The 51,970-nt window shown below is 37.2% G+C and overlaps 2 protein-coding genes across 2 annotated transcripts; both read left to right on the forward strand.

Annotated features, from left to right (window-relative positions):
• Positions 1–3,324: 3,324 nt before the first annotated feature.
• On the forward strand, positions 3,325–7,773 carry pcdh8 (protocadherin 8). Its single transcript, XM_067410752.1, has 4 exons — positions 3,325–5,649; positions 5,741–5,811; positions 7,236–7,369; positions 7,457–7,773. Exons 1-4 carry the CDS (start codon positions 3,325–3,327, stop codon positions 7,771–7,773), a joined length of 2,847 nt encoding a protein of 948 aa, XP_067266853.1.
• A 12,162-nt stretch (positions 7,774–19,935) lies between these two features.
• slitrk5b (SLIT and NTRK-like family, member 5b) lies at positions 19,936–26,119 on the forward strand. Its single transcript, XM_067409878.1, has 2 exons — positions 19,936–20,031; positions 23,504–26,119. Exon 2 carries the CDS (start codon positions 23,504–23,506, stop codon positions 26,051–26,053), a length of 2,550 nt encoding a protein of 849 aa, XP_067265979.1. The 5' UTR covers positions 19,936–20,031; the 3' UTR covers positions 26,054–26,119.
• The last annotated feature ends 25,851 nt before the right edge of the window (positions 26,120–51,970 follow it).

Here is a 51,970-nt window from a genome sequence, read left to right on the forward strand (position 1 = left end):
GTGTGCCACATTTCACACCTCACTGCCCAAATGGCCGCGTGGAGAAGGACTCGCTCCTCAAGGGTTAACACCTTCATCTCCGCAGCCTGTTAATCTGACCAGGGCCGATCAATAGACCTCATTACCTTTATCTTAGTAAATAATTAAGAAAAGAGTTCGGAAAACAAACCCTTATTACGTTACATTTGTATGCTTGGCTGACGCTGAACCAATCGATTGATGGAAAAGTGTATGTTTGATTTTGTCATTCATTTAACAGGAACTGAACAAAAGTTTGAAAACATTACAAAATATGTTAGACTAAAAACAGTAATGTTGTGAAATATTATTAGAATTGAAACAAGCTGCTTTATATGTGATCATATAAATGACGTGACGGGTCATTTTTTTTGTCCAAAGGCCTTAATAATAATAATAATAATAAAAAACAAATATATGACATCCAAAGTATGTAAGATAGTACAACTAGATCTCTTTTATTGAATCCAAAAGGTTTGAATTATATTTTTCTACATATAAAGATATTTTAAAGATTTTAAAGGTAATTCGGTTTAACCGTCCAAAGCCCAATACAGCCATTTCATTTGTGATTAAAACATCTTAAAATGTAATAAATGTATATATTTTTTATTCTGGCATGATTTTATAACATCATGTATCAACATAGTGCAAAATTATACTAAAATTATGTGTAGAAGTCGTTGCTTTGTTATGAGAAAGAATGTGCGGAAAAATGAATTTCATTGATTTCATTCAGAGTAACCAATATAAAGAGACCATTTTGGATCAAGTCATGTGATCGATATCATGTGACATCATTCAGACACCTGCACAGGACCACATGGTCATAAAGCAAAGTAACTAACTTTTAACTATTTGATAAATTCATGTTTTCTCTTGATCATACGCATGTCCCGAAACATCCGGTCATTCGGTGCAACCGCTATAAAACATGAAAATGTTGAAATATTCTAAAAACTTGAACTAAATATAAAATGTTTGATTGTTCTTTTGATAGATACCAGCCTGTTAACATTGTTTGAAAACATCGTCATTCGGTAAAACCGAAATTTTGGTTAAACCAAATGACTTTTTTGGTGACAAATCTTGTAAAAAATGATAAAATCCGCATTAATTGATTATCAAAACCACAATCTCATTGTTAACACTTAATAAAACTTCAAAATTTTTTTTTTTTTTTTTTGTTTTACACTTTTAAAAACCTTATTCGTCAATGACCCGAATATATAGTAAAGTGTAATTTATTCCTGTGATCGAAGCTGAATTTTCAGCATCATTACTCCAGTCTTCAGTGTCACATGATCCTTCAGAAATCATTCTGATATGATGATTTGATGCAACATTTATGATTATTATCAATGTCGAAAACACTTCATATTTTTGGGGAAACTGATACATTTTATTTTTCAGGATTCTTTGATGAATAGAAAATTCAAAAGAACTAATATAGATATATACAGTATAGATACTTATATATGTATATATATAAAACTATATCTATGAAATGTCCTCATAAAACATGGAAACCCAACATGTGTGTGCATTTTATTTTTATATATTTCATTTTAGCTTATCCTCTCATATGTTAAAAACCTAGACACATTTTTTACAGTTTCTCTTTGGTATTATTTTCACATTTAAGGCGTACATATTCAAAACTCCAAACTGATCACACAGCTCGTCATTCTTTCAAAACCTGACATCATGCTTTTATTCTAGTTGTACAAATTTTCATTCTTCATAATCTCTGTTTAAAAACACAATATAATATGCTATACGAACTTTTGGTATAATCGCAGAAACACAACAGTATGCTCTTCTTTCAGTTTAATACTTTTATCAGTTCATTCAATAGCAAACAATGCAAGATGTTTCAAATATTTACAGTTACACAGGCTACAGATGCATCATTAAAAATACACTTACATAACCTAAATTACATAACTGACATGAAATCCATAATGTTTGTAACAGTATCTGTTCAGTGTTATCAGACGGTGTGATGAAGTACGACACAGTCATGAGGATTTGTGTAGAACAGAGTTTGCTGTAATACAGTAAATGATCTCACTGTACCATAAGACTGAATCAATACTGCAGTTTACCTTCATAAGGGTGAGTTACAGTAATGTGGCAGTCTTTACTATGGTAATGCCTCTAATGTTTACAGTGTCACATGGCATACTCTAATGTAAAATTATGCCATCATGTTAGTTTTCCATGTTTTATGGGAACTTTCCATAAACATAATGATTTTTATATTGTATAAACGGTATATTATATCCCTAAACCCCTACACCTACCCATCACAGAAAACTTTCTGCATTTTTACATTTTGTAAAAATTTCATTTTGTATGATTTATAAGGTGTTATAAGCACCAAACAAGGTCTAAAATTACTGGTATGACCATCCTTGTTGGGACATTTGGTTCACAATGCAGTGTTGCAGGCCCCCCCACACACACACACACACACACACACACACACACACACACACACACACACACACACACACACACACACACAGAGACTGTGGTTATCATCTAAAATAAATTGCTTATAATGTTAAAAGAATTCATTACATTTGGTTATCCATGTTGGAAATCAAAAACAAGTTCTATAGAAACTATGAGTCAATATCTATAGAAATCTATAGGTGTACCAAATGATTATCATTAAGATCAGTTGGATTAAATAATAAACAAATGTATTAAACTGAGCGAAAAGAGATGCAAATGAAAAGTTTGATAGTAATATCAATATGAAAAGCAGTTACTGTGAATGAAACATTTATGTTTTGTTGTGAAAAGGATACTTTGTGATTTAATGCATTGTACTAACATAATGTTTGAAAAAACTGCACATTTGATGATCTGTTTGAAGATTTACCAATTGCTTGTGAAAATTGCACCAAAACAATTAAAAAAAGTTTTAGCTTACTTTGTTCTACAAATTTCATGCATTTAAGCAGCGGAAAAAACATAACTTCAGTCAAGTGTGTGTAAACCTTTGATTGGTAGTGTATGTCTGACACGAAACAATAGAGTATTGTTTATTAGGTTCTCTCACGGGCAGGGTGTGAAACAGCTGCGACCCAATAGAGAGCCATAGCAGGGGCTTTGAGAGTGCTGTGAGTGTTCATTGGTCAGCAGATGGCCTAATTTGCATATACCATGACCTATATCTGATAGGTGCGAGCTGGAAACACCAGAGTCAGTGATGATCACAGCCGGAGCTGAATGAAGAGCTTTTATTCTCACATTTCCTTTCAAGTGTTGTCCTGATTTTTTTTGTTTGCAAACATGAAGATCTGCTGCAGTTTCTTCATGCTTCTGTGCATGATTTGCAACGGCTGCTGCACAACGACAAAGTACTTCACGTTTGAGGAAGATTCCCCTGGGACAGAGATCGGAAACCTTTCTCAAGACTTGAAAATAGACCCGGCGGAGGATCCCGAGACATCCTTCAAGTTTATTCAGAAGACAAACTCCATCATCCACATGAGGCAAATCGACGGGCTGTTAACAGTCGGAGAGGTCATTGACCGAGAGCAGCTGTGTCACCGATCCCCGCAGTGCCTTATAACTTTTGACGTCGTCGCCTTTACGAAAGAGAAATTTCAGCTGATTCACGTCGAGATCGAGGTAAAAGACATTAACGATCATTCGCCTCAGTTTACACGCAACGAAACGCATTTGGATATATCAGAAGACGCACCTTTAAACTCACGGTTTCCTCTGGACGTCGCTGTGGACCTCGACGTTGGAGATAACTACGTTCAGAGCTACCATATTTCACACACAAACCATTTTGTTGTTGAAGTCAGCACTCGTGAGGACGGAGCAAAGTCTGCTGAGCTCGTGTTGATCAAAAAGCTCGACCGGGAGACGGAAGAGTTTTACACAATCGAGGTGACCGCGACCGACAGCGGGACTCCTGCGAAATCAGGCTTGACCACCGTTTACATCCGAGTGCTGGACTTCAACGACAACAGCCCGACGTTTGAACACAACTCGCTCAAGGTCCAGCTCAGCGAAGACTCGCCCGTCGGGTCCCGTGTGCTGAAAGTGCACGCTTTCGACCCCGACGCCGGCATCAACGGAGAAGTCGTGTACGGGTTCGTCGAAGGCTCCCCGACCGAAGTCACGCGTGTTTTCCAGATCGACCTCATCACTGGAGAAGTGACCCTCAGAGACGAGGTCGACTACGAGACTAAGAAGTCGTACGAGTTGCACATTCAGGCCTCCGATCTGGGCGCCAATTCGGTTTCGTCGACATGCCGGGCCGTCATCGACATCCTCGACGTGAACGACAACGCGCCGGAGATCAGCATCAAACCGATGACTTCCACCAGCGACGGAGTGGCGTTCATCACCGAGGCCGCGGCCGAGGAGAGTTTCGTGGCGCTGATCAGCACCTCAGACGGAGATTCGGGTCCCAACGGTTACGTCAGCACCACTTTGGAAGGACACCAGCATTTTAAGTTGCAACAAGCCTACAGCGACACCTTCATGATCGTCACGACCGCAACTCTGGACAGAGAAGCCATCTCCGAGTACAACCTCACTGTGATCGCTGAGGATTTGGGAACGCCGCCGTTTAAAACCGTCAAGCATTATACGATACGCATCACGGACGAGAACGACAACGCTCCGATGTTTAGTAAAGCCACATATGATGTCTCGGTAATAGAAAACAACATTCCCGGCTCGTACATGACGACGGTGGTCGCACGAGATCTTGACTTTGGAAAAAACGGGAAGGTGTCCTACAGCCTTATCGACAGCAGAACTTCAGACGGTTCGCCGATATCTACGTTTGTGTCCATCGACCCGCACTCGGGCTCGTTGTACACGCTGAGATCCTTCGATTTTGAGACTCTGAAAGAAGTTGAGTTCGCCGTGAAGGCTAGCGATAAAGGTTTCCCTTCGTTATCCAGCACGACTTTGATACAAATCCGTGTGGTGGATGAGAACGACAACTTTCCGTATTTTACGTATCCAGTGTTGCGGAACGATTCTGCCGACGTTCCGATTCCGCTCAGCGCTCAGGCTGGTTATCTGGCGTTACGAGTTACGGCTCAAGATGAAGACGGCGGCGTCAACAGCGAGCTCAGTTTCCATATCCTAGAAGATGAAACGCAGCTTTTTTCCATTGACAGAACGACCGGAGAAATCCTCTTGAAGCGTAGACTCGCTGCTTCATGCGGAGACGTCCTGCAGATTAAAGTTTCAGTCGTTGACGGCGGCAGAGAGCCGCTTTCTAGCACCGCGACCGTCCGGTTTGTGGTGACGGACACTGGTGCGCAAGAGGACCAGGTGGTTATTTTACTCCGATCGAAGGATGAGGAGACTCTGGAGTTTGATGTGTGGACCGTGGTGATCGTTGGGTTCTCTGGAAGCTGCGTGCTGTTACTGGTGGCGATCACCGTCCTCACCGTGACCTGTACGATCAAACGCAGACGGAGGAACTTTGGGAGAGACGGCCTGTACGGATCAACCCCGCTGTCCAAGAACGGCGCTGTCGGCTCAAACGTTTACGGCGGCGCGAATGCCTTCCTCAGAAATGAAAGCGATTCAATGCAGCCCTGTCTGTATGAAGACAAGAGCCTGGATTTTGAGGAAAAGGTGAGTGATTTTTGCCTTAAAATTCTGCTGTTTTGATGATGCACAATAATGTTTAAGTCTGCATATGAACTCTAAGCTTTTGTTTTTATAGCTGTTCCTGCCGTGCAAACCTTTTGAGCAAACCTTTTTATGGCAAGATGAAAAATACTGTCTGCAAAGGAGGTAAGAATGATGCTTTTTACTGCATTTGCCTATTCTCATCTTAATTGCTTGACTTTAATTTAATAATAATCGAAAAATACTCATGCACTGCAAAAAAAATGCATATTTTTGTCTTGTTTACAGTCAAAATATCTAAAAAATTCTTGAATCAAGATTAATTTTCTATACAAGAAAAATTAGTCTAATCTAAATCAAGTGCATTTTGTTTAAAACTAGTAAAATGATCTGCCAGTGGGGTAAGAAATTCATAATTTTACTAGTTTTAAACAAAATGCACTTGATTTAGATTAGACTAAATATCTAATGTCATTGTATAGAAAATTCATCTTTATTCAAAATTACCAATTACCAAAAATACCAAGTAAGAAAAGCATTTTTTTGCAGTGTAGAAGATACAATGAGGAACAAAAGTTTGAGAATATTAGTGAAAATGCTTTTATTTTGCATTTTTCTGATTTAATAATAATAATAATAAAAAAAGAATATAATTATTGTTATTAAAACTAGGGATGCACGATATATTAGCCACCATATCAGTATGTTCATTTTTAAAGTTATTGTTATCGGCCTGAGAAGAAAATAAGGCCGATATATTAAAACCGATAAATATTGTGAGACATTTTATTTGTGCACTGTTATTGAAATCACTTCAAAAAGGAAAATGCAGTTAAGTGCATATGTGTATCAGACAAAACTCTGATATCGGCACATCCCTAATTAAAACTATTAAAATTACCGTTTTAAATTATTTATTTTGTTAATTTAAAAATGACTTTATTCAAATTATATCATCCGCATAATAATCTGAGTGACAAATGAACATGATTTTAAGAATGAAAATGAATCTGACCACCTGAGTCACATGATCACCGGCACTCATTTAATTACATTTAATACGTCACCAAGACATTGTGTTTCTGACACTTCTCTTTATCTTGTGTTAAAGCTTTTCAAAATTCTAAAACTTGTTTATTTCCATGTTTTAATGAAAAGAGTTCTTAAACGTTTGGGCCCTGCTGTAGTTTTGAAACCAATACACGTCATTTTGGTCATAATTAAAAAGTATACATGTGTTTATTATGAAAATGAATCACTTTTTACATTTAATAAGTCACCTAGAAGTGAAATATCTCTTTATCTTGTGTTATACATTTTCAAAATTCTAAAACATTAAGAAAAAAGCTCTTATACTTTCAGCCCCTGCTGCAGTTTTGAAACCAATACACGTCATTTTAGTCATAACTGAAACATAAAAGTGTTTTGCATGTAAATGGATCACTTTTTATTCCTGTCAGGGTTCGGTCTCTCTTTTACAGTAGGTCACATTAGTCACGTCCCAGTGGATATAGTATTTTGTTGTGCGATAGAATATCAATAATCAGATGGAGTGCTGTGTTCACTAACAGAGGTGATTGCATTCACAGTGGCACGAGCAACACGGATCAGCTGAGCGTGAAGGACAGCGGCAAAGGAGACAGCGATTTCAATGACAGCGACTCTGACAGCAGCGGAGCGGCTCTGAAGAGAGGCCTGACCACCTTCCAGCCGCTGGCCCGAGGTGTGCGGACGCTTCACTTCCCAACCTAACAGATACGCACTTAAAATCAGTACAAAATCAATAATACGTGTGTGTTTTCTGTTGAAGGTTCCCTCAGCGCCACAGGAGACTGGAAGAGCGGAGGTCACGTGATACAGACCCGTAACGTGCACGTCCCTCCTGGCAGCGCCTACACCATCGGATTCTCACACGTGTACAACACCACGCACCTTGCTTCCCATTCCTGGAAGGAAGGCCACAGTCAAGGGAACGTGAACGGACGGAGCGCCATGCAGACGTTCTCACGGACGGGAACTCTGCCGTCATACTCGGCCCATCAGGTGAGGAGGACGAGGACGGCGGGCGAAGAGCAAACTCAGACCGAACTGCTCTCAGATGCGTCTGAAGTCGCCACCACCTTTTAGATATCCGTCCGATTCGCTGAGCAAACCTCAGTGTTTCTGTCTCGTTTTCCAGCACAAACATCTAAACATTCTTAAATCAAGATACTTGGAAAGCAAAACGACTGAAGATATTTGATTGAATGCCGATCAACATGAAGTTTAAGCTTAAAACAAGAAGAAATATATGCCAGTGTGGGCAAAACAATCATCTTAATTTAAAGGGAAAACAAGATTATTTTTGAATCAAGTCTCAATATCTTCAGTCATTTCTCTTCTCCAGTAAATCTTTAGATGTTTGTGCTGGAAAACGAGACGGAAACACTGAGGAAGAACTTTGGTTTGGTTGGAAATGGCATTTTCTTTCTTTCTTTTCTTTTTATTCAAGATTTTTAAGAGCGGCCCGTGAACATTAAATTGATATTTATTGTACATATTTGTATATTTTTGTATATATTTTTCTCACTGAAAATGTGTTTTTGTGCCACTGACTCATTTTTTTCATAGATGTTGTTAGTTATGAACTTGTTTTTAGTAAAACAAGAAATAAGTGAATTTGATGCTGTTTATTCCCACATATTTATATTTTCACCTGAAATATAGTTTGTAAAAATGCTTTTAAATATATTGCACATCTCTTCTAAAGTGTCAAAAGTGTGTGTGTGATCCTCTTCAGCGTTTTAAGCGAGGCTTATAAAAACTGTATATATACTTAATTGTATATAATTTTCTCACCTCAAATAAAGTACTTCAAAAGTCTATTTTGTTGCCGGATCTCTGAGAGCGTCTCGTTTCTTAGCTGGATTAACTGGAGAAGAATCATGTGACAATGCAGACACATTAAGTTAAGTCCTTAAATCCAGTGCGATTATTGTGAACACATGTCCGGTTCTGGATTAGCTGGCAGCAAGTGTCTTTACAATAACATGAGGAGAATGAGGCTTAAAAAGACACACAATCAGGCATATTAGTGAAGTTAAAGAGCTTGTGTGAGAGATTATATTACCGTCCACACGTTACACACGAGATTATGACATCTGAACACAACAGACCAAACATAAGACTGTTTCACTCCAGCGCAAATATATAAATATTCATAAATCAAGATTCATTTACTGGAGAAGCAAAATGACGGAAGATATTAATCTTGTTTACTGGGAAAAATGCTCAAAATGAAGTGAGTTTGTGCTTAAAACAATGAAATGGAGTCAGAAAAATAATAAAAATAGTTTTTCTTTTGAATGAAGTTTATTTTTTTGACTTTTTTTTTTGTTTTAAGCACAAACTCACTTCATTTTGAGCATTTTTCATTAGAAAATAAGACTTAATATTAAATTTTGTAATAGTGTTTTCCAGTAAAATAGTCCAATAATATTTATTTTCTTTAAAACTTCAAACAAAAACTCATATAAACACTGTAATGACTGCATGTTCTAGTTTTTTCTGTTGAGTTTGAATAAAAAATGGCATACAAGCTCCAAAAAAATCCATAATTTGTGTCATCCATCCGGAATAAACTGCTTTTGGCGGCTCTCATTAGTACTTTTCCATGTACAAATCATGCAGGATTACACTTGGAGGTTTTGTGTTTCCAGAACAGGAGTAAAGCTCATCTTACAGGTCCCTTCATTCCTTAATGTGAGTTTCAGAAGAAATAAGTAAATAAAGAGAAAGATTCTTTCATTTCTCTTTGGCCTAAAGGGATGCTTTCAGTGGGAACATCATCCGTCTGTCCGTCACCGCTCATCTGATCGCATATGACAGATTTCCAATTGGATATGAAGGGCAACCGCACTGAACGATCGATACGACATGAAATGGGTTATTGTTTTCCATAGAGGTCAAAGGAGAGGCTGAACTACAGGATTAAAGATACCAGAGTACAGCCAAACTCTCACTAAACGCCTCTCAGTGGGAAATCTTCCTTTAATACAAATGAAAGTGTTTTTCTCTATTTTAATTCAAGAAAATATATTTGAGAGCGGCCCATGTAAGTTAAACTGATATAAATATTTCTTGTATATAATGTTTTTGTGCCACAAACTCACCAAAATGAAAGACTTTGTGTAATTTATCGAAAGAGTAAATCCAGTTTGGTTTCTTTCATAGACGTTGTTAGTTATGAGTTTGTATGTTTTTAGTAGAACAAGAAATAAGTGAATTTGATGCTGTTTATTCACACATATTTATATTTTCCCTCGTAACGCATTAAAAACTCTTTCACACGCGTGAGTTCATCAAACAGTCATAATTTACAACTAAATCTGGTCGTAACTTGTCATTAATGAGTGAATGTGCAAAATTTGTGATGTTTTTACCATGCTATTACTCCTTTTATTAATTACAAAACTGAGAAATTCTTTGAAATTTCACATTTTTCAGCAAAAACCAGTGTGATTCAAGAAAATATGTATTTTATCAATATTTTATTTGAAAAAAAATCATTAGTTGAAATGTATAAGAACATATAATATGAGAATTATCAATACGAACGTCATTGGATTGAATTAAATTCATTTGAAACGTCACAAAAGTCTAAATTTATGAAAGCTACACACTTTTTTTCTAACAAATCAACATTAATATTACTCATCAATGTTTTCAAACTAAATATATTCATTTACTTGCATAAACTTTTATTTTCATGTGAAAAAATGCTGATAAACAGCCTGAATCTCCTGTTGTCGTCAGTAGGGGGCAGCAGAGAGAAATGTGCAGTTTTTCTTTTTCAAATCCTCTTTAATTTTTGCAAATTTAGACTAATTGTGTGTGTGTGTGTGTGTGTGTGTGTGTGTGTGTGTGTGTGTGTGTGTGTGTGTGTGTGTGTGTGTGTGTGTGTGTGTGTGTGTGTGTGTGTGTGTGTGTGGCTAAATGTATTTTACAGAAGTAATTTGGCTTCCAGGTCAGAACGGAGCCGAACGCAGGAAGTTTATCTGAACTGCTACAGTCGCACAGTGAAGTATCTCTGAAAAGTAATTTTTTTTATTTGCTTTTATTGACAGAAAACTTCATCCACCTGTCTTAAATCTGCCTAAAATGTGTGTTCATCAGTGACCGAGACTAACCTGACAGGTCAAGCCTCGGGTTCCTCATCTGTAATGAAAGACAGTTTATGCTCATCATGCGTTATGAGGAAAGTAAGCAGTGAAATGTGGGTAATTATGTTTCACATTAAAGAGAAGATGCTGAGCTTCACCTGTAGATGATCACTCCAACCATGACATTTACAGAACGGTGTTTTTATCGCAACAGCAGATAATCGTTCAGGTCGAGCTTTTCGAGTAGTTTCATAAATCACCATGACATTATATGTAATTGTGCACTAAAAATTGAGAGATTGTGATTGAAATGATTTGTTTGGCACATGAAAGCTGTTCTATTATTTTCTGTGAGGAAGACTCTAATGTTGGTTGTTGAACATACAAATTGCAAAAACACATTCTAAAAAAATAGCCTATTTTCACCTCATAAATCCAACAAAACTAACATGTATTTCACAACAATCCAGCAGGTCAAACGGACATTTTCTGAAAGCGTTTTTAATCAGAACAGGATTAGGACTGAAATTGCTTCATAATGAATGTTTCCTCTCATGAAGGAACGACTGAAAGCAAAAACAGATCCTGAGATATTACTGAACATGAACGCTGATGTTTATGAGGCTTTGTGTGATGTTTGTGAGCTCTGCACTGATGATGTTTAGATTCATTTCATTATAAAAGCACATACAAACTACTTCAACTCATTTCTATTAAAGCACTTATGAGGAAGATTTAACGGCAGATTTAAATCAGTCCAGGATTTCCAATATATGAGCAGATATCTGTCATTTTCTTTCAAATACACAAATATTTATATATGCATCGAGGTCTGAAGTGTATTTTCTTCTGATATGGAGGAAAGGTTTAGTTTGTTTTTGCTTAAAAACACAGATTACCACTTTATTGTCGCTGACAAAAATAAAAATCAAGCACACTTCATCTCATTATATGTGTGGTTTAACACATTCACTTATATAAAGAAAATGTGCATATTTATAACACTTTCTGCAGCAAATCTGTCTCATTTTCACTTCATCCAATTAAATCAATATCAAATTAAACTGACACTTGCTTTATCATTCAATCTGCTTTTCACTCACACTGTTGACTACATCCAGTGTCATCATTTATTAATATTCCTGATCATACTAAATGATATCCAGCATCTGAAGGGCTGTGACGGTCAGAAATATTAGATAGTTTAATTAGTACACGATTCTCAGAATCAGACTTTACCAAAGGACTCAGCAAGATGGAGTTACATTATTTTTATATGTGCTCTGCTGAAATATAACAGTGTTTGCTTACGTCACCACAAGACTGACGCAAGCAGTTATAATAAAGTTAGTTATAGTTATAATAAAACCTGTCCAAACAAGAACGTTAGAAATTGGTTCTCAAAATAACCAAAAACAAACCATAGACGAACATAAACAGCACTCGTTTCATCATGATCTAAACAGTCAGAAAGTGAACACTGCCACCCAGCGTTTGAAGGCGGAACAGCAGGGAGTGAGTCTTGTGGATATATATTTTTTGCTTTTTTGAAATATGAAATATTTTTCTCACCACCACACTACGAAAAAAACAACAACAACAAAAAAAAACTTTATGTTGAGATGTTAAAAAAAAGACAAAAAATAATAATGCATGGCCTCTTAGGGCTTCCGTAGATTTGCCTTCAACCTCATTTAACAGATCAGCTGTGGTGAGTGATGATTTAATTACACAGTTTTGCTTTATGCATGACAACAGTTGAGTTGAGAACAAGGAAATATTGCGAATTTACTTGTGTATAATATAATGTATTATAATAATATACTTTTATTTATTTATTTATTTATTTATTATTAAACGAAATTCAAGTACAAACATTTATGGCATACTCGATCACGTTGATACAGCATTTAGAAAACTAATTAAGTGTTGCGTTCGAAATCGCGCAGTGTTTGAGTAGTTACTACATTTAAATTTGAACTTTATTCATGACTGTTAAAAAAAATATGTTCTTTATAGTATGAATGTAATTCGGACTACAATCGCCATGTTGTCATTATCACGTGACCTGTGGTTTCATCACTTCACTGGCATTCATAAATCCCTTCCCGTGGCCTCCGAAATCGCGTACTGTCCGAGTAGGTACTGCATTTGAATGTAAATTTACTTCACGACCCTTGTACGTTCTATATACTACTAATGCGTGTAGTATGAATGAAATCAGGACATACTACATCCGCCATGTTGTTACTGTCACGTGACCTACCAGCGTCCCTTCAACTCCATTCACAAATCCTCTCCTGTGGGATAATAAAGTGTCCATCGTATGCGCGCTTCTGAAGTAGTAAGTCATCCGGGTACTTTTCGCCTGCTGTTTTCGAGTACTATGAATTCAGACATACTACTCTGTTTGAGTACTGTTTTTTTGCATACTAAATAGTAGGGAAGTATTAGATTTCGGACGCAGCGCATCATATGCTCATAAATATCATAAATATCTTTTCGTCAGGTAAGATACTGATTTTTAATCACTCAAACTCGCACATCCGTCATATTTGTAGTTTTTTTAACACTTTTTATTGGTATTTGTAGTTCTAATCGAATCCTCATCGACAGCGCAATGCATTATGGGCAGTATTACTCATTAGAGTGTGCACCAATCTGCACTTCGGATTCTAACCGGAAAAGTAGACCATCCAGGTATCTTTGGAATACTCAACATACTAGGATTTGGAACACACTAATTTAGAAAACTATTTAGGACGGATAGTATGCGAATTGGGATGCAGCATAAGTCATCCGGGTTCTGTTTTTCGAATACTATCTATTCGGACATACTACTCTGCTTGTGTACTGTTTTTCGCATAGGGAAGTATTCGATTTCGGACGCAGCGTTGGCGTGTGAAAAATTAGCTTTTTGTTCAGCTGCGTTTCTTAGTTTCACTTTAGATCTTTCTAGCGTTGGGCGCTTTTGAAACTCGCTTCTTGAAGTTTTGAAACATTTGCGAATCATTTGTGTGATTCGAAGCGCGTATCAACCTGCCAGAGTCACGTGGTTTTAATAAACGAGGCTTCGTTACGTCATAACCGTTTCGAGATGTCAGTGGGTCGGCGCTAGGGGGCGACAAACTCTGTGAGCCCATGAAGTAGTGTCTATATGGTTTTTAAAAAGTGTTATAAATTTGTATTTACAAACACACATTTGTATAATAAAAAATAAGAGTTTTAGTTTTGGCCTGATTAGCTTCTCCATAAAAAAAAATCCCTACAATTTTATAAAATAACACCTATTATACAGACACTATTTAATGGTATTAGATTACACTTTCGATAAAACATTAACAATTGTTTTGTAAAAGATGTTTTTATGCAACTTTTCATTGCATATGCACCGTTTTGACCAGCAGGGGTCACCGGAGTGTGGCGTTTTGAACGATTCAAAACAGTGAATCATTTTGTGACGAAAGCTTCATTTCTCCCATAACTGGATCATTCATTCATCATTCATGCATTTGTTGTGACACAGAAGGAAGGCCATATCTTTGGATATATTAGAGACTCCCAATTCACATTCCCAATATAAATAGTGCGAGTAAAATGTGTTCACACTCAACATTTCAAAAAGAAAAGGTGCCTGGATGATGCACTTAAACATGAAATGTTTTCAATGCTATAAGCTTCATGTTTCTCTAGTTTTTCTGTGCATGTGTTTGTTATTCTGTTGAATGCAGATTGAAGAGCCAATCTGAACTCTGAAGGTGTTATTTTTGAGTGTCCAGCAGAGGGAGCTCACAGATCTCCTATGCGTTTCAGATTAGCTTTATTGCTGTTGAATATATACTCATAGTGTAGGGGACGTAATGCCCTATTTTTAAATCTCCTGTCATGTATTTAGCAGATATTGTGAGGATGAGGAGAGAGCACAGGCGAGGAGGACATTACTGCCATGTCTCATTGTTTTTGCAGCCGTGACCCATTTTAGGAGGAAAAGAAACACCTAGTCAACATTTCAGTAGTGCAGCCACAAATGAGTTATGACATGTGTCAAAATAATATCCAAGTATGCAATATAAAAGTCTATTAGAAGCCTGGAATAGTGCTTCTTTTTGTTGAAACATAACAGTGCTCCTTTCTTCGTGTTTCTGGAAGAGTCTGTACTTCAAAAATGATGTTCTTCCTCAGTGTTTCTGTCTTGTTTTCCAGCACAAATATCCTAACATTCTTAAATCACTGTACATTTAATGGAGAAACAAAATGACTGAAGATGTTTAGTCTTGTTTACTGAAGAATTAAGTGAGTTTGTGCTTAAAACGAGAACAAATATCTGCCAATGGAGTCAAACAAGAAAATTATTTTTCTAATGTGGTCGTTTTGTTAAGATCTTTTAGACTGTATAGTTATGTAATACCTGTAATAATTACTTTCATATTCAAGTGTTTTTATTTTAAACAACACCACAGCTGTTCCCTCACTTTCACTCACTATTAATTACACACATGCTCTATGAAGCTACAGATCGCTGACCTTTTTTTCACCAATATGCACTTGGACAAACGAGCCCAGAGCTCATTGTCACTTCCTCTCATGCTCTAAACGTGATGCATCCTCACTGATTGGCTTTGAGCCTGATTGGAGTTGAATTTTTAGAGCGTTTGGGCCTAATGACCAACAATTATGACTCACGTCTCATTCTCGGTCATCTTTGGTTGGGAAGCATTGTTCTGTGAAGTGTTAGAAATGTAAATGTGTGCAGTGTCATAGAAAACTTGCCAGGGAAAGCCTAGTAACGGGCAGCACGGACGCTTCACTGACCGCAAGAGCTGGCCTAAATCGACAGGTCCACTCCCACTGGGAGGAATAGAAGTGAGTCCGGCTGAAAATGAGGATTACATGATCTGATCGAGCTCTTTTGAGGAAGAACTGGGTTAAATCAGTCAGATTAGTGGCATCGGATCTTGTTTTGTTTGAGGGAGTTAGTAGCAAGTAATTCATACACTTTATTTTGATAGTCCACTTTAGACATTCTAGTAGCTACAAGTAACTTTGCAACTACATGTCAACTAGCAGTCATTTGAGTATAAGTACACTGTCTGTTTAATATATGAAAAAAAAACATTATTTTGATGCTCCTCAACAGACATTCTACTAACTACAAGTAACTACATGTCAACTAGCAGTCATTAGAGTATTAATATCTATTAACACTTTATTTTGATTCTCCTCAACAGAAATTATACTAACTACAAGTAACTTTATTTTGATGCTCCTCAATAGAAATTATACTAACTACAACTACATGTCAACTAGCAGTCATTCGAGTATTAATATCTATTAACACTTTATTTTGATTCTCCTCAACAGACATTCTACTAACTACAAGTAACTACATGTCAACTAGCAGTCATTAGAGTATTAATATCTATTAACACTTTATTTTGATTCTCCTCAACAGAAATTATACTAACTACAAGTAACTTTATTTTGATGCTCCTCAATAGAAATTATACTAACTACAACTACATGTCAACTAGCAGTCATTCGAGTATTAATATCTATTAACACTTTATTTTGATTCTCCTCAACAGAAATTATACTAACTACAAGTAACTTTATTTTGATGCTCCTCAATAGAAATTATACTAACTACAACTACATGTCAACTAGCAGTCATTCGAGTATTAATATCTATTAACACTTTATTTTGATGCTCACAACAGACATTCTACTAACTACAAGTAACTACATGTCAGCTAGCAGTCATTAGAGTATTAGGACTGTCTGTTTAATATCTCCTACCAATACTTTATTTCAATTGTCCACTTTAAAAATCCTACCAACTACAAGTAATTTCGGAAATACATGTCAACTAGCAGTCATTAGAATATTAGTGCTTAATATCTATTAACACTTTATTTTGATGCTCCTCAACAGAAATTATACTAACTACAAGTAACTACATGTCAACTTATCCTACTAACCCAAACCTAACAGTCTACTAATGCTCTGAGAGTTAGTTGACATGTAGTTATAGTTAGTAGAATGTCTAAAGTGGACTGTTGAAATAAAGTGAAGTCGATATTGACAAGCAGAACTGTTATGTTTGTGTAATAATTTTGACTTTTAATACTTTTTAATTGGAATTTTAACATTTTAGAAAATTCTGTTTTTCTGTGCAAGCATTTGCAGACATGGCCTTGCAATTATTTCCATTTTTCACATTGCAAAGGACAAAAATTATATGCACACGTTTGCTGGCTCTTATGTCCTTGGACGGAATTCATGCCTTTTGTTGTTTTTCTGCTTTCAGTGTTCAGTCCCTCTGCTCTGCAGATTTGTACATTATTATTCATTGTGACTAAGAAGCAGATGCTTCCATGTGAGGAGCAACATGCATGTCATATTGAGTGGCATCACGCTTTCATCCAGCTCCACACCCAGACCCAGGCATGAGTTTATTACTCTGCTTCTGTTGACTCTCACTGAAGACTGTAAACAGATACTACAGCACCGCCGATCTTTTCTATCTTCTATCACAGAACCATTTGCATATTTCATTTAAAAGTTATCTGTTTGCATTGCATAGCCATACATTTGGATTACACAGTTTTAACAAACTAATAAACTTAATGTGATGCATATTTGTCAGATTTCTGTAATGAAGTGCATTAGTGCCGCCCACTTTTTCAGCATTGGTTCTGGACGCATTTTTCTCCCATTGGGATTTCAAAAAGGTCTTGGTTAAAGCATTTTAAGCCACGAACCAAACCAGCCAGCTATGAGGAGAATCACAACACTATAAAACTTTGATTTGAAGCAAATCATTTATTTGACAAAAATACAAAACTGTGAACTTAACAGCTTTAGTGAGGGAAAGAACTATAATCCCATGAAGCATTGCAAACAGCATAATCAAATTAAAAACGATGGAGAAATATAAAACGTCTCATTTAAAAATGTTGATTATGTATGTAAAGACAATATATTTTAAGCTTATTGCAAAATAAGCGTTTTGACTTTAACGTGTTTTGCAGTGCTTCACTGGAGTGGGCGGAGCTAAAGACCATTTGGCATGTTTTGCTTGTTTCAGCTCTCTGATTGGTCATTTTCTGTAATGTAGTTTTTCATCACAAATTCTGCTGTTAAACATGATTATTTTAAAAACTCGTAGCTCACAGTAGGGCTCACTAGAGGTTTATACGTAATTGTTAAAAATCAATTTCTCGTTGGAGGAAATTCTTTACTTCTGGAACCGACTGTTGCGCTCTATAGTAATAAACTGAATTTGTTTGAAATGCACAACAACCAGGTTTATTTATTTATCATCAACTACATATCACATTTTTAACAGTTATGTTGTGATTTATTGGCTTTGAAAGAAAAAATAACGGAGCCGTTTATGTTTGTCGCGCTCTAGCCTTGCAATAACAGGAAGTGAGGGGGAAAGAGCAGTCATGTGACAGTCAGTAGTACAGGTGTGAATCCACAGATGTGAAGAACCACAGATGTTCAGCAGCTCAAACCCCTGATACTCAAGGGACTTCATACAGTACATTTATATATATACTCATATGTTTATATAAAACAGCCCACGAGTGAGATCTCTGTTCTCTGTGCTGATGTTTTGCTCTCTAACAAATCTTAGAAGTTGACACCTGTAAAGATTTGCAAGTAAACACTGCTGTTTCTCCATGTCTCTACAAGAAATATCTCAAGAGATATTATTAGCATGATTTTTCCTGGAGAAAAGACAGATCTAAGAGCATTCCTCCATCCAAAACAAACTTTTTGACTCTAGTATATTAGCCAGTTTTCTGCCATGGGATTATGAACATCGTCCAATAACCACGTTGATTTGGTCGATTAATAAAAGTGTTCGTTCTTCCTTGTATCAGTTCCAAAGTCTCCAGGCATTTTTTGAGTAAATATTGTTCATTTGATGTTCTCTGAAAATCAGCATCATGAACTCAAATCAGAATCTCATACATGAGGGAAGCATTTTTTATTATCAATTTTTTATCATTCGGTCTGGAAACAAAGTCATGTTTACAAGGTACAAAGTTGTGCTTTGAGGGAAAAACTAGTCTCTGGATTTTCCAGCTCGATGACATGAAATCTTTGAAAGAGTTTGTTTGATGCACATATCAATTAAACTTGCTTTATTTAAAATCAAACAATCAGGATACAGACCAAAAGTTTGATAATCTCTACTCATGCTGTTTTGGGGAGGATTTTTCTGTACAACCATTTTGTGAAGACGGTCACACCGTTATTGATTTTTTCCTCATGGCAGTCTGTTATTGTGCTCTAATCTGTTTCAGATAAACCCTCCTCTGAACAGCACATGAAAACAAAACGAATGCTGCCTCTATATATCATCATAAGCATTAAAAATATCCTCTGAAAAGCTGTATACTTTGAGACTAAATCTAGTCAGGTTCCAGTGCAGGAAAACAGCATATGCCATGCTGTGACTGTGTGAACGAAGCAGTTTCTGTATTATTTGCAGACTTAATTACAGAAGTGCTGCTGATGGGATTTATTACATGTGATGATTTTGTGACCCGTTCCAGCCTTTTGCACATGATCGTGTAAATGATGCATCGTTGCACAGTGTTTAACTAGAACAAGAATTCAGTAGAGCAGCTTTTCAACCCGTCCTTTCTTCAGAAGTAACAGAATGTCGTATTAAAAAGTTGGTAATGAATGATACCAAAGCATCTGTGCTGCTCTTCATCTGCTGATTACAGTGGATTTATAAAGTCAGTTTGGAGTCAAAAATCTGTGCAGTAGCCTACTAATGTTTTCAAACTTAAGCTTTGCATGAAAAACAATCTTCTTTAAAACATAAATGATGCTTGGTTTGATGAAGACACCAAACAAAAACGCATGCAAAACATATAATGCACTGAACAAATCGAGAAAATGCTCTTTTTAGCTGATCTAATGACATTCAGACTCTAAATACTGCCCATTTCTCCCTCTCATTGACCCTAACAGCTTTTGATTCAATAAATATGATTTATTTGATTTCATTCATCATCATCACCATCATCATATGCCAGTGTTTTGTTCCTCCCCTCCCACATCTGAGGGATGCAGCGCGTGCTCGTCGTGTTAGTCGGAGAAATGGTCGCCTGACGAGCATCACCGGATCCTGAGCCGAGAAGAGCTCGAATTAACATGTAAATACAGCAGCGGCGTCAAGGGAAAACACCTCTCCAGATGAGATGCTCGTTTTGTTCGGGTAAGACTAATAACATGTGCATTAACTGTTTGGGAATCGTCTTTACTTGTTTGACATCGATCGATTGCAGCACGCGGCGATGAAGAAGTTATTGGCAAACTCATCGCTATCAGAGCTTCTGTGAGGGAACGAATGTCTGCTGTCTGTCTGTCAGCCGTCTGAAACCAATATAATGACATCGAACAGGATGATATGCAACTGAAAGGAATCCGTCATTTTCTGTGCGCGCGCCCGTGAGAGACGTTTAACGTCGTTCAACTTTTTTTTCTCCCAGTTCAGATCAATCTCGATCGTTATTGTAGATTTACTGTGATTCGCTCAAATAATGGTGAGTTCAAATCTGTGGTAAAGCACAGTCATTGTTCATTATCGATACATAAAACCATGAAGGGCTTATTTTACATTGAGGCTGACTAAAATATACATTTTGATAATGTTCCCATTAAGTTATGGAAACGTTATTTCTGAACGTTCAAAACGTTTGTTTGCGCAAAGACATTAAGGGAACGTTCCGTTTTTATTATTTTACATTCATGCAAACGTTACTTTTTGAATGTTTTGAAATAAGTAACGTAGAAATGTTTTTTTTTTTTAAAGTTGCATGAATAATATATAAATAACGTTTTGAGAATCATTGGCTAATTTACACGTCATATAATTTTTTCTTCAAGACTGGTCATGAAGTCAATTACATAAAAAGCTATTGGTCTAATTTGAATCCGAAAAGACTGATTCCTCTTTGGTTAACTGCTAGTTGGTTACACGACACCATTTTCAACTAAAAAAAGAAACTTTTTATGCGTTCTGGCCGTTCATTTACACAATAACAGTGGTGGCCTGAAAAAACAAGCTTTTTAAAACGGGTTTCAAAGTGCACGTTTTTGAAAACGATATCATCTCCATACAGGGTTGCCAGGTTTTCACAACAAAATCCACCTAATTGCTACTCAAAACTAGCCCAAACACATTCCTGTAGGGTAAAATCCGCTTTTTGGTAGGGTTCCCATGGAAAAATTCACATTCATCATGTTAAATGGCTAAATATCATGTTATCTGGGGTCGCTTCAACTCGCGGACATGAAAAACAACCCACGGAAACAGTGTTACAGTAGCCCAATTCCGCGGGAAAACGGCAGACTTGACAACACTGCCTTTGTGTAAATGACAAAAACGCACATTTGAAAACGGTGATGCCATGTGCGTTACGTGTTAGTGTTTCTTTACAAAGTGAAGCCTCGTTTACAATGCATACGTCTGCGGCGCGTTACGGCTCCGGCAAGGTTTTGCTCCGTCCTCTGAGTGGCGTCAACTCACACCAGAAGCATTTCAGAAGCCGGCTGGATTCGCGAGACAACTAGATTTGCCTGTCTGACGTTGTTTTCCTTGATGTTTTTTCGTGTTTTTAATGGCTAAATGGTTATATTTTGTCCGGTTTAATTGTGTTTATTGCTATGCCATACTTTATTTTACTGTAGCCTGCAGACGAAGTTAATACACATAAAAGTCCAGTGATGGACAACAAAAACAAAGAAATGTCAAGTTTTTCAACTCTGAATCTCTTGTTTTCAGCTTCTGGCCTTCAAGTGATGGGAAATACGAGCAGGAGTTTACACAGGCTGATTATTTTGACTTTATTTTGTATTTGAGCTGCGCGTCTTGGATGCGGCGTCCGTCAAGAAAATCTTTAGCGAAATGGCGCGGCAAGACGCTTCTCAAACGCACTGCGGCGTGGCTGGTGTAAACATGAGCATTGAGTGGCCGCGTATCAGCTCCGCTAGCCGTAACACGCCGCACACGCGTGCAGTGCAAACGAGGCTTGACATCGCCATCTACTGGCCTGGCAGCAGAATACAGCATTTTTAGTAGCAGATTCGCCTGAACACGAAAAAACGCAAAGGAAAAACATTGTATGTCGTGTAAACATACCCTAAGACACATTCTTAACATAGTGGCTGTTTACGCAACTGTTTATGAATGTTTTATTAACGTTACCGGAAGAACGTTTGTACGTAACTTTGAGAGAATCTTGCCAGAGTGCATCATGGATGCTACACGGATACTTGCAAATTAAGTAAATATGTGGACATGAAATATTGATTTGAGTTGAAATTATTTTATTGTTTTACATGTAAATAAGTTCAAAGCAAAGATAAATGGTCAATTACTACATACAAATGGATGGACTTATCAATGAATACGGTAACATTATTAATCCTCACTTATATAGGCTATTATTAATGTGAAACTCAAGTTAATTATGCAGTTATGGATATCCTTTGAACACTTTATTCTCAACATAAAAACTGAAGACATTTTTACTTATGGTTAATAATCATAGTAACCATTTTGAGACACAAGATGGCGCAATTAGTAATTAGTGTGAAGATCCAAACCTAAGTATATTACCCAAGTCATGGGAAGTTGTGTTGGAAAGTCATTATGTTAAGAGCAAAATTGGGATTTACAAAAAAAACCCAAAAAACATTAGTTTTGCAGAGAATCCAGAGTTTCCGACTCATAATTACAACATTGTGATAGTGTTTATGTGCATAGCTATGATCTCTCTGACATGACTTGAACATGCCATCTTGGTAAAGCCATTTGGCAGCAATATTTCAAGTCAAGCAATGAAAACACCAAAAACTTGCTGTATAATTGGGATATTATGCATGCTCATGTAGCGAGATGCATTCTAATATTTGCATTTAGCATTGATTTTATATGCTGAATTGATGCTTGCATGCACATTTCAAATCAGGAATAACAACAGTGTCACAAATTGTGCTGCTTTAGCTTCATTTGCACTCAATTAATCTTTTTCAGGCGGGTCCAGCTAATGCAAATGCGCATTCAAGCATAAACAAATAGCCAATGCTTCTATGAAATTACTCTTTTACCTGTAAGGCATGACTAAAGCCATCTTTTTAATACTAGTGGGCCGTCTACTGCCCTTATTACATCCCATTTGACTGAATCAGAGTAGTAGCATTGAAGCAGTGGCGTTTGTCTCATGTAACACTGATGTCATCATGCATATCACTTGTTTTGGCTTTAGTATATATGTACAGCAGGCAGCGGTTAGCCTACAGTTATATCTGAACCCACTGTGTGTCTTCCACAATGTGAGATGGACACATCTAGACACTGTTTTTAGTACTGTTTCTGCTTCAGGTTGTGCGTCAAGTGGCGATACAGCTTTAAAATAAAGAAAAATGTCCTTTAAATCAAACATCGCAATGCACTAGTGTTTTAATGAACCGCATAGGGTCGACAATACGCAACATAAGCAGAATGGCATAACCGTTTTAGCTCTGATAAATATTTCAGTGGTTTATTTTAGTCATTTTCTGAAGGCATTTGTCCAAGACTGTTCTTGTTTATCCTTATTTTTAAATTTGCTGTATTTAATATTATGCATGCGTATGTCATGAGATGCATTATTTAGTTGATGTTTGCATTTTTCTCTCCTCAGATGACAGCACACATCTCTACTCGACCACCATCCATCGTCATAAACATGCATATGTGGATATCATCTTTTGCCACGTTTTTCAGCCTAATTCAGATGTTCGACATTTATGGGGATATATGCACAGGCCTGTGCGTCTGTGAGGAAAGAGACGGGATTTTTACAGCCAGCTGTGAAAACAGAGGAATTAACAGTCTGTCAGAGGTAACGCCTTTACACTTCACCGCATATCATCTTCTGCTCACGGGGAATCTGTTAAAGAAAGTCTCGCTCAACGATTTTGTTCATTATGAAGGACTCACCATCTTACATCTGGGCAACAATGACATATCAGAAATCGAAGCTGGCGCTTTTAACGGACTCCAGGGATTAAAGAGACTGCATCTGAACAACAACAAAATTGAAGCACTAAAGGACGAAACGTTCCTTGGACTTGAAAGCCTGGAGTACCTGCAGATTGACTATAATTACATTAGCCACATTGAATCAAAAGCCCTGAGCGTTTTACGTCACTTAGAGGTGCTCATCCTCAATGACAATTTGCTCTCGTCTCTGCCAAACAACATCTTTCAGTACGTTCCTTTAACTCATCTTGACCTGAGAGGCAATCAGCTCAAAGTGCTTCCCTATAATGGCCTTCTGGAGCACTTGAGTCACATTGTGGAGTTACAGCTGGAAGAAAACCCGTGGAATTGTTCCTGCGAGCTCATTGTGCTAAAAACCTGGCTTGAAAGCATATCCTACACGGCTTTAGTTGGAGATGTGGTGTGTGAAACGCCCTTCCGACTGCACAGCCGAGACCTCGACGAGATCTCCAAGCAGGAACTGTGTCCCCGCAGAGCCATCGCCGAATACGAGATGCGCGCAGAACCGGCTCACGGCAGCGAGATCCTCTACAAAACAACGCCGGCGACCGTGATGGCGGGCTTCGCGTCCTCGACCATCCTGCGCTCCACGAAGAGCAGCCGTTTGTCGGGAAAACTCCGCGTCAAACCCACTCCTCGCTCGTCCTCCAGCAAGCCGCAGAATTACGGTCCGATGTTGGCCTATCAGACAAAATCCCCGGTTCCTCTAGACTGTCCGAACGCTTGCACTTGCAATCTCCAAATCTCAGACCTCGGGTTGAACGTTAACTGCCAGGAGCGGAAAATCGAGAGCATCTCGGATCTCGATCCCAAGCCGTACAACCCCAAGAAGATGTACCTGACCGGGAACTACATCTCTGCGGTGTGCAGTTCAGACTTCGATGGTGCGACCGGACTGGATTTGCTCCACTTGGGCAACAACCGCATCACCGTCATTCACGACAGGACCTTCGGCCAGCTTATACATCTGAGAAGGCTTTACCTGAACGGCAACTTGCTCGAGCGTCTCACCGAGGATATGTTCTACGGACTCCAAAGCTTGCAGTTTCTGTATTTAGAGTACAACGTCATCCGGGAGATCGCATCCGGCGCCTTTCAGCAGGTGCCCAATCTTCAGCTGCTGTTCCTCAACAACAACCTCCTCAAGACTCTCCCGCCGGGCGTCTTTGACGGATTAAACCTCGCTCGGCTGAATCTGCGCAGCAACCACTTTCGAACTCTTCCGGTGGCCGGCGTGCTGGACGAACTCACGGCACTGGTGCAGATCGATCTGTTCGAGAACCCCTGGGATTGTTTGTGTCCCATTTTGGAGTTGAAAAGCTGGTTGGAGCAGCTCGGCGCCGGCACTGTGGTGAACACCGTCGTGTGCGAGTCTCCGCCGAGACTCTCGGGAGAGGACGTGCGGTACATTCGCTCTTCTCATCTCTGCCCGGAAAGCTCAAATGTTCAGTCTTCCGTCGTGCCGCCCTCGGAGGAATCCTTTCCCGGAAGTACTATCACCTTAGAAACAGCTTTGGATTATGACACGCAGTATCCAGCGGTTCCCCTTTCCGTTCTTATCCTCGCCTTGCTGCTGCTTTTTATATTATCCGTGTTCGTGGCAGCAGGGCTGTTTGCCGTCATAATGAAGCGGCGGAAAAAGTCTGAACGCTTGGCATCGGTAAGCACCAACGCAATCTATAACGACAGGGCGAAGTCTAGATCGTCGGCAGGCCATGTCTACGAGTACATCCCACCCGCGGCGGAGAGCCTGGCAAAGAACAGCGAGGGAAGCGTGACTTACAGAGACTTCGAAGAGCTCAACAGAGTTCTGGCATCCAACTCGGAGGAAGACGTTGGGAGCGTGGCGATAAGCTCCGAGTTCAGCGCGGGAACTCCAGACGCCCTCAACAGACACTCTCCACTCTTGGACGACAACTACTTTTACCGTGATATCTTGGCCAGGGACCAGCAGGCCTCTTACAGGGGTAATTTGGCCTGTAAACATGGCACACATGCAGACTTTGATGTGAGGCATCAGTACTTGAATCCGGAGAGGGTTCAGCAGAGCGTGGTGTACTGCTCGACGCCAGCCGCCGTCTACATAGAGCCCAACAGGAGCGAATACTGGGAGCTGAAAGCCAAGCTTCACTTTGAACCCGACTATTTGGAGGTTCATGAGAAAAGGACAACTTTCACCCAGTTCTGAAATATGCATTTGTCTTCATTTTCTTTTCTTAAAAAAAAAAAACAATAATAAAAAATGTCTGAGAGATAAAAGGGAGAATCTTAGAAACATTGTGCACCTCAAAATTCAAAAGAATTTTTTATATATATTTTTAATTACCGTTTTATATTTATAGTGATTTTTATTTTATTTATATTTTTATTATATTTTGCATAAAGAAAAAGAAGCCGACCTTTTTGCATTATGACATTATTAAGCACATTTTCCCTCAATTTCTATTGTTATGTTGCAAAAAAACTAAAATGTGATTAATATATTATTAATTCTTTATTAATATTATATATTTAATATAATAAATATGTATTTATAATATGTATTATTTAAATGGTAAATTAGTCATACATCATAGTAGTATTTAATCCTCTGCTTTTAATACACTAAAAAATGTCCAACTTAACTTAAGTAATAATAATAATAATAATAATATACTAAATAATAATATAATACTTAAATTACTGAAATTGGCTGTACAAGTAACTTAAATTATAATAAACTGACTTAAAAAAAATCAAGTTGAATCTTGTTTACCTTTAAAAAGTTGAAATGACTTAAATTATTTTAATATTTCTTATTATTTTAAAAAAATTTACTTAAATTTAAATTATTTTTTTGTAAATTAATTAATTATTTATTAATTTAAAACATATGTTGCCATAACTTCATATCATTGTTTGCAGTGCACAGCTTTAAATGAAAGTACATCATTAAATTATTAAAAAAGAATCATTTTAAAAAATCATGCAAAATTGGAACAAATCTAAATGATCCTTAAAACCAAGTTATTTTTTCTTTTAAATTTTGGGGTGTTTTTGTGAGATTCACTCCATATTCTCTCATACTATTCTTATTAAAAATACTTCAGTATCATTTGTTCAGTACGTTCTGAGGTCCATGAATGATTTCTGTGTGAGTTTAAAAGTGACACTTGTCTTATAGATGTCGTGACCTTTCACCTTTATTTCAAAGCACCTGTGAAGTAAAGGACAATCTGTTTCGTTGTGTTTTTATTCTACATAAATCATACTGGTGTACTTAAATATGTCCATCCTGCAGATCTTTGCACTTTTTTTGCTTAAATTATATCAAGAAGATTTTTGTAACATTTATATTGACAGCCCTGGCAGGTCGATTACTTCCTAGATTTAATTAGCAGTGCTGGGAAAAGGGTGCAATGTGTTTTTATTTGTAATTACACAAGGGTTCTTTCTCAGTATGTACATTAACTAAAGGCATATGCATTCGAAGCACACAGTATTTACCCTACAGTTGCTGTGCAATATTGTAAAGTCCCTTTAAGAGTCACCGGCGTTTGTCCGCCCACGTCGGCTAATAAGAATCGCCATGAGAGCCGCCGCGGGAGACGACGACTACAGGGAAACCGCATACGCCAAAAACCAGCCCCTTCCCCCTTCAGCTTTCTGATGTGTGACTCAGTGAAGGAAACAACAACCCAAGCCTCTTTTTACACGAGGGTTTGTTATTCAGCAAATGCCAATGAAAATTTCATGCAGGGCTTCAGGCGGTCCAGAGAGATTGTTATGCAAAAACATCAGTGTTTCTTCTCATTTCTATTGCCTGTGTAAAACGTACTGGAGTTGTTGACTGAAACTAGCGATTATTTCATGCTTTTATAAGTCACTGTCATGACTATATTGAATTTCATTTCTGTGTTCTCATGTGCAAATGAAATGAATCTGTTTTTTGCACTGAAGTTTTGGCCATATGGAGCAGATGTTCCTAAATAAATCTCTGAATAACTGACGGATAAACATATGGATGTTTGCTTCAAGCAGGACAGTAATATATTCAGCTATACTTCAGCTCATGGAAACAGACACAGTGACATCTTATGGCCCAAAATGCGTTCACAGTAAAAAGTATCTGCACTGAAAACACAAGATCAGCTTGTAAAATACCAAAGTGGACCGTCTCAATTAAAGTCCAGATGTGAAACGGCATTTCTCATTCACATGACCTTTTAAACATAGTCGTTAACATTCAAGCATGAACAAATGCTGTCTTTGGCCTCTCTGTTCGAGCCCCGAGGCTTGTTTCGTGTTTCTTCTGTGGCGCTGAGTGCCTGTGGCGATGCTTCACTGCGCTTTCTGTTGTAAAGTGTTTCAAATATTGAGTGTTTGCAGTCGTGTCTGAACACTAAATGACTCTCTCCCCTGCTGCATCTTCATGCTGAGGCTCGATTAATGAATTTTATTGCTCATTTGCCATAATTATCATATAAACCAGGGCTGTAATTGTACACAAACATGACGCTTCGGTACGTCCCTCGGTATTGAAGTCACGGTTCGGTATGGCAGGGGGAGAAAACTAAACATAAAATTGCTTCTTTTTTCTTTTTTTTTATTGAACAAATTTTGTCTCTTTAAATAAGTTCATTTATAAACATATCTGCGAGCAGTTAGCGGGGTTCAAGCACTTCAAGGCTTTTAAGCACGCAAAAAGGTATTATATTTTATTTAGCAAGCATGTAAGCACTTGGAGAAGACCATTTACAGACCATTTACTGCCCGATCTCCACCACTTTTTTAGGTGTCCTCAGAGTGTGTGTTTATATATGAGAGCATAACAGTTGCCCCATGGGCGACTTTGATTGGATTTTTTCGCCACTTCCTATCAAAATTTTGACATTGGGTTATTAGCACATAGCTATCAACCTATGTTTCCGAACCACCAACGGTATCAATCATCAATCCGACTAACGATATTCACAAAAGTTTTTTAAGCGCTAAATCACAATCCCCCGGTTCCACAGACGAGGCTTAAGATAGTCCCAGACTAAAGTGCATGTTTGAGCTGGTTTAACTGAAAGTAACTTTCATATCTTAAAATATATCAGTGTCATTGTTTTGTCTCAAGATGCACAGCAGTAATGTTTTTTTCATAAAAGTTACTTAGATGCCGTAATTGAACTAAGGCTTAATCCTGGCTTAGTCTAAGCCCTGTCTGTGAAACCAGAAGCGATGCGATAAGATTCCAGCGACGAGCAATTTGACTGTCCACACTAGATGCGACGTGAAAATGAGAAGCGATGAAATCGATCAAAAACCACAGCCAATCAGAGGAGAGTGTGGGCGGGCTCTCTCGGCAAGAGCACAGCGGACAATGGGCAAGTACTTAATAAAATTCATAACTATTACACCATTTAAACATTATTTAAAGTACATACGGAGTGACTGAACCAATCTTTGTCATAGAATACACTTGACAGTTTGAACGTTCTTGTGCCCAGTTATTTATTTTCAAGATCTGAGGTGAATTAGCCAGTATTGTTTTCATTACAGCTAAACAGCTAGGAACAGGACGATATTCAAACTCACGTTAGACGCTTTTAACATTAAATAAAGCACATAAACAGTACCTGATATTATCATTGCCATTAATATAAACCGTTTCTGTGTCGCTGTCGCAGCTGGTTAGGACAAAAACTCTGATTAACATGAAAAAGACCCCTTTTATCGCTTGTCGCGGCATCGCGGCGCGTCTCGTTAGGACACAGTGTAAGGCGAAACCTAGCATGTTTGGTATCGTTGGACTCGACAAGGATTCAGGAGTCTAACGAGGCGATAACCGTGAAAATAAGTCAACCATACCCAGAGTTATAAGCATTTGATTTTACCACTAGGTGGCGCTGACTCGAAACTTCTCAGGCTCCTTCAGGGCATCATGACCCATACCGAGTTTCGTTCTGTTGTGCGTTTCCCAAAGCGAACTGTGGTCACAAGTTCCGTCGTTACCAATAGAGTTCAATGGGACTTGCGACCATAGTTGGCTAACGATGCTTTCAGGAAACGCACCCCAGATCGGCCTCTGTTAACCATGTCAAATAGCTGCTCAAATTTTCGAAGGTGGACGTGTTTTTTTAGATGCGTCAATGTCATGGCATAATCAGACGAAGACACTACACGCCAATTTTCAAGTCAATCGGACTAACGGTGAAGCTGTTATAGCCGTTTTCAGGTTTTTTTCCTGTTATAGCGCCACCAAGTGGCCAGTTGCCGCATCCTTTTTCACAAGACCACAAAATGAGCTCTTACATGGGTGTGCCAAATTTGGTGAAAATACCTCATTCCGTTCACGAGTTACAGCCATTTTAGTAAAAGTGGCTCCGCCCACTTCAAACGTTTTGGCGGCCCTTAGAAACCGTGAATCGAAATTTCAACTTTTTTTGATAATTATTGATCAGACTCCAGAGAATCTCACTGCACTGGTTTGGTTCTGATCGGGTCAAAGACCAAGGACAAAAGCAGGTTTTTCAAAAAAGACCATTTCTTCTCGATGTAAGTCACTTGAGTCTACTATATTGAAGGCTACACTTAACAACAGAGCCCAAACTATTGAATTCAGCTGCTATTTATTTTAGATATAATAATCTGAATTCCATAGAGCAGTAAGAATGAGTTTCTTTCCAGTGAAATAACTGACGGCCTCTCATTTTTGCTGCCGAAGACACAAACATCGTCAGTGTTTCTCACTCGGGTTTGAAGGCCGTTTTCTGTGTGATGTTCTCTGAAGGCCTGTGGATGTTCTCCGGCGTCTCGCTGAAGGACGAGCCTCAGTGTTTCAGGAAGGTACGAGAGCTTTATATCGTGATTCCTGCTGTCCAGTGTTTTCTGATGGATGTGAAACATGCAGAAATAACTGCAGATCTGTAGCTTTCATAGTTATAATGATAAGATAGGAAATATACAAGACAATTATTACTCAGTAAGAGTGTTAAATTCTGTTCATTCACACTTTATTCATGCAGAGGTTCATTCCTGTCATCATTTACTCACCCACCAGTCATATAGTATAATTGTTATGTATTAATATTTAGGTTTAGCTTTTATTTTTATATTTTCAGTTTTAATTTTCATTTTAGTGTAGGTTTTAATATTTTTTTCAAATAATTATTTTATAATTTTAATTAATTTATTTAATAATAATTATTGTTTATTAAATAAACTTTTTATAATTTTATTAGGTTTTTTTATATTTCAATTTAGCTTTATTTTTTGGAACTATTTTTCTTTTTAATTCAATTGTTTTTTTAAACTAATTTTAGTACTTTAATAGTAATTTTATTTTAGTTGCCAAAGCAACATTTTTAATCTAAGTTTTTAAAGTGTTTCATATTTTTTATATTTTTTTATTTATATTTTATGTTATTTCAGCTTCATTTCAACATTTTAATTTTTTTATGTTTAATTTTAGTTTAGGTTTTAATAATTTTTTCCTATTTACTTTTGTAATTTTTATTATTTTTTATATATATATTTCAATTTAGCTTATTTTTAATTAATTTTTTTAATTATTTTTACTAATTTAATTTTTTTTTTTCAAGCATTTTTAACGATTGTTTCTCTTTTATTTCAGCTTCATTTCCACATTTTTTTTATTTTAGGTATATGTGCTTTTGTAATTTTTTTTATATTTAATTTTAACTTTATTTTTTGAAACTTTTTATGTAATTATAATTTTTAAAATTGACCATTAGCCCATCATGAGAAAATCACTTCAGCGTCAGTCATGCGTCGATCTGAACACAAACACAAACTGAATGTGTTGTTGTTGTTGTTGTTTTGGAGCTTGACATCATGAACACTAATGAATGTAATAGAGATGAATGAAATATAAACAGCATATGCTTTATTTTGTCCTTTAGCAAACGAGTATCAAACCTCTTTCAGCCTCATCAGAATCAGTTGCTCTTTTCTTTCTTTAATTATACAGTCAAACCAAAACTTATTCAGACGTTTTTGATAGTTTTGCTATTGTTCTACTAGTGGGTGCAGGACACTATAGTTCATTTATGTGAGTGAGGATAACAAAATAAAGGAAACTGTGACATATCATACCAGTAAAATCGATAAACATTTGGAACCAAAAATTATTCAGACACTTTGACCTGACCATGCTTTGATTAAGTGTTATCTAACATAAGATTGTTTTTTTCTGACACAGTTTAATTCTGAGATCTTGTCATATTTTATTAGCATTTTTTAAACTATAGTGAATAAACTGAATTAATGAATGAAACGTTCAGGGTGTCTGAATAAATGTTGGTTTGACTGCAGAAGCCCTGACAGTTTCACAAATAAATACTGTAGATGAATTCTGGATGTGTAAATGAATTAAAGTAGGAGCAGATTCTTCTAAAGAGTTGAAGAAAGCTGTAGTTTTCCTCATTAGCAGAAGAGCCTGTGCTTCTCATTAAAACCGCACCTCTGGCTTTACTGCAGCTGCGGGCGCTTCATCATTCATGTGGACAGAGAAGGTGAAACATGATTTCAAGAGCTGCTCAGAGAGATTCAGCGGATCCACCGGAATAATGTGATGTGGATCATATGCTCTACCTGTTAAAGTTTGAAACTGACTTGAGAAGATGTTCTCATTCTTTCTATCAACATTCAAAAACTCAAGATTACGAGTGTAAACAAGAATCAGTTATAAAATGAGAATCGTTCTTAAACTATAACTTCACTTCTCTTCTAAGATAAGCAAGATTTTACAATCAGTGCCTGTTGAAATAATTTCAGATAACAACATACTGATAAAATGATTTTAACTTCATGTCTAATTGGGGCTAGTTGTCACACTGAGCTGAATATTTCTTTGTTTATTAATGAATTCAGTGTCATTATTCAGCTCAGTTCAGTACAAATGATGTGACAATTGATTGTCTTAGCAATGCAAATGTCTTCACCAAAGGTGACAGTGGAAAACAGGAACAAAAAAAACAAAATGTGATATTGAAATTTCAATCAGAATCCACAGAAAGGATTATTTTGTGAATGTTCACTTGGATTCCAGCCTTTGTGACAACTAGCCCCGGTCTCCCCGATGAGTCTGGAGCTGATTTTAATGGGGTCTGAGAAACCCGCCCACCTTTTCCCTCTTCCAGGCTGGAAGCGACTCTTTGGCAGATTGCGAGTGTTAAAGTGGCTGAGCCGGGCGAGATCTAAGCGTCGCTCAGCGCTGGAAATGAGGCCAGATCTGGATTATATAAGCCTGAGGAGGCGCAGATGACTGCGAGCTCACTGGAGGGGAAACAGCTCAAATCTGCTCCCTTATAAGTCAGCAGCACTCCCTGATTACTCTCTGGAGGAGCGGGCTTTCCCGTTCCCCGTGTCAACTAGCTGGAGTGAACGATAGACGAGCGCATCGCTGAACTCCGCCCAACCCGACTGTTCGGATTCATGAGCCTCTTTCGGTAAATCAGAATCACGACGAAGGGCAGTAAAACTATGACCAAACATTGCAGTGATACGATGAGAATTACCAGTTTACAAAATCAAGCAGCTGTTTTGTACAATTAGAAATAACTAGAAGTGGATCTCAGCCAACAAGAACATTTGCTAACCTTCCCCTTTAGATATCAGAATCAGAAGAGCTTGCCAAGTACACTCTAAAACCTGCTGGGTTAAAAACAACCCAAGTTGGGTTGAAAATGGACAAACCCAGTGATTGGATTGAGTTGACCCAGCGATTGGGCTGTTTTGACCCAGCAAATTAGTTGTTTTAACCCAGGGATTTGGTTGTTTTAATCCAGGAATTGGATGTTTTGACCCAGCAATTGGGCTGTTTTAACCCAGGGATTGGGTTATTTTAACCCAGGAATTGGGATGTTTTGACCCAGGGATTTGGTTGTTTTAATCCAGCAATTGGGCTGTTTTAACCCAGGGATTTGGTTGTTTTAACCCAGGGATTGGGTTATTTTAACCCAGGAATTTGGATGTTTTGACCCAGCAATTGGGCTGTTTTAACCCAGTGATTGGGTTGTTTAACCCCGCGATTGGGTTGTTTTGACCCAGCGATTGGGTTGTTTTGACTCAGCGATTGGGCTGTTTTAACCCAGAGATTTGGTTGTTTTGACCCAGCGATTGGGCTGTTTTAACCCAGGAATTGGGATGTTTTGACCCAGCAATTGGGCTGTTTTGACCTTGCGATTTGGTTGTTTTAACCCAGGGATTGGGTTGTTTTAACCCTGCAATTGGGCTGTATTAACCCAGGAATTGGGTTGTTTTGACCCAGCGATTGTGTTGTTTTAACCCAGTGATTGGGTTGTTTTTAACACAGCGATTGGGTTGTTTTAACCCAGAGATTGGGTTGTTTTGACCCAGCGATTGGATTGTTTTAACCCAGTGATTGGGTTGTTTTTAACACAGCGATTGGGTTATTTTTACCCAGAGATTGAGTTGTTTTGACCTAGCGATTGGATTGTTTTAACCCAGTGATTGGGTTGTTTTGACCCAGTGATTGGATTGTTTTAACCCCGCGATTGGGTTGTTTTGACCCAGGGAATGGGTTGTTTTGACCCAGCGATTGGGTTGTTTTAACCCAGGCATTGGGTTGTTTTAACCCAGCGATTGGGTTGTTTTAACTCAGTAATTGGGTTGTTTTAACCCAGAGATTAGGTTGTTTTGACCCAGCGATTGGGTTGTTTTGACTCAGCGATTGGGCTGTTTTAACCCAGAGATTTGGTTGTTTTGACCCAGCGATTGGGCTGTTTTAACCCAGGAATTGGGATGTTTTGACCCAGCAATTGGGCTGTTTTGACCTTGCGATTTGGTTGTTTTAACCCAGGGATTGGGTTGTTTTAACCCTGCGATTGGGTTGTTTTAACTCAGTGTTTGGGTTGTTTTTAACCATCGATTGGATTGTTTTAACCCAGTGATTGGGTTGTTTTTAACACAGCGATTGGGTTGTTTTAACCCAGAGATTGGGTTGTTTTGACCCAGCGATTGGATTGTTTTAACCCAGTGATTGGGTTGTTTTTAACACAGCGATTGGGTTATTTTTACCCAGAGATTGAGTTGTTTTGACCTAGCGATTGGATTGTTTTAACCCAGTGATTGGGTTGTTTTGACCCAGTGATTGGATTGTTTTAACCCCGCGATTGGGTTGTTTTGACCCAGGGAATGGGTTGTTTTGACCCAGCGATTGGGTTGTTTTAACCCAGGCATTGGGTTGTTTTAACCCAGCATTTGGGTTGTTTTAACTCAGTAATTGGGTTGTTTTAACCCAGAGATTAGGTTGTTTTGACCCAGTGATTGGATTGTTTTAACCCCGCGATTGGGTTGTTTTGTCCCAGGCATTGGGTTGTTTTTAACCCTGCGATTGGGTTGTTTTGACCCAGGCATTGGGTTGTTTTGACCCAGCGATTGGGTTGTTTTGACCCAGGCATTGGGTTGTTTTTAACCCTGCGATTGGGTTGTTTTAACTCAGTGATTGGGTTTTTTTGACCCAGCGATTGGGTTGTTTTAACCCAGGCATTGGGTTGTTTTAACCCTGCGCTTGGGTTGTTTTAACCCAGTGATTGGGTTAAATGTTTGCAGCTATTTTATTTAACTAAAAATGACTAAATATCTGGCTTAAAATGAACCCAAAATATGTTGGAAATTAACATTTCTTAATAAGTTTAATGAATGAACATTTATTAATAAGTTTAATAAATAATAATTAAACAATAAACATGTATTAAATTGCCTATTAATAAATGTTCACCTTTTGATTATTATTGTTGCCTCTAGTAATTATGTGTCTGATTTTTAATTTCCAAAATATTTTGGGTTCATTTTAAACCAGACATACAGTCATTTTTAAACAATAGTTGCGTTAAATAAAACTAGCCAGTATGTTGGGCAAACATATAACCCAACCGCTGGGTTAAAACATCCTAATCATTGGGTTTGTCCATTTTCTACTTGGGTTGTTTTTAACCCAGCATTTTTTAGAGTGTTTGTTTACACACACAAGGAATTTGTCTTGGTGACAGGAGCTTCCAGTGAAGAAGGAACGTACAGACATACATAGGAATTACGCAATAAAAATTAAATATAACAAAAGCAGTTAATCTCTGGTAAACCTTATGTGAACGTTAAGGGAATGTTCCATTGTATCATTGTTCAAACGTTATGGGAACGTTACTTTTGAATGTTCTCTGAACATTCTGAAACAACTAGTAACACTGAAATGACATTAGATCAATTAAAACATTTCAGAAGAAATGTTTCATGAATAATGTATGTTTGTGATATTTAATGTAATGTTTAATAATATTATTAACTCTTTCCTCACCAGCGTTTAAAAAAAACAAAAAACGTTGTCAGTCAGCAGTAGCATTTTTCATCGTTTTCACAAAACTTTCACAGAATGTTTTTGTTTGCATTACATCAAAAGAAAGAACAGACCTCTGCCTTTATTTATCAACACTTGAATGTTGTAAAAGCAACGTTTTGAACAAAAAGTTGAGTGATAAAATCAACAAAAAACATTTTTGTCAAAGAAAAAGACAGAGCGATGATCAAACACAGATAGATCGAGTCCATCAACACCTCAAAGCTTCACAGTCGTTTCCTCTTCATGGGTTCATCATTTCATTGTTTTTCAGAATTGCTGTACAGTACATATACGTCCATAAGCCTGTGTGCATTAATTATTTATGCAGAGTCAATGTGTGCATCGAGCTCCAGGACTTCAGAAATAACACTGTCCTCAACACACTGAATAACGTACAGAATTCATGTCATCTACCCCAGCCCCTCATAATAATGGACAGATAAACTATTACAGCACTGCTTAATGAAACTGCTGCATACATGGAGGATGTCAGTCCACATTATGATGGATATTCTGGAGTTTGTTTAGCAGTAGCTGCGAGCAGCGGCCGCTTGCTGTTCTGACATTTCCATCAGCTGGACTCTTACTGCTGATGTGAGGCGGTCTGGGGGAAAAACATTCCTCATTTCCTCACTCTTATTAACTCGTGGTGTAAGCAGCCATTCAAACGCATGCAGTCTTGCATTAAAACAGCAGCATGAGATGGAATGGATTTGAACAGAAGGCGCATTAACACACTCAACACCACTGTGAACGCATAAAAGATGACTATTGTGACCCCAGATTCTTCTGATTGTTCTAATGGTTTAAAAAAGACATTTATTTGCTGTGCTAAAACTAGTAATTTTACTGAATTGTTTTCAGAACATACCTATCAAATACACGTCACTCAAGCTGCAAGGTGGTTTAACCTGTTAGTTTTGCCCCTACTGGTAGAAGCTGTAACTACACCAGCATCTTTCTCCATTGATGGCCAATCAAAAGTCAAGTCACATTTATTTCTATAGTTCTTATACAATAGGCCTGTAGAGTGTTTCAAATTTCATCAAACGTGAGAAATTCAGTTTCTGTCATGACAACTCTCTGAGTGTTTGGCATAGTAATGATATGATAATGTTGATATTTTTGGTCTTGGCAGGAAAGATCTGCTACACTGCTGCTGCTGTTAGTTATGTCTGCTTTTGATGTTGGTTACTGCTGCTGCTATTGCTGTTATTGCTGCTCCTGTTGTTGTTATTGCTGCTGGGGTTGGTTATTGCTGCTTTTGATGTTAGTTATTTCTGCTGCTGTTATTGCTGCTGCTGCTGTTGTTTATTTCTGCTGCTTTTGATGTTATTTCTGCTGCTGCTTTTGATGTTGATTATTGCTGCTGCTGCTGCTGCTGCTGTTAGTTATATCTGCTTTTGATGTTATTTATTGCTGCTGCTTTTGGTTATTTCTGCTGCTGCTTTTGATGTTGCTGCTGCTGCTGTTAGTTATATCTGCTTTTGATGTTGTTGCTGCTGCTGATCCTGTAATTTATTGCTGCTGTCGGTTACTGCTGCATTTGATGTTGATTATTGCTGCTGTTGCTGTGAGAAAGTAAGAGATGCTGCTGCTGCTGTACAATATAGCACACATGAATTACCCACAGCAGATCTACACAGGTGGGGCTGGGGAAGGTGGAGCGTATTTGAAAGTGTTAGTGTCATTATTCAGCTCATTGTAGTTCGATGTTGATTCAGTTTAGTTCAATAACAATACAAATATTGCATCCGTTATGAAATTAATTTGATTCAGCTATAAGTCAGTTCTCCATAAATCATCTGTGCATTCTGACAAAATAATTTTTTTGCAAGCAACATATACATTTATGCATACATATTTTTCTTTGCTTTGTTTGTATCCCTGCTAGAGATGGCTAAATATCATGCTTTTTCTTTCTATATTTTATTGCACACATATTTCCTGTTGCATCTTAGTAACAGTCCAAATATTTTCATACACACAAACATTTGTTTCGCCACTCATTTATAAGCAAACATTATGACAATAAATTAATAAATAAAACAGCAGTTTGGCTGTACCAGTATAGTACTTTACATTATCTTATCCAACTTTTTCTTTTTTTTTTACCCAGAACATATGTATTTGTGTGCTTTAAAAATCGATAATAATAATAAAAAGTGTTAGATAAAACCGCCTATAAAATATTACCTCCTGAAGTGGATGATCAGCATTTTCTTTCATTATTTGCTGAAAAAGAAAAATGACTTCATTTTTAAGTGCCTTTTTCGTGAAAAGTGCCTCATGAATAAAATATGGGTGAGTGTTTGCCTCTGCTCTCCACCGCAGCTCCAACACCTTAAAAGAACTTTGTTACACTTGGATGATATTTCTAGTGTTATCTCATATTCATCTTCCAAGCATATTCTAGTCAGAATGGAGATAGTATAGTACAGAATCTTTCTTTTCAAACTCCCATTTCTTGTTATATTTTTCTCCAAATTCTCCCCTGCGGTGTCAGGCTTTTACAGGTTAGAATTACCCAGCTTGACAGATTGAGGCTGAGAATGTCTCAGGTAAAGACGAGCTGTTCCACACATCCTCCATGACCTTGAGTAAAACACTTCACATCTCCCTCAGATTAGAGGAGATTACAATCACTGCAGAAGCTCGTGAGCGGACGTGCAAAGATAGCAGAATAATCCCTGGCTGTAGAAACCAAACGCCGTATCTACACTGGAAGCATCTACTAAACACCGACCAATCAGATGTACTGTTCACCAGTTCGGGCTCTGTATGATTTTTGTAACATGTTTTGTCTCTTCTGCTCACCAAAGCTGCATTTATTTGATCAAAAATACAGTAAAACAGTGAAATATTATTCCAGTGTAAATCAGCTGTTTTCTATGTGAATATATAGTAAAGTGTAATTTATTCCTGTGATCAAAGCTGAATTTTCAGCATCATTACTCCAGTCTTCAGTGTCACATGAAGTTAATTAAATTAAAATGAGAACTGTTGTCTTGGCAACTAGCTGAAAAAAAAAAGTTTATATTTTGCTATTTTTTTATCATATTTATTTTATATAGCTTAGTTTTATAACGAAAATATTTTTTTGTGTGTGTGGTTTCAGTTGTAATATCAAAATCATTCACTGTCATCAGTTCATGTATCCTTGATAAATAAAAGTATTCATTTCTTTCAAAAAAAAATCCCTGAACCTTTGAACACTAGTGTATTATTTAATCAGCAATAAATGATTGAAAATCTTTGTATTTTACTTTATTCTGAACTCAGCGCTCAGGCAGCCACACACAGATTTCCATTAAAGCACTTTATATAACTCATAATTACAGACTTTTACTTAAGCCTTGTTTCAGAGTAATTGACTTCAGTCTCAGTTCTTTCCTTCAGTCACTGTAACACTATTAACACTCTGACATGTAATCGTCTCTCGTGTGTTTGCATGTAAATGAAGCTGAAGCCGAATCTGGCAGTTATCAGCTGACGGCAGCTGCCGAATCAAGGACGTGTCCTTCCTCTCTGGAGTGAGTCTCGCCCGCTTCAAACACGCTTACAGCGGCCGGGCGACTGAAGGCTGGGCTCATTCTGTCAAACATGGAGCAGTTTTCAGTGCAGGCTACAGTACTCGCCAAAATACAACTCACATGATGAAAACTCTAACAGTTTAGCTAATGTAATCGGATTACTTTTAGATTACTTTTAGTCTTATCACTTAGATTTCAATAGGATAATCTTGTTCTAGAGTGATATAAAAATGCAAAGAGAAAAAAGATTATGCTGAAAACTTGTCATCAACAAAATGAATAATGCATTAAACATTATATTTCCCAAACTGGGGTTTTGAAGGAGCTGCAAGAGGAGCTGTAAGTTGATGAAAAGCTTATAATTAAACCATAACATGTAAAATTTTAAAATAAAAACAATCAAAATATAACAAAAAAGATGAAATATTTTATGACCTATGCTGTTTGGCCTCTGACTTGAGCAATAGGCTGTTGTAGACAGTACAGTTTAAAAGATACAAAAGAAGAATTAGTGAGAATTAATCATTTACTGCCATTTTGTGAATATTAAAGGGTTTGTTCACACCAAAATGTCATTAATTACCCTCATGTCGTTCCACCTTCGTCCATCTTCAGAACACAAATGAAGATATTTTCAGATATGAAATCTGAGAGGGTTTTTAATCCTCCATTGAAAGCAACAAAATGACCACATTTAAGGTCCAGAAAAGTAGTAAAAACATTGTTAAAGTAGAACGTCTGAACGCCGGCTCAAAGTTGTTATTTTTGTTTTGTTTTTGCACACAAAAGTATTCTCGTCTCTTCATAACATTAAGGTTGATCCACTGCAGTCACGTGACTGATTTAAAGCTGTCTTTAGTTCCTTTCTGGACTTTGATAGTGGTAATTTCATCTATTGATGATAAAAAAAAAAATCTTGGATTTCATCAAAAATGTCTTAATTTGTGTTCTGAAGATGAACGAAGATCTTACAGGTGTGGAACGACATGAGGGGGAGTAATTTATGACAGAGTTTTCATTTCTGGGTGAACTAACCCTTTAAATAATCGTGTAATCAATAATAATGTGACTGTAACTGATTATGAGGAACACAGATGGTGTTTTAGAACGATTCGACTCTGATCACATGACTAATGAAAATGTGCTGAGATCAGAGATTTGGAAAACGTAAATTTGCTGATAAGTCTGAGAAGTCTTTCTCTGTTCATAGTGATTATTAATCTCGCTTCATCAACTGGACACATAAAAACAGATGAAGGACACGTAATGCATCAGCTTCCCATATTTAAATGCATTTGTGAAATGATTTATGTATGCTGTCAGTGAAAATGTATGTGCCAGAATTACACTTCATTACAAATTATTACTGATGGGAATTGTTGTGCAAATGAGCATGTAAGCATCTAATTCTTCATGTTAAAGTCTTTGTCTTGTTTTCTCAGTCAGAAGCCCTGGATCCACAGCATCTTCATCATCATCTTCATCATCAGTGCTGACGGCCGGCGGGAGCGAGCTCCTGGAGATGTTGAGTCGATGAATCAAGAAATCAGTCCAAACATCTTCTGATCCGCCTCATCACAAAGATGCTGAATGCATTATTCACACTCCTGAAGTAATGCTGCAGGATCTGTGTAAATAATTCAGTTTCTTCAGTTTCTAAAGCTGGTCGTGTGCTGTTGAAAATGGATATTTCAGAAACCATTTCATTTGACTTGATTATCACTTAAGCCCTTTCTGTCTACTAGAGAATAATATGTATAAACGTGATAAATGTTCTTGAGAAGAAGATAAGACTTGTTTTCAGATATATCTTGAATGCGATGACATATTATAAATATTATATATGGTAGATATATATATTCTCATGCATGCTGTCATTTAAAGTTCCTCTTCTTTGCTGACATGTTTAAGCAGAGTTTATTTTAGACTTTAATAGGGCAGGATGGTATTTTGCAGATGTTTCTGTAGTGAAATGTCAGAGCAAAAGGCTTCAGGGGGTAAAAGATGTTCGCGCAACTGACTAATACAATTGTTTACCACTTAAGAATCATTAACGCACAAATGCACAAACACACTGATATATTATTAAAAAAAAAAACGCTGGGTGCCATGTGCTGTTATCAATAACATGTGCCAGAGGACATTCCAGATCATCAGAGCCGACAGGAAGTGCATGACGACCTCAGGGGAACATCTCTGCAGATAGTCACGTGACCTGCGTTAGTGGACATTCACCAGAGTTTAACATTAACTCTCGCCTGTAGTGCAATATGAGGGATAAACTGGCTTTGAGCCGTAAATGACTTACAGACGAACATTCACAACTCATTCCACATTGAGAATCTGAACATTTTATTTAAGTGTCCTTGTTACACGTTACATGTAGTTATTGTAGTAATAACTATAAATTATGCATAATTACATGTGAATAACCCTATAAACCAAATCAAAACCCTAACCGTAATTATTATTACCCAGTCCTTAAATGTATAATTACACTGTAACACGGACGCATTAAGATAAAGTGTAACCATAATGTGTAACCCTTTATTTTAGTGTGTCTGTGTTACAGTGTAGTCCCGAGTAATAATTAACTTCATGATTAGGGTTAGTTATATGTAATTATGCATCATTTATAATAACTACTATAGTAGCTAAATGTAAAAAGGGCACTAAAATAAAGTGTTACCCTTTAGTTGCATTTGGAACCGTGTAATTATTGTTAAATAAAACTATTAAAAAAAATCATTACTTGAAATGAACTTATTTTATTTCAGCATTTCTTTGTCACGATCACCAGTGAGAGTGCCCCATCAGCCACTAGAGGGCACTCCATCCCGGACTCTCATTTCCACCCATTGCATTCACTACATTACCCATAAGACACTTCCCTGGACTCATTAACCTCGTTCATTGCACCCAGCTGTTTTGTGTTTGTTCATTAGTGTCTGTCTATTTAATCTCAGTTGTTTCTGTCCTCAGTTGTGGTTTGTTGTATTGTTATGTGCACTGTTTGTATCGCTGGCTTTTGTCTTTGTTTTTGTGGACTGATTATCTGGATTTTGACCTCTTGCCTGCCTTGGATTTACGTTTCTGGACTCCCCAATAAATACTTATGCTGCGCTTGGACCTACCATCTTGTTCTTGTGTGCAACCATGACATTCTTGTTTTCATTAAAGGCTTTTCCACACCAAGAACGATAACTATGTGATGTGTGTACATGTCATCAAAGACTATAGAATAACACAAGACGCGTCGCTCGTATTGTTTTGAATGGGAAAAAGTGTAACGCGCAATATGGCGGAATAAGTCCCGCCTTCTAAATAAGAGGCAATCACCGATTGGAAGTCATCGCATCACCGCAGCGGCCGTTAGAAGCTCCGGTTCCCATAGCAACAGTCAGACGCGCACTTAGGACTGCGCATGCGCATTATCTTGATCCAGCCTGAAAAATACAGTTTTTTGTCATGATTCGAGCGGTCATAAACAAAGTTTATGAGACGGTTATTGTTAGATTTCAAATATGAACAGCTTTGCAGAATTTGATGTTTCCTCATTCACAGAGATAGGAGCTGCACTCGCTTTTCCAAGACGGCCGTCGAGTGAAATGACTCGTCTTAAAGGGACTTTGATGTCATGAACATGTTTTTGCTGTTCTTGTTGCATTTACACGCTTTAACCAGCAGGGTAGGGTTGCACCAGCCGTTCGTAAGTTCTTTCTTAAATTGGAACGTAAAGTCCACACTAGTGGCTTAGTAACTACTAGCTAGTTTGTAACTAAAGGTCATTGCACACTGAGTCCATTATTCGCATGCGAAACTTTCGCACGTTAAAAAATAAATTCGACCTCACGTTATGTCAATCGCGTTTGCACACTGCCTCCGAAACTTTCGTCCGTCAAAAAAATATTCGAATCAGGTTCGATTTTCTGCGTTTTTCGCATCCGTGGCACGCATTTTGAGAGACGTTTTGACAATTCAGAGCCACCGTACGCTAACGCAAAAATCCAGAATGCCATCTGACAAGTTGATCCACGTCGTCTACAGCACAAAACAGCAGCACTGAATGACTAACAACACGAGGAACACAAAGAGACCGAATATAAAGACAGATTGTGCCAGTAGTAAAGCATCAAACAGAGCCACTGACATCCTGAAGTAAACTTTGAAACGCTCGGATAATCCCGCAGCTCCTTGATGAGGTGAATTCTCCTTTCTCTCTATGCGATCTCGGGATTGAATAGACTCAATATTTTCTCTTTCTTTTTCTAGAGGAGACAACTAATCGTGCTCACTGCTTGAAGACTTCATTTTGTATTGTTTTGCGATTTTTTCGCAACACATTCATTAATACGCATCGGACTCAGTGTGCAAGGTCTCGGTGCGTGACGAATTTTTAGGATTGCGAATACGAAAAAACGCATGCGAAAATTTCGGACTCAGTGTGCAAAGGCCTTAACTCTGTACTTTATTCGGTTGCACCATTTGTTCTTAAGGCAGAACATAGCTAGTAGCTCGTAAGGTCTCCGTAAAGTAATGCGTAGTCGCATAATATGACGTTTACCTTCAGTTATCCTTCAAATACAGGAGCAAAAGTTGTTGAAATTCCAGTTTATCCTTCATTCTGACTTATTTTGCCTCATGTAGCTAACAGTAAAATAAGTTCCCATTAAATATAATAGCCTACTACTTAATCATAAATGTTTTTATATGTAAATAACATTCAGAAACTGTATTTGAAACGGAATTAATAAGGATCAATAAATAAATACTGAAACAACAACAAAAACATAAGAAATTACATTTATTGATTATGACTGATTTTATTTGACATGCACAACACGGAGTGATAGGACCGATGCACACAGCGGTGCGCTGTTTAACGGGTTCGTGTTGAAGAGTGTCTAACAAAGTAATCTTTTCACATGATGTTCTCTCTCTTAAAATTTAAGAGAGTGTAAATGTCAGCAGCATCATATATGTGTAAAGAATGAAGTCTGTCAGGTAAAACAAGAGCTTATTGATGCAGTTCAGTCAGTCTGCTTTTATTCCAACCGTTACTCCTGATAGGAGGCTTCCGTAAATATTTAGTGTATACGTAGAGTTACGCTTCAACTAAGTTTAATGGTGCAACACAAAAATATTTAGTAGTGCGTAAGTTGTAACTTAGTGCCCATTTACGTCAAAACTAGTCTACGTTGTAACTTGTGCACAGCTGGTGCAACTGGCCGTCCTCAGCATGCTATGTTTGGAGTGAATATAGTGTAATCCATCTAATCTAATTTAGTTGACGAAGTCAATATAGTGGAATAAAAACATCACCTCGTCTCTTTCACTGCAACTTCAGAGGAAGCAAGACAGTGTTGTCGAAAGTAGCGCTGGATATTTGAGATCATTTTATTTTACACCGTTTGCTAGCATGGCATAATGATCTCTTCGTTAATACTTCTTACCGTTTATTCTGAGGGTATGATTGTTTTCCATATATCCATTTTCTTTATTTGCTTGTCAAACAGTGGTGGATTCTTCTGGACCTCGGCGATTAACTTCTCCGCCATTTTAAATGCAAGAAAGCTTAAATTAGAACGGATTCTGATTGGCTGTCAGTGTTTTATCGTTCAACAGCTGGAAAAAAATCGTTCTGAAAGTGATCCCAACAATATCGTTCCTCTATATCGTTATCGTTACAGCTGCGGACAGTGATATTGTTTTATATTTAGAAGCTATCATTATCTTTATCGTTATCATTCTCGGTGTGAACGGGCCTTAAGTTGAAGTACTAATAAATAAACTAAATAAACTAAATCCTAATGAAAACCATATAGAGAAAAACTAATAAAAATGCTAAAACTTTAAAATTAAAGTGAAAACAGAAAAAATAGACATAAAAAATCTAACTTAATATGTTAACAAAAAGCCATTTCACATCAGTGACAGTAGAATAACACTGCACAGATGAATCACTGGCAAAAATAACAAATCAAACCAGGAAATGTATTCAGAAAGTGAACAAACTCAGTGTGATCTCATGTTGAAGCTGCAGCGGCGTTTCTTTCTCCTGCTGAAGTGACTAAGGGTTTGTACTGATGTATGAATCATAACATGTCGAGGCCGAACACATGACGCATATGACAGCTGGAAGGCCTGAAAAGTGCAAAGGTCATGTTGTTGAGGCGACAGCAGTATCGTAACATCATTCTCATAACTTCTGATGCAGGACAGCATACTTTACCTTCCTTAAGATTGGCATCTGGGACAGTGCGTTTGCTGGATGTGGATCTATGGAATTTCAGATCAAAGAGGGGGCGGGGCTTTACCCGATTGCCATGGTAACAGGGGAACGAGGACTGATAACCATCATAATACACATCTGAGAGTGAAGTTAGGACAAGCAACATCAGGGATTTAACCGTTTATTCCATTGAAATTGACCATCTAATTAGATCATATGTAGTTATCGCTGGAAAAGCATGCAATCATAGTCTTGTTTTGTTAAAGAAGACCAATAACGCCCCTTTCACAAGATGTAATATCAGTCTCTGGTGTCTCCAGAATGTGTGTGTGAAGTTTCAGCTCAAAATCCCCCACAGATAATTTATTATCGCTTGTCAAATTTGCCTCTATTTGGGTGTGAGCAAAAACACGCCGTTTTTGTGTGTGTCCCTTTAAATGCAAATGAGCTGCTGCTCCAGAAGAGGGTGGAGCTTTAACAACTCAACAACAACAAAGCTGGAGAATCTCACGCAGCCAAAATGAGGAAAGTGTTCAGCCTTACATTGTTCAAACCGGAGTCGACACTGATGGAGAGACTCAGGAAGAAGTTACAACTTTTAGACGTTTCTGAATGGTTAGTGGATAAATTGATGTAGTTGCTGTGGAGTTGATTCAACTCATCCACTAGCATGTGCCGTCATGTTCATCTTTTGTGTTGAATTGACCCTCGTTTGTGAAGAAAAACAAGTAATTTATCTCAGGATCATCTGATGGCGATTCCAGAGTTAGTTTTGGTGGTTTCCCCCTGCTGGTAGAGATCACAACTACACCATTATGGGATCGATCTGCTTTCTTCTTCATTGACACCCATTCAGAAGTAGCTGTGTGTTCAGACTACACACCGTTTCATCAAGCAATATTAAAATCAGAAATATTTCTCTTCTCCTTTAATTGCACACTCTCGTTTACAGGGGCTGCAGATCTTGTTTAATATTTAAATCCGGGTGTTTATTCGGCATGTTTGCGTGCCATGTGCCACTAATGCATGTCACCACAGCAGGACGGGATATTAAACATTTACAGGCGCTGTTGAGACACGATTATTCATGACACTGAGATTTATAATTGAGTATCTGGAATTATCATACAGAGATTAAGTCCATAAGAGAGTGCGATGGCAGGAGTTAACCCTCGACACACCGGCTTCATGTGAACACAGCGGTAATATTGATCTCACTTTGTAAGATTTAATAAATAGAAAATTCACACGTTGGCTCAGCGATTAATGCATTCAAATTCTTACATACAGTCCCTTTAACTAAAATAATAACCCTGGTATATTAGCAGACCATGTTGAGATGGTGAGGTTTACTCTGAGAAGACTCCAGCGTCCCAGTCTAAGAACAGAGATCTGCTTTGTGATTCTCCCAAGGGAACAAGGACAGGCTTCTTCATTTTTAATTGGACCATTTTTCATTGCAGAACAGACATTGACAGTTTATTTTACAGATGATCTGCTTCTATAGCGAGTATGTTTTCATGTTGAAAAGATCTTCATGCATGGTCCTCATACGCAGACATCCATGTTCATCTGATACGAGCAGAAATGAGAATATGCATAATTGATATGCTGAGTTTGAAACAGTAAAATGGTTTTAACTTCAGTCCACATTCTCTTCTGCTCGACGTTACCTCCGTCCTGCTTTAGAAGGTAATGTGTTCTTGAAGCTGCTGCCTCGTGATGGGTGCATCCGAATTTCACTTTTAATTCAGTGCTGAAATGACAAAAGCACACAGGACAGACTTACATAAGTGCATCTCTTTCCTTGTTTAATATCCTGTTTCACGAGAAGAGACATCAGATTATGATTATAATATTTTTTTCTTTAATTTTGTCATTTTCTTTTAAGAATTTAAAGTGTAAATATGGATAATAATAATTTGTTATAATTTAATGATCCAGAAACACAGGAGCTGATAATGATCAGAAGAAAACAAACCGATGCTAAAGTCTCATTCCTAAATATATTTTGGTTCACAGTCTCCATCCTCCCGTCTGTGTCACAGCAGAGCCGCGGGCCGTCGGACTCTCCCACACAAACACAGTCCTGCCCGCGCGCACTGGACGATGAGGGAGACTGCATTGACGCCTCCTCCTGACACGTCTCAAGACATGACTGTAATCCGGCTCAAACTGACCACCATCAGGGCCTTTTGGTAGAGAGAATCATCTAAAATGCATTTAAAATGCTAGCTGTGTGTTTGGAAGGTTGTTTTGCACATCTTCACTCTTTTTATGCAAAAATCAAACAGGGAACATAATAATGGTAAAATACAAAAGAATACAAGCAAGGAATAAAACAGCTACAGTCGACTGCCCATTATCACGAGCTATACCCAGAAAAACACAAATCATTCCCTGTATGGTTCACATTCAGTTTATTTATTTTTTTGGGGGAACCAAATAAGAACGTTCTGGGAACCAAAAGTAAAAAATAAAAAAAGCATAATTGCAACTTTATATCTCCCAATTCTGACTTTATATCTCCCAATTCTGACTTTATATCTCGCAATTCTGACTTTATAACTCTCAATTCTGACTATATCTCACAATTCTGACTTTATATCTCGCAATTCTGACTTTATATCTCACAATTCTGACTTTATATCTCGCAATTCTGACTTTATATCTCCCAATTCTGACTTTATATCTCGCAATTCTGACTTTATATCTCACAATTCTGACTTTATATCTCGCAATTCTGACTTTATATCTCCCAATTCTGACTTTATATCTCCCAATTCTGACTTTATATCTCCCAATTCTGACTTTATATCTCGCAATTCTGACTTTATATCTCCCAATTCTGACTTTATATCTCGCAATTCTGACTTTATATCTCGTAATTCTGACTTTATATCTCGTAATTCTGACTTTATATCTCGTAATTCTGACTTTATATCTCGTAATTCAGACTTTATATCTCGTAATTCTGACTTTATATCTCACAATTCTGACTTTATATCTCACAATTCTGACTTTATATCTCGCAATTCTGACTTTATATCTCGCAATTCTGACTTTATATCTCGCAATTCTGACTTTATATCTCGCAATTCTGACTTTATATCTCACAATTCTGACTTTATATCTCGCAATTCTGACTTTATATCTCCCAATTCTGACTTTATATCTCGTAATTCAGACTTTATATCTCGTAATTCTGACTTTATATCTCGTAATTCTGACTTTATATCTCACAATTCTGACTTTATATCTCCCAATTATGACTTTATATCTCGTAATTCAGACTTTATATCTCGTAATTCTGACTTTATATCTCACAATTCTGACTTTATATCTCGTAATTCAGACTTTATATCTCGTAATTCTGACTTTATATCTCACAATTCTGACTTTATATCTCGTAATTCAGACTTTATATCTCGTAATTCTGACTTTATATCTCACAATTCTGACTTTATATCTCACAATTCTGACTTTATATCTCGTAATTCAGACTTTATATCTCGTAATTCTGACTTTATATCTCACAATTCTGACTTTATATCTCGCAATTCTGACTTTATATCTCGCAATTCTGACTTTATATCTCGCAATTCTGACTTTATATCTCGTAATTCAGACTTTATATCTCGTAATTCTGACTTTATATCTCGCAATTCTGACTTTATATCTCCCAATTATGACTTTATAACTCACAATTCTGACTTTATATCTCACAATTCTGACTTTATATCTCGCAATTCTGACTTTATATCTCGCAATTCTGACTTTATATCTCGCAATTCTGACTTTATATCTCACAATTCTGACTTTATATCTCGCAATTCTGACTTTATATCTCCCAATTCTGACTTTATATCTCGTAATTCAGACTTTATATCTCGTAATTCTGACTTTATATCTCGTAATTCTGACTTTATATCTCACAATTCTGACTTTATATCTCCCAATTATGACTTTATATCTCGTAATTCAGACTTTATATCTCGTAATTCTGACTTTATATCTCACAATTCTGACTTTATATCTCGTAATTCAGACTTTATATCTCGTAATTCTGACTTTATATCTCACAATTCTGACTTTATATCTCGTAATTCAGACTTTATATCTCGTAATTCTGACTTTATATCTCACAATTCTGACTTTATATCTCACAATTCTGACTTTATATCTCGTAATTCAGACTTTATATCTCGTAATTCTGACTTTATATCTCACAATTCTGACTTTATATCTCGCAATTCTGACTTTATATCTCGCAATTCTGACTTTATATCTCGCAATTCTGACTTTATATCTCGTAATTCAGACTTTATATCTCGTAATTCTGACTTTATATCTCACAATTCTGACTTTATATCTCCCAATTATGACTTTATAACTCACAATTCTGACTTTATATCTCGTAATTCAGACTTTATATCTCGTAATTCTGACTTCATATCTCACAATTCTGACTTTATATCTCCCAATTCTGACTTTATATCACACAATTCTGACTTTATATCTCGTAATTCAGACTTTATATCTCGTAATTCTGACTTTATATCTCGTAATTCAGACTTTATATCTCGTAATTCTGACTTTATATCTCGTAATTCTGACTTTATATCTCGTAATTCTGACTTTATATCTCGTAATTCTGACTTTATATCTCGTAATTCTGACTTTATATCTCGTAATTCAGACTTTATATCTCGTAATTCTGACTTTATATCTCGTAATTCTGACTTTATATCTCGCAATTCTGACTTTATATCTCGTAATTCTGACTTTATATCTCGTAATTCTGACTTTATATCTCGTAATTCTGACTTTATATCTCGTAATTCTGACTTTATATCTCGTAATTCTGACTTTATATCTCGTAATTCAGACTTTATATCTCGTAATTCTGACTTTATATCTCACAATTCTGACTTTATATCTCACAATTCTGACTTTATATCTCACAATTCTGACTTTATATCTCCCAATTCTGACTTTATATCACGCAATTCTGACTTTATATCTCACAATTCTGACTTTATATCTCGCAATTCTGACTTTATATCTCCCAATTCTGACTTTATATCTCACAATTCTGACTTTATATCTCGTAATTCAGACTTTATATCTCGTAATTCTGACTTTATATCTCGTAATTCTGACTTTATATCTCACAATTCTGACTTTATATCTCCCAATTATGACTTTATATCTCGTAATTCAGACTTTATATCTCGTAATTCTGACTTTATATCTCACAATTCTGACTTTATATCTCGTAATTCAGACTTTATATCTCGTAATTCTGACTTTATATCTCACAATTCTGACTTTATATCTCGTAATTCAGACTTTATATCTCGTAATTCTGACTTTATATCTCACAATTCTGACTTTATATCTCGTAATTCAGACTTTATATCTCGTAATTCTGACTTTATATCTCACAATTCTGACTTTATATCTCGCAATTCTGACTTTATATCTCGCAATTCTGACTTTATATCTCGCAATTCTGACTTTATATCTCGTAATTCAGACTTTATATCTCGTAATTCTGACTTTATATCACACAATTCTGACTTTATATCTCGTAATTCAGACTTTATATCTCGTAATTCTGACTTTATATCTCACAATTCTGACTTTATATCTCCCAATTATGACTTTATATCTCACAATTCTGACTTTATATCTCGTAATTCAGACTTTATATCTCGTAATTCTGACTTTATATCTCCCAATTCAGACTTTATATCTCACAATTCTGACTTTATATCTCCCAATTATGACTTTATATCTCGTAATTCAGACTTTATATCTCGCAATTCAGACTTTATATCTCGCAATTCTGACTTTATATCTCGCAATTCTGACTTTATATCTCGCAATTCTGACTTTATATCTCGCAATTCTGACTTTATATCTCGCAATTCAGACTTTATATCTCGCAATTCTGACTTTATATCTCCCAATTCTGACTTTATAACTTGC

This window comes from Chanodichthys erythropterus, chromosome 14 (genome assembly GCF_024489055.1).
Source record: "Chanodichthys erythropterus isolate Z2021 chromosome 14, ASM2448905v1, whole genome shotgun sequence".
Taxonomy (NCBI): Eukaryota; Metazoa; Chordata; class Actinopteri; order Cypriniformes; family Xenocyprididae; genus Chanodichthys; species Chanodichthys erythropterus.

What these genes read in the sequence shown, in the direction of transcription:
- pcdh8 (XM_067410752.1), top strand. Translation starts at nt 3,325, where the DNA reads ATGAAGATCTGCTGCAGTTTCTTCATGCTTCTGTGCATGATTTGCAAC. An exon ending in GCCTGGATTTTGAGGAAAAG is followed by an intron (nt 5,650 to 5,740) that starts GTGAGTGATTTT and finishes TTGTTTTTATAG; the next exon opens with CTGTTCCTGCCGTGCAAACC. An exon ending in CTTCCAGCCGCTGGCCCGAG is followed by an intron (nt 7,370 to 7,456) that starts GTGTGCGGACGC and finishes TTTCTGTTGAAG; the next exon opens with GTTCCCTCAGCGCCACAGGA.
- slitrk5b (XM_067409878.1), top strand. Translation starts at nt 23,504, where the DNA reads ATGACAGCACACATCTCTACTCGACCACCATCCATCGTCATAAACATG.